The following is a 72,089-nucleotide window of genomic DNA, read 5'->3' as shown; positions in this document are numbered from 1 at the left end:
GTGAGAGACAAATTTGAAAAACATTTTATTCCAATTATCTTCATGTGATAAAGTCTGGCTGAGCCTGTGAGAATTTAAAAATAAGGAAATCATAAAAGGACAACCAATTATTGTGTAATTGAGCATCCTCTAGATGCGAAGCACTGAGACAGGCATGATGGAAGATGCAAATATTAAACCAATATGTTTCTGAAAAGCTTGCACTTTAGAATGAAGAATAATGCGGCATATGAAAAAAAAAACTACAATATAATTAGAAGTTTCCTTAAATGCCTTCGTTTACAAAAGTTTCTTTAATTATTCTCTCTAGTGACTTGATTGCTATTTCCATGGCTTATTGATGAATGTATAATATATTTTTATATGAACAATGTATATGCAAATATAGATAAATTAGAACTCTGCTTATATTTCCAATTCTCAGTTTTATTCCAAAGCTTTCAATTTTTAACAAGTGAATTTACATAATCTCTGTTATTTACATCTCAACCCACAAACTCTATTTGAAACATCCTTACTAATTTTTCTAATTTTAAAATATCAGACATTGAACCTAAAACTGCTCTTAAAAAATTAGTCTTAGAGGCCAGCCTGGTGGTGTAGTGGTTAAGTTTGCACGCTGTACTTCAGCAGCCCAAGGTTCACTGGTTTGGATCCCAGCTGTGGACCTATACAACACTCGTCAAGTCATGCTGCGGTGGCGTCCCATATACAAAATAGAGGAAGATTGGCACAGTTGTTAGCTCAGCGCCAATCTTCTTCACCAAAAAAAAAAAAAAAATCAGTCAATAAAAAATAAAAACATCAGACATCAAGTTGTCAATAAACATTACATTAGATCATTACAACTACCAATAAAGATGGATAATTTCTATTGATAGTTTGCTTTATGTTTCCATGGAGTTTTCTACATGTATGCCTATTGAAAATATTTTTAACAAAAATCAGAATCCTGTTTCTAATTTGTTTTTGTGATTATAAATAATAATCATGCATTGTATAAAAATTACAAGTACAGATGCAAAATAGACATAAAATTACTCTTATTTTTACTATCTTGACTATTTTTTTTAACAGTTTGCATCTTCCTTTTTTTTTTTTTGAGGAAGAGTGGCCCTGAGCTAACATCTGTTGCCAATCTTCCTCTTTTTTTCTTTTTTTTTTCTCCCCAAAGCCCCCAGTACATAGTTGTATATCCTAGTTGTAGGTCCTTCTAGTTCTTCTACGTGAGACGCTGCCTCAGTATGGCTTGATAAGCAGTGAGTAGGTCCGTGCCCAGGATCCGAACCAGTGAACCCTGGGCACCAAAGTGGAATGCACAAACTTAACTGCTACACCACTGGGCAGGCCCCTTGACTTAATTTTTAATGTTTGAATATGTAGATACAATTTACAACAACACTCATATTGAGAATATTGTTTCCTAGCCTACTTTAAATCATAAAATTGTTATTATCTTCCCAGGCAATATATATTATCTTACAATAAGATTAGAATAACCACATACTAATCTCTAGTATAGATATGCCATGTTTAACCAAACACCAAATCAACCAAGTAAAATACTTACACTTAATAAACATTTGCAAAACTTATTAAGGCTCTATAGTAATAAAAAGTACAATTAGGACTTGAAATGCTGCTAATTCGTTTCTGCCACCTTTGATAAAAATATGCAATTTTTTTAAGTGAGTCAAGTGTCTCCTTTGTTTAGGTCCTTTTTTTTTGTTGGACTTCAGAGATGTTGTATATTTAATTATCTAGCTTCATGGAAATTTAGAAGGTAAGTCTCAATGTAATAGGCAATGATGTGTGACAAAGTGTACAGTGATGATAATTTCTGTAGTGCTTCTCAGGCTACAAAGTGTTTTAATATACATTATGCTATTTCATCACTCACATCTTACTAAGAGTTAATATTTTCCCACAAATTGACACCACGTTTAGAAAGATTAAGTGGCTTTCATTCACTAATATAGGAAGTATATTCTGGGATCATGGTACAAAAACCACCAACAAACTCCCTGGCCTCTAAATCTATTATTTACCTCTACACCACACAGGATCTGCCCAAAGAAGAAACAAATATACACATTAAAATAAAATGACTTTCTCGAGGAAAGTTAGAGGCAATATGTCATATAGGGTAAAATAACATTTTCATATTATTAATTTGATATTTATTTTATTGTATATTATAGCCATAAAAAGAAAAAGTTCCTATGTTTAATTCACCTGAGCAGGAACGAAAAATTTGTTTCGACCCATATTTTAAAGAGATATAAGAATTTGGATAGAATTGCAGGGAATGGGGGTTTTGAAGATAGGAATTAAGAAAAAGAAGTTTGGTAAAGCTGGAAGAATCAACAGTGCAATGCAGAACTCGATGGGCTAAGACTTGAGAGGGGACAATAGGGGAGCAGATGAAATGGAGCCTGAAAGATTTAATCCTTCCATTCAGTGTCACATGACTGGAGAGAATGATGCCTCGAAACATAACATTGTATACGATGTTAGCCAGAGAAGATATGGAAAACTATGAATATTTGTATTTGCAAGCCCTGAACCACACTCGTGTATGTGCGATAGTTACCTCTTCTATTATTTGCACAGAGTGATTGTAAAGGGATTATTTTCCTCATGCATTGAGAAATTCTGAAATGATTTCTACATAAGCAGGAGCATTATCTCCCCCAGCACTGGAGACTATCATTAGTTTCAACAGTTTTAAAGGACTTTTTTTGCGTCTTTTTACCACTTCTATGAATGTCAAGAAAAAGGTGTTTCAGCTTTTCCCAATCAAGTAAGTACTCAACACATTGTCATTACAGCTGGTAACACTGTGAATACCTAAAGAACAAAGCTGAATACAACTAACATCTAATGATTCACATTTATTTAAATGATTCCATCAGCCTTTTCTTCTTTATTGTATCAGAAAACTCTTTTCACTATTCAGAAAAAAATGTACCTGCCAGGGTAGATAATAGCAATCACACGTCAGTGTTCTAGAAAGCCACTTCTTTCAGCTTCTTAAGGGAAAATCTGCCATTCTAGGAAACAAAACTGCTGTTGTAGTGTGTTTTTTTGGAACCTGGGAAGATAGGTGAGCCTTGCAATTTGGATCTCAGGAGGAGTTTAGAATTGATCTCAGGAGAAACAGTTTAAAGATGCCGGGACCTTGTGTGACTGGTTTCGTGCATGCTTGTGTGCTTTTTTATCTCACTGATTTTCACAATGACCCCCAGGATTAGTTTGATTTGTAAAAGTCCTGAACTAAACAGTTTCTTTAGAAATAACAACGTCTCTGTGTTTTTTCTCTTGTTTTAAAGACTAGATTATTCCCAACTCCCATTTATTAAAGATTAACGAGGAAAAATTAATTATTAATTACTGGGAGGAAAGATTACACACATTTGCCTTGGGCTTGACAAGCTGTCAAGGATTCCTGCCAAGGCTGCCAGGCTCAGCGAGTTCCAGAGAAGGCGCGACCCTGAACGCCAAAAGTTGTGACATTCCTGAAAACTGGAGAAAAAGCATATGGACAGCAACAAAAAATTTCCCCTGAGTTTTTCTTTGTCTCTTGCATGTAAAAAAGAACAGAAGAATGACGTGGAATTTTTTCACTGCTCAAAAGAGTCATATTAATGACATACCCTGGAAAAATTCCTTGCAACAGTGCCCACAAGGAAATGATTTCTAAGGGCAATAATCAGAAAAAGATCATTAATTATCCTTATTTTTAAATGTTTTCTAGTAAATCAAAATGAATGTTTCTGCAAATAATAATAATGCATTTTTAAAGCTATATTTAGATATGAAAAATTTCAAGCACGCAGATGATAAGTGTGTCTGAGACACAGGCAGAATTGGGACTAGTGCATTAGTCACACTTTAAAATTTAATTTCTATATTCAAGATCTGCTCAACTGAATAGAAAATGAGATATTATCTCATATATTCTGAGTAGGAGGGGTCTGGCTTAATTAAGAGATTTTTAATGGCAACAAAATATCTATCTTTGATTATGAAACAATGCATTTATTTGAACTATATTTTATATCATTTTGAGGAAATTGGTGCAGATCACAGCAAAACATTCTAGTTCACTTGTTCATATCACTTTAGCATAAGAGATGCTTTACTATAAATTGCAAACTTTTACTACTTAAAGTCTTTCACAAATCAATAGTTCTAGAATAAGTTTGTTTATTCCTATGTCCACTAAATTCACTGTATAGTTAGTAGGCAATCTATTTTCTTATTCTTAAATAAAGAAAGGAACAGATTAACACTTGAACTTTCTCTACTCAGGAAATGTAACAAAGAATATTTTAACATATTACAAGTATTAATGTTTTATACTCATGGGCCATTTGTATTATAAATAACCGGAAATAATGCTAAAAGTTCCAGAAAGACCAATCATAAGCAATTATGAAGTTTGTTTAACAATGTATATAGATGTTATATTTAAATGATACTTGTGTAGCATATAACTTTTATCAACGTAGGTAAAATAAATAAATGTTAGCACAACTTTTCACAAGAAAAATTCAGAAAAACTAGCATAAAAATATTGTGCCAAATTCTTGCCATCACCATCAATTTCCAGAACAAACTCATCTAAACTTATGCTTATCATTATCTCTCATTAAACCTGCAAATTTAAACTATGGTCCTACAACACATATAGATTTTTTTTGGCTGTTGAATATTTTCTACTGCTCCTTATCTTTACATTTTAAGCCTCCTTCTTTTCATACCTTCTATTTTGCTATATCATTATCCTATACGATAATGAATGCAGTTAAACCTTATAATGAATTAGTATGAAAGATTTCATCTTCCGGGATCCTTACATGTTGTATCTTTTGTAGAAGCCAAATGGCAATGCAGTCCTCTAGCTGGCTAATGTGATTGTGAGTAGTAATGTGCTAGATGGGCTTACCTAACTGCGACCTACTGAATCAGAGAACAAATCTTTGAGATCCTTTATCTTGACCTTCCTGTTCCAGAACTGCTGCAACCAAATGATGAGTTTTTGTCGAAACAGAGAAATATGGGTTCATTTTCAGAATCTCCTGTATCTAGATCTGATGACCATTTATCTGTCTATCTGATCTGGTTAAGGCCTCTTTGTCTCTCAAAAATAAAGAACTGAGAAATCTGTCTCTTACACGCATTCTGGCTGGGAACTGCTAGGATCTGGATAGGACTTGTTTTTAAGAGGGGGAATCGGAGGCACTGACATCAGCAGTCTTTCCATTAGGTACTAGACTCCTGGTATGAGATCCTTGGGTGTGAAAAAACAGTTTTTCTGCCTGAATGACTGTGAAAGCTTTGAAAACATGAAGTAGAACAAAGGTTTCTTAATCACGGCAATATTGAATTTGGGGCTGGATAATTCTTTGTGTTGGGGGCTGTCCTGTTCAATTTAGGATATTTAGCAGAATCCCTATCCTCTATTCACTGGATGACAGTAGTAATCTACCTCCCTCCTTCCTAGTTATGCTAGTTGTGGCAAACAAATATATCTCCAGACATTGCCAAAAATCCCTGGGAGGAGGATTTTGGGCAAAATTACAAGCTTAAGTAGAGTAATTGGTTTGTAGTTTTATCACCATGTTTACTGTTAGTTTATTTGAACAACTCTGGGGTCTTGGTACTGCAAAATCCCAGAGTGAATGGGGCAAAGTCCAAAAAGTCTTCAACTTATTTCTGACAAATATGAAGAATGGAGAAAATTCATACGAAAACATTGGGCAACTATCCATTCTCTAGTTCCCTCTGTTTATGGGTGTTTATTTTTTTTCTTACAGGTGTTGTACACATATTTATTTTTGTGTGATTGAAATTGCTGCTAGTTCTCTGTTTGCCTGTAAAGAAGAAAAGCTTTTACCCCTTTCTCAAAGAAGCAGAGTAATTAACCAATTACAATGGTGTATTTATAATTGCAACCATATGTAACTGTGGACAGATTTGAGGGACACTTGGAAATTACATAATCATCCAAGTCTGTCATTCATGTATATTACACACACAAATTATTTTAAATAGAGAGAGCCTTGATCATAGAGAAGAAAAAATACAAATAGGTATAAAGCTAGCAACTAGAAGTAATAAAACGTAGTTAGGAAAATATTTGTACAGCATTTTTAATACTTGATTAATAAGTGAAAATTTACATCTGGATACAAATTTATGTAATATCCTTAAGCAAGATAAATTATTGAACAAATAAGACTGGATTGAAAGATTTTCTTAAAATGGAACTATGTATCTTTTTCTTGAATATATCCTAGTATAAAATATAATACTATATATATTTAATTTTATATAAGTCTTTGAGATTCTTTCCTAATGAAAAATCGAATTGTTTTGAACTTCCTACAGTTATTCTACATTGGCTTCATGGGTCAGAGAAGTTATTAATGTTTCTACAAAATGTTTAAAGTCATGAGAATATAAACATATACATTCAATTAAATTGACTTATGAAAATAAATGTACATATCAAACTGATTATTTCTGGTTAATTTAGCTATTTCAAGAGCTGTCTGTGTAAAATTTTTCATAGCTATCCCTATGACAAACTTATATACAGGAATTGTGTTGCTCTAAAATATACACTTAAATATAACTTCCTAAATCCTTTAATCAGCTTAAGATCTTGGGTTAATATCTGAAATGAATTAATTAACAAATGGTCTTTGGTTTTATGAGAAACATTTAAAGAAAATTAAAATCATAGAAAAAGAGAAAAGAATAATAAGTTATTGAGCAGTGCCTTTACTTGCTTTTATGGATAATACATATCGAAATGAATGCCCTTCCTTATACTATAAATATAAGGTTAATCATATCTTGAAACTAAGTTTAGAAGCTTTAAATAACATTGCTATCTAACTATATATATTTGATTGTGTACATGTATGTAGGTATATGTATATATGAATAGACATGTAGATAGGCACTTAAATATGTATGTACTTATATATATGCATGTTTAAAATATTAATGTAAAAGCTTATTAAAGTTAATAATTTAAAAAATTTTGTGTGTAATAAAAAGAGTAGGATGGATAGTTCAAACTTGGCTTCAGAGTATTTAATGTTATTAATAAGTCATAATAAAAAGTTTTGATCACCCCATTGAGATAGCACCTCACACCCATTAAGATAGTTACTATTAAAAGAAACCGAACAAACAGAAAATAACGAGTGTTGGTAGGGATATGGAGAAATTGGAATCCTTATATCCTGTTGGTGGGAATGTGAAATAGTGCAGCTACTATGGAAAAAGTGTGGTGGTTCCTCAAAAAATGAAAGATAGAATTACCATATGATCCAGCAACTTCACTTCTGGGTATATATTAAAAAGAATTGAAAGCAGGGTCTTGAAAAAATATTTGTACACCCATGACCATAGTAGCATTATTCACAATAGCCAAAAGTTGAAAGCAACCCAAGTGTCCATCAATAGATGAATAGATAAAAACAGTATGATATATTCATATAGTGGAATATTATTCAGCCTTAAAAGGAAGGAAACACTGACACATGCTACAACATAGATGACCTAGCAGACTTTAGGCTAAGTGAAATAAGACATTTACAAAAGGCAAATACTGTATGATTCCACTTATATGAGGTATCTAGAGTAGTCAAATTCATAAAGAAAGTAGAATGGTGGTTGCCGAGGGCTGGGGAGAGCCAAGAATGGGGAGCTCTTGTTTAATGGATATGGAATTTCAGATTTGCAAGATGAAAAGTCCTGCAGATCTGTTTTACAATTATATAAATATACTTAACACTACTGAACTGCACACTTAAAAATGATTAAGATGGTAAATTTTATGTAATGTATATTTTACCACAATTTTTAAAAAGTTATTATTTGTGTGCTGTAAAATCTGCCCAGATAGTACAGGTTTCTTTTCTCATTATAATATTTTATTTCAAAAGCCCGTTGACTTTAAGTCAATATTTATCATGCTTTTAAATTACTTTTTGAAAAATAGGAACAGAAGTTTCTCACGCCTGCAGGAGCTGATGTTACTTTTAATGAGGCTACTAAGCCAAGTCATTCACTTGCGCTTCACTCAACCTTTCTCTTGTTTCTTTTGCCTTACCCTAGATTCAGAAAAATAAAACTGGCAAGGTGTTTTTAACACCAAAAATAATCTTTTTTTCTCCCATTGGCCAAAATATGAAAGGCTGTTCCTTCAACTTGTAAACACTGGCTTGGCACTCAGGAATAAGACGAAAATTGAAAGACCTGGGTATATTTCCTAATTCTTAATTAGCAACACTGTTTATTTAATAGATAATGGGATAAAAGTTATCAATAAAAAAGAGAAACTCATCCTAAAAGGTGAGTCAATTTTATACCAAAAAAATGATATTAATAAGAATATATTTCAGAGATTTAACACTAACAGGCCCTGGAGATTTGGTAAGGACCTCACTATATCTATTTATCAAATACTTTAAAAATGGTTGTTTATTATATCAACAAGAGAGTCTACTCTTATCTAAATTAATAAATATTGATCTCAAAAAAATAATAATAACCACTCTTTCCTTTTTTTTTAATAAACAGGTTGTTTCTGCTCTCCTCTCACCTTGTGTCACTTTACTTTCTGTCTTGGGGTTTCTTGGATGAAAAATATCAAAAGACGGTCTCAGAGAAAAGGACTGTAGCAAGTACCCTTGATTATTAATATTGCAAAGAAGAGATATCTGGTGTGAACTAATATTGCCACCATGAACAATACCTGTATTACTGAGGCAGGGAACTGAGTCAAGACTTTCAAGACTCTCGTCCAAACACAGATGACTTTGTGAAAGCAGAATCAAGACACAGATCCAGGGCCAGCCCCGTGGCTTAGCGGTTAAGTGAGCGCGCTCCGCTGCCGGTGGCCAGGGTTCAGATCCCGGGCGCGCACCAGCGCACCGCTTCTCCGGCCATGCTGGATCTGTGTCCCACATACAGCAACTAGAAGGATGTGCAGCTATGACATACAACTATCTACTGGGGCTTTGGGGGGAGGGGGGAATAAATAAATAAAATCTTTAAAAAAAAAAAAAAAGACACAGATCCAGCGGATTGGGATTAATCACATAGAAATGAGTGAAATTGATTAAGGAAAATTGTTTGTGATCTTTTATTTTGAAATGTGATTTCTTTTGCCCTCAAGTATGTATATGTGCTACAAAAAACAATTTCCAGTTTATTTTTTTTCCAGAGGCTAGTTTTTCTTCAGTCTTGAAGGACTCAGCTCCTTACAAGGGCTTTGGCAGAGGTTATAGGGCCACACCCAAAGGTCTGAATCAGGGTGGGGATGTTGGTTCCTGACTACCTTGCTGTGAATGACACAACTCGTACAGTAATGTAGTTTCACATACAGCTTGGGCAACACATAAGCATCGTACTCATTTTGGAGTGTCCCTGATGGCAGTGGCCTCTACTATGTTTCAGATGAAATTCTTAACAGCCTTGTCCTTGGGCGAGTAGAGGCCCTTTTTGGCATGACCATTGTTCTTTCCTTTCTTTGTCATCTTGGAAGCAAAGACCTGACAAAAGGCGAGATATTGTTTTTCATATTCTATTTTCTCATAGGCATTTGAGGAAAAAAATATATTTTTAATCTATCGATCTTTCACCTTAATTTAGCAGACAACATCTGCCCTCTCTGGATGGCAGGCAGTTTTAACAAATCCCTCACGATTCATGAACTACGTCTGCGGAAAATCTTAATGTAGCTTGTAAGACAAGAAAACATTTAAGGGTGTAAAGAAATGACTCTGTAGAATATAGAATTAATTTGCTGGCCTTATTTGCCAATGACCAATAACATACACAGAGCTTTTACTCAGGCCCTTTATTTTCAAGACGATATAATTATTTACGTACGTTTAAACAATGTATCTCTATTTCCACCATCATGCTCTATTGCTTGTGGAGCCTCAGCCTTAGGGCCGGTAAAAAATAATAATCCCTGTTTGTAAAGTCCCAAGATAGAAGTTAACCTTGTACACTTAATATCCTCTGGCTTTATACTTAACTGACAATACAATGAGGCATGTTAATTAACATAACTTGCTGCATCTGTGTAAATGAGTTAGTCAAATAGAATAGAATCGACACAATATATTGCTTAAATTCGCAGACTATGTTAAGTAGCCACTGCTGAATTAGTGTAATAATATGAGTTGTTGTACGAATATCGTTAGCAATTTTGATTTTACATGTATGCTATTAAGTGAATCTATGTCTAATTCCCATTACCTGTAAAAATTGGGTGAAAAAAACAGGTGAGCAAGCCAGAAATCTTTTTAACAATCTTAGCACAAAAGCACAATAAATCCACTCTATTTGTGATCAGGAATAATGTTTAGATATTATTTAAGATCACAGGTTTCACTGTTGAGGATAAACCAAATCTTGGAGAAAAAAGGCGTACATGTGAATGTGTGACTTGTCATGCTGCAGCATTTTCTAGTAAGCGCAGCAAAGGGTCATCTGATTCTCAGGAAATGTAACTTTTTTTTCCATATTATTTTATTATTGAGTATGTGTTTTAAACTATTGAGAGATAGAGGTTAATTTAAGAAGGCTTAAAAATGTGTTCATTTTATTCTTGTCTAATAGAGAAGATACCAAGATATTAGGCTTTTGTTTTCCATAGCACATTATCTAAATTAGCTGTGGGAGACAATTATCTATCTAGTCTTTCCCATTTCTACATATTTTGAGAGGAAGGCACCCTTTGTAGTGGATTACCTTTTCCAGGGAGTTGTATAGTAAACAGACTTGGAAGACAGAGATAGTGTCTTCCTCTGGAGTAAAGTGAAAGGAGATATTTATTTACAGCTTTCACAGATAGCAATGGTGTCTCCCTCTGGAGAAAGAACAGTTGTGATTACTGCCCATTATCAAAAGACTGGGGGTCTCTAAACTGAGAATCCTTCTATCAGGCAACCCACTCTGTGAAGGTGTTATCTAACTAAGACTGGCTTAAGGGGCCTCTCAACTTGACTAAACTTTAGACAAGTTTCTTCCAGACTCTAGGCCCCTGATCTCTCTTTTCTTAGATCATTTACTTTAGAAAACTTGTCATTGTAAATTCTTTCTGTGTGCCCCTTTGAGATATAAATCTTCTCCCAGTCTCTTGCCAGTTTTACAACTGTCTTTCTCAAGGACCTGAGAGCCATCCCTTTGAAATGCATCAGGAAAGATGGAGCCCCTATCTCCCATCCTCTGTTGGTAGGAGCCTAACTTAGATAAGCACCAATTAACAAACACAGTTGGCCTCATCACACTGACCACCTCCCAGCTAATGTCCTGCAGTATTTTTCCACTAACCATAGAACTTAAAATCTCTCCTCCCTTTTCTTTCAATAGAGTTGAGTTCAATCTTTCTCCTTTCTTGCAATAGATTTGCTCTTTTTCCTGATGCCTTGTCTAGGGATTGAGCAAAGAAGTTCAGAGAGCAGAGGGGCTCCTCAAGGAGGATTGCAGAGAAGAAACCCTCTGGCTCCCATATGGGGATTGTGCTCAGAATTGCCTTTTTCTACTCTTTTACAGCAGTCTTGAATACAGTCTGCCTTGCTTGTTAAACCTGTCTAGTGCTATTTTTCTTTGACACAGCCAACTTCCATCGTGTTGCTTCGAATTGGTATCAGAGCTCACGGAACTGTTTTAAAAAATGCTGTATTCTGATTATTGATATTTCTGTGAGTAATTAACTGTCCTCTGTCTTTGACCAAGGAGTCTCATGTGTTCTACAAGCATTCATGAAACTGTGGCTACTAAGTTGTTAGCTTGCAAGTACGATAAAATTCTTAGACTCTTCATAGTTCTTGAAACTAGCAATCACATTTCAGCATTTCTTTCCACACTGACTGTATAAGTCCTAGCTCCTCATATCCAATTTTAATAAGCTCTGTCATCCTGCTGGTTCTCTCATTAATGAGTTAAGTGTGACACTGACACATGCTCATTATCTATTTGTATGACCATGACGATGTTAACAATTTGAGGACTGTGTTCTTCTTATAGTGTTAATATGCCAATGTCCACCTATCATTTTCAATGACCTAATTCACATAAGAAGACATTTTTTTTAAGTGTATGGCTGTTTAGATGCCATAGAATATGGGGAAAATTCAGTTCCTTAATTGTTTCAGCCTGTTCGTTTGCAGGAGGCAAACTGGTATAAGATATTTCACCATGCCTCATTGGTATGCAAGTAGTGATCTCTTGCTGCTCTTATTAAGCATTAAAAAGCCATAAAATTATTCCTTCTATACTAAGAGATGTACTTGATTTTCAGTTCTTGAAACATTTTAGCAAATGCCTTTTAGTGTGTGTTCCTTGATGAGATAGTGACTAGTGACTCAGTGTCTGCTATGTACTTAGCTACTCATTGAGGATATAGTAAAGAACAAGAAAAGCCCATGCTAATGGAATTTAAAAATATACAGATGTTTTCATTTGATAAAAAGTCAATAAATGTATTTCAAAATGTAAATTATGATGGATAAAATAATCCTAAATTTTTTCCTTAATATAATCTAGCTCATGTGGCAGGGATTCTAGGTCGTGAACATTGTCATAGAAAGGAGCATAGTCAGGAAGGAAACATAAATCCTTGTTTTGTTCAAAAGACATAGAGAAAGCAATGATACCAATTCTGCACAATGTCTTCCAGAAAACAGAAATAGAGGAAATAATACCTAAATCATTCTATGAGGGCAGCATTACTCTACTATCAAAACCAGATAAAGACATTAGAAGAAAGAAAAACTACAAAGCAATATCTCTCATGACCACAGATGAAAACAAAAAACAAAACAAAAACCTGCTTTAAAAAAATATTAGGATGGGGCTGGCCCAGTGGTATAGCAGTTAAGTTCGCGTGCTCCGCTTCGGTGGCCCAGGGTTCACAGGTTCGGATCCTGGGTGCGGATGGACGCACAGCTTGTCAAGCCATGGCATCCCTTTATATGGCGTCCCATATAAAGTAGAAGAAGATGATCGTGGATGTTAGCCCAGGGACAATCTTCCTCAGCAAATTGGAGGATTGGCATCTGATGTTAGTTCATGGCTAATCTTCCTCACACACACACAAAAAAATAGGAAAATGAGTCTAGCAATGTATAAACTGAATTATATACCATGACAACATGGGATTTATTTCAGATATGCAAGTCTGATTACACACTGAAAAAATGATCAGTGTAAATCCACCACATCAATAGGATAAAGAAGAAAAATCATATGGTCACATTGATTCAGAAAAAGCATTTGACAAAATGCATCATCCATTTATAATAAAAATGCTCAGCAAACTAGGAATAGGGGAGAACTTCCTCAGCTCGATAAAGAATATCTACAGAAAGCCAACAGCTAACAAAGTTAGTGGTGCGAAACTGAACATTTTCCCCTTAAGATCATGAATAAGGCAAGGATATTCTCTCTTACCACTCCCTTTCAAATTCGTATTGGAAATCCTAGACAGTACAAAAAGACAAGAAAAATAAATAATAGATATGCAGATAGCAAGGGAAAAAATAATACCATCTTGTTTTGTAAATTTCATAACTGTCCATGTAGAAAATCCCAAAGAATCACCATAAAAAGACCCAATGCTAATAAAGGTATATTGCTAGGACATAGGTTATTTTATAAAAGTCAATTATTTTTCTATTTAAGAGTAGTAAATAATTAGAATTCGAAATTAAAAAAAAAACAAAATCATTTATAATATTACCAAAAAATGAAATACTTAGATATAATTATAACAAATTATGTACAAGATCTAATAAAGGATGTATATCCAAAACATACAAAGAATTCTTAAACTCCACAAAAAACAAACAATCTACTAAAAATATCTGAACAGACATCTACCAAAGAGGATGTACAGATGAAAAATAAGCATATAAAAAGATGCTCAACTTTATTCATCACTGGGGAATTGCAAGTTAAAACAGCAGTAAAATACCACTGCACACCTATTACAATGGTTAGAGTTTTTTTTTTTACTCAACAATACCAATTGTTAGTGAAGGTGTGGAGCAAAAGGAATTCGCATTTACTACTGGTAGAAATGTAAAATGATTCCAATTTGGAAGACAGTTTTGGAATTTCTTACAAAGCCAAACTTGTCTTATCATACAATCCAGCATTCATACTCCTAGGTATTTACACAATTGATTTGAAAACTTATGTTCACGCAAAACATGCATAGGAATGTTTATAGCAACTTTATTTATAATTTCAAAAACTGAGATCAAATAAGATATCCAAAATAGCTGAATAAATAAATTGGTACATACATATGATATAATATTGTTCAGTGTTAAAATATGTGAGCTTTCAATTAGTGAAAAGATATGGAGGAATCTTAGAAGCACATTGTTAAGTAAAAGAAGCTAGACTGAAAAGTCTACATAATGTACTATTCCAATTATATGATATTTTGGAAAAGCTAAAACTATAGAAACAGTAAAAAGATAAGAGGTTTCCAGGGGCATAGCAGGGGAGAGAAATGAATAAGTGAGACACAAGGGATATTTAGGGTGGTGAAAATAGTCTTTATGAGACTGTAATGGTGGATACATGATATTTATGTATTTTTCAAAATCAATAGGATTTTACAGCAGAAAGAGCAACCTAAGGTATGTCGGTTAATAAAAAAATCATTTAAGAGGGAGGAGAATCTCAGGAAGGAATACAAACTGTGAAGAGAGAATTTAACTGTATGGCAAATACATGAAACAACCACAATAAGGGCAGTACAGGGGTGGGCAGTTGGGGGTGGGGACAGGTGCTCATCTAAGTAATTTTAGAAATGTGTAGAGCCTTGAAGAAGTGAGGATAAAAGAAAAGGCACATATGCATTGTAAACTAGTTGATAAAATTGTTTCCTTTGGGGTATGGGTTAACAATTCTGATACTGCTATACATGTATACTGAAATTGAACAAATAAATGGTTTCCAGATGGTGGGAATACCGTCTCACTTTTGGAGTGGGAATTTACAGATCCTCAAGGGAAGAAGGCTAGAATTAGCCATTTTTTGGGGTTAGAGGTGAAAACATCAGTGAAATAAAATTTTCCTTAATATAGTTACAGATAGTTTATACAAAATGTTTATGCATATTTTTATATACAAGTTAGTGTACATGTATATATTTCTTTGTCAGATGAGATGGTCTAAAATGAGCCATCAGTAGCAATGAGCATACCTAGAGTTCAGATGTTGGTTTCTAATACCATTCTCTGATAAAAAGAACCAGGGTTCCTAAGAGAAATCACTGATTCAAAGACTGAGGCAAGAAATTTACAAGATGAGTCTGGAGCATCTTATAGCGCTAAGTTAAAAACAAATACTAAAAGTAAAAAAGGCAAATAAACAAAAAACTACATGGATGGCAGCATGTCAAAAGGGTATATTAGCTAAATGAAAGATTTCCAATGTCCAAATACAGAACCATTTGAGAAATAAAATAAAGTAGTATTTCATTATAACCCAAAGAATAAATTAAATATCCTGGTATCCATACTCACACAAAGAGATGTTTGAGTAAATAAGTAACTGTGTAAGAAGAGACAAATATTTCGTGCAAAATAATTTCAAATATTTCATGTGGATATTCTACACTTAATAAGGTAGAGCAAACGCCCCACTCCTTCTGAGTAGGCTGTACACATGACTTCTTTCCAAAGAGTACAGTATGAAAAGAAGGACTAGAAGAGAAAATTCCACTGAAAAACAGTACCTGAGACAAGTGATCAAGGTTTACATCAACAGTGATGAGTCATCTTGGTAATATGCATCCTAGATATATTCTGATAAGAATGCACTTTCCACTGTGGCCTTCCTCCTCAAAACACATTAACCCAGTCTAATAACAAGAAAAACATCAGACAAATTTTAATAGAGGGACATTCTACAAAATATCTGACCAATACTCCTCCAAAATGTCAAGCTCATCAGAAACAAGGGATGTCTGAAAAACTCTCACAGCCATGAGGAGCCTAAGGATACACGAAAACTAAATGCAACATGGTATCCTAGATGGAATTCTGGAACAGAAAAAAGACATTATGGAAAGACTGAGGAAATATGAATAGAGTATGGACTTTAATGTAATATATAAATATTGCTTCATTAATTGTGAAAAATGTACCATACTAATATAAGATGTTAATAACTGAGGAAACAATTGGACACAGGGTATATGGGAATTCTCTGTACTATTTTTGCATTTTTTTCATAAATCTAAAACTTTTCTAAAAAAATTGCTTATTAAATTTTTAACGCATGTGCATCAGAAGGTAGCATGGTTCAAAGGAGTATGAGAAAAATATAATGAAGAAATATGGATATGGAAAGTTTCCTTTAAAAATAGAAAAAGTTTCTCTCTTTTTCTAGTTTCTTGGGCTAGAGGGGTAGAACCGTGGGCTCATGTGTTTCTCTGTGTGTGTGTATGTATGTGTGTGTGTGTGTGTGTGAGAGAGAGAGAGACAGACAGACAGAGAGAGAGAGGGAGGGAGGGATAGAGGATCCCAAAGAAAAACGGACTATTACTCTGTTTTCCAAGCAAGACTTATGATACAAATGAATACTTTCTCAAAAAACATAATGTATTACATGGTATTAGTATATTCCCAGTTAAGACAATAGCTCACAAATCAAGGGAGGGAGTTAGACTTAAGTGACAAGTAAGTTATCCAACTAAGCAATTATTTGTAATGTAAATTAAGTTGAGCTGTAAACAGAATTATATTTCTAAAACCTCTGAGTTTTGAAACTGAAATTATAAATCATGATAAAGGGGGCTGACTAAATCTGATTATAATAGGGTATTTGATCTTTTTCCTTTAAATTACTCTCCTACTTTATTAAATAAAACATTAACATTTTGGCTGAGTTTCCAAGATTACCCAGACAGGTTTTCTAGCTGTATTTAAGGTTAGATATTTCATACTTTGTGTCTACTCAATTTGAAATTTTAAACCACAGTTGCTTTTCAATATTATAGGTCCAAATATTCTATTCTAATATCTTACAATATATTTAAAATTAGAATTATTTTATATTTTTTTAATTTTTAGCTATATCCTTCAAATTTTCAAAAGTATTTGTTATTAGTCAACATATATTATGATCTCCTTGTTCTTTAATTACAACCACAACAAAAACACTGATGAGAGGGATTACCATAAGGCAAAAATTGTAAAAAATAGTATATCATAAATATTAAAATTAAAACTATAAATGTTGCATTTTATAGTATCATTAAATATAACAAGTAATTAGGAAAATAATTTATAAAAGTTTGTAAGACCTCTTCACTGAAAACTGCAAAACATCATTAACCTATATTAATGAAGACCTAAGAATAGTCAGGGCAATGACAAAGATGAACAAAAGCCAGACTAACAGATATCAATCTCTGCCGTCAAACTATATTAATTAAAAGAATATGATACTATTGTAAGTTTAGGCAAACTGACAAATGTAACAATAGAGAGATTCCAGAAATGCACTTGCTTATAAATGGCCACTTGACTAGGGCCAATATAATACTATCAAAGAGAAAATAATGCTCTTCATATAATAATAACAACTCAATTCTATATTTATATGGGAAAAAAATCTTAACCCTTACCTTAGACCATACACATAAAAACAATTTCAGATGACTTGCCATTGAAAAAAAGAAAAAAAAAAGAATATATAGAGCATCTTGATGACCTTAGAGCATACAAGGATTTTTTTGAATAGGACAAAAAATGCACTACCCATAAAAAAATAAAAACTATAAATTGGACCATGTTAAAATTAAGAACTCAGGTCACAAACAATACCAATAAGAGAGTGAAAAAACTGTTGATGTAATGGAAAGAGTTACTGGCAATACATATATTTGATAAAGGACTAATATCCACAAGATATAAAGAACTTTTACAAATCACTAAGAAAACTGAAACAATACAATAGAAACACTTTAAAAGTTGTGACTAGAGGGGCCGGCCCGGTGGCGTAGCAGTTAAGTACACGTGCTCTGCTTCAGCAGCCTGGAGTTCGCAGGTTCAGATCTTGGTTGCACACTGAGACACCACTTGTCAAGCCATGCTGTGGCGGCATTCCATATAAAGTAGAGGAAGATGGGCACAGATGTCAGCCCAGGGCCAATATTCCTCAGCAAAAAGAGAGGATTGGCATCGGATGTTAGCTCAGGGCTAATCTTCCTCAGACACACAAAAAAGTTGTAAATAGATACTTTGCAAAACAGTATACCAAAATAATATTAGCATATGAAAAAGTGCTGAAAATGATTATAAATAAATAAAAATGCAACCACAGGGGCCGGCCCGGTGGCGCAAGCGGTTGGGTGCGCGCGCTCCGCTGCGGCAGCCCGGGGTTCGCTGGTTCGGATCCTGGGCGCGCACCGACGCACTGCTTTGGCAAGCCATGCTGTGGCGGCGTCCCATATAAAGTGGAGGAGGATGGGCACGGATGTTAGCCCAGGGCCGTCTTCCTCGGCAAAAAAAGAGGAGGATTGGCGGATGTTAGCACAGGGCTGATCTCCTCAAAAAAAAAAAAAAAAAAAAATGCAACCACAATGAGTATCACTACATATCCACTAGCATGGCTAAAGTTGAAAGATGGAAATATGTGGGCAAGAATATACAACAAACAGAACTTTCACACACTGCTGGTAGGAGACCAGATTGTTGTAGTCACTTTGGAAAATGTTTCCAGATTCATCCAGTAAAACAGGACATAGATATACCCTATGCCTAAACTGTTATGCTTCTATATTTATATTCATTTATTCATCCAAAGCCAGGTTATAGAATGATTAGATTATAACTAATTCCCTATTCATAATGGAAAAAACTTAAAACTACCCAAATGCCTGCCAATAGTAGAATGGATAAATAATGTGTGGCATATTCACATAATGGAATGCTATAGAGCAATGGGAATGAAAGAATTAGCACAAAAATGAATGAAATTCACAAAGTTAATAGTAAGCAAAAACAGCCAGACATAAAAGAACTACATATTGTATGATTCCATTTGCATAAAACATTTAAAAGCTATAAGAAACTCATCTATTCTGGGTACACTTTATGAGGGGAAAGGGTGTTTTGGTTAAGAAACTCATTGAGAGCCATCTCTGATGGTCTAGCAGTTAAAGTTCGGCACACTCCACTTTGGTGGCCTGGGTTTGGTTCCTGGGCACGAAACCAAACCACTTGTCTGTCAGTAGCCATGCTGTGGTGGTGGCTCACATAGAAGAACCAGAAGAACTTACAACTATACACAACTATGTACTGGGGTTTTGTTGGGGAAAAGGAAGAAAAATGGAGGAAGATTGGCCACAGATGTTAGCTTAGGGCGAATCTTCCCCTGCAAAAACAAAACAAAACATTGAGTGAACATTAACAACTTAAGGACTTTTATGTATATCTATGGGAATTTTCTGTACTATTTTTGCATTTTTTCTGTAAATTTAAAACTTTTCTAAAAATAAAGTTTATTAAATTTTTAATGCATGTGCATCAGAAGGTAGCATGGTTCAAAGGCGTATAAGAAAAATGTAATGAAGAAAAATGGATATGGAAAGTTTCCTTCAAAACTAGAAAAAGTTTCTCCTTTTAGTGTGTGTGTGTGTATGTATATATATATTAAACTTCATCAAGAAGTTAACAAATTTTAAAAATATTGGCACCTTCTTTCACAGAACTGTCAAGAGTTATCCCTAAAATCCAGAATACAAGTGAGTGATAATAAAGCAGAACAAAAGCAGAACCTACACAGAGGGATCTGGGTGGCAATAGTAAGGGAAAGAGAAAGATAAATTCTGTCAGTCTTCAATATTCTGAAACACAAATTGTCAACAAATACCCTCAACATTAAGAGAGCACCACCCTGAATGAAATCCTCTGCAAGCAAATCTTTGATAATAATGGGATCCAACTTTTGACAGAGTGTAAAAAATATTTGCAGGGACTCACGAAAACAATGCTGGAAGATCAGAGTAAATTATGATGACCTAAGACCTCAAGGTCACAGATATAGCCCATAAATATTCTTCTAGAAGACAAATGCAAATCCAGAAGGAAAAAGAAAAAGTGCATGATCTTTGTTTGCATCCCAGATTAGGAAAAAATAATAAAGACAAAGAAATGAAACACAAAATGTATTATTGCAACCATTGAGGATGACTGAATGTGGGTTGTATAGCAGATTATAATGCTGTACCAATGTTAAATTGTCTTATTATAATAAATATGTCTAGTTGTTAATATGACTAGAATGCTATTTTCCATAGGAGAAATAGATATTGTGTTATATCTACTACAAATTGTGTGTGTGTAGAGGAATTGAGGCAAAATTCTAACTATTGATGAATCTAGATGAAGCATATTTGCTTTATTTTCTATACAATGCTTACAATATTTTTATAGGCTTAAAATATTCAAAATAAAAAGTTGGGGAGAAATGAAAATCAAAACTGAGTAGTTATCCCCTTTCATGTGAATCTAGATCTCAGATTTTTATTAATTTGAGAGGATTTCTTATTTTAAAGAAAATTGTTAGAAATCAATTTTTTCTGGTAAGAAAATATCTGCATGAAAATCAGATCTTCAACTTCATTTCAATAGTTAGATAATATATTTAATTAACTAGAGCATAGATATACGCATTCATGAAAAATAATTTCTGACAGTTAAATTCTTATATTTTTGGAATTCAGTTTTAGTGAATAATGTTGAAGAACTGTTCTGAAATAAATTGTTGAATATTTTAAATGATTTTTTAGATAGGAATAAGTGTACAATATTTTGTTATAAATATTTTATAAACGAAAAAATAGAAAAGGTTAATCTTCAATATCATCATATGATACAGAAAGGTTATTATAATAATTTTTAAGAATAAAAACATGAAAGCAAGTCAGCCCTTATTCAAGTTAATATGTTAACTAAAAATTGTACCCTAATTAAAGTTTATATAACTTTTTCACATACATTATCAAAGTGGATTTTCATAATATTTCTACTAAGAATGTAGAGCATATACAACTTCCTCATTTTAAATGCAAAGAAAATAGGGTTCAAAACGGTAACTAACTTGTCTAATGCCGTAGAACTAATAGAACCCAGGACTTTATGCACATCTTTTGAAATAAGCAGTATCACTGTGTAAACAATCTTCCCAAACCCTGTGTGACAAATATATATTTAATGCCTCATATTTTCCATTTAGCAAGCAGACCAACTGGAAAAATTTCTCCATGGATCTCACATTTCTGCAAATCCTGTAAGCAGAGACAGTGAAGGTTTTTGTTCTAGACCGTCTTTTTAAGGATGTTTGTGCAGCCAATAGCCCGGACATTGAAAGATAACCTCTTCATGCGGAGCAGCGTGCAGATTCGTTTGCTGTACAATGTAATAGAGATAGTATCTCTCTCGGGCAAAGGTTGAGCATATTTGTTTGAAGTCGTTTACAGATTGGAGTTTATTAAGCTCAGGGTTTTTCAGCTGTGAAACAAAAGTGCTATATGCATAGCATCCACCTGGGCCTGCGTCTGCATCATTCACATGGGACTTGAAGGACATGAGCAACTGGTGGGAATATAACGTTCAGGCTGCCAGCTGTTCTGTGAGTAACAAAGTCTTTTGTCTCCGATCCAAGAGTTCCGTGTCTCCTGCCAGCATCCACGAAACTATGGAAGGTCGACCCTTTCAGTTCTTGACAGATCGAAAGCAGTCATTATGTTCAGATATAACAGTTGTGACATTGTGTTTACTTACTGCGTTATAAATCTAATGCAAAGAATTGGTACTGCTTTTACTGATTTTTAACCTAATTTTCCTTCCTTCCTTCCTCCCTCCCTTCCTTCCCTTCTTCCCTCACCTCCTCCTTCCTTCTCCCCCTTCATTCCCTCCCTTCCTTTCTCTGTTTCTTTTTTTGCTGAAAGAAATCTAAGTATTGTCAGTTGACGTTTATGCCATCTTAGCTTCTGAAAAAAAGGACAAGAAACATTTTGTCAAATGACAGTATTAACAGAGAAAAATAAAATGCAGTTCTAAAGGTTTTGTGAGAAAGACCAGCATACACGGCTCTGTTATATCTTTGTTTGTAATTTCTCATTGGCAGAGAAACCAGTAATAAAGTAGTGAAAAATTATCTTTTGGATTCCAAAATCATTTCTCAGTCTGGTATCTCAGTCTGGAACACAGTTACTTCAAGAATTTTCAATCAAATTTTTCAAAATGTTGTTTGAAATAAATGTCAGATTTATGTTCAACTTACTGACACAGTAATGATTTTAATGAACTAATTAGTCTGTAGCCCTTTAAAATTATTTGATATAATTGTGATAATCATTTTAACTACACTTACCTTTACTTTCATTTTTGCCAACAGAAAATGAGCCAGAGCACTAATGTGAATTAGGAATTTCCGTGAATAGCCTATATTAATACATTTGAATTTGTAAACTGTTGCTTCATTTAATTTTATGGGTATTGAAGCTGACAGAAAGGTTAGTCTTTCTTTAAAAATGTGGAAAATACTGACAAAAATCCATCATAATGCTGCAGAAATCAATATACGTGATAGTACTTAGGAGAGAAAGTTTTTGTGAATGTAAAGTCATAAAGACCAAAGTCATAGAAATATGACAGATATGTCATTTCCAGAATTTTTGATAATATATTTAAACAATTTCATATGTATTATTTTTTAAAGTTCATAAGATACTTTTGTTTACATTGAACATTTTTAAATTTTCATATTATAGCGCTATTTTAAATAATCCAATAATTAGCTTAAAAATTAACAGGAAACTTAGGAATCTTATAGAAAATAATTGTAAGAAACAGAAAATTTTATGTCATTAAATCTAGGAATAGCTTTTATATATTTCGTGTATTACATGCCACTCATGTTAAAAGACTTGGACTCTACCATTGAAATAAAGTTTCAAATGATCTCCCAAACCATTAACTAAAAAGAATGGCTCTATGAGGCAGGGACCAAGACTTGTGTTTACCTTTATATCTCTTGGAGATTTATAGGCAATCAACAATATTTATTTATTAAAGACTTTTTAGAATTGAACCAGTGACAGGGTCAAAATTCATGAAACAATTCTGGTTAAAATGTATCGCAAATGACAAAATAAACAAATTAAATAACAAAAGTAAAGAAAAACAAAATAAACCTAAAATAAAACTTTTCTGACTTTTAATTCAAGGCAAAAATAAAATCACAATGAACCAAAATGCCTCACTTACATTTTTATTAAGGAAAGAAGAACACCGGATTGTCAGGAGAGACAGATTATTCCTGCTCCATTCCCTCAGTCCCACATCTAATCCATCAGCAAAGTCTGTCAAATTTTTCACATGTGCACAGAATCCTTTTTCCTCATCGCCACAGTCCTATATCAACCACTATGTTCTCTTAATTAGAATGCTGCAAGAGACTCTGAAATTCCTTCCATGGTTCACCTCACTGTTCATACACAGCAGAGCACACATCAGGTGCAGTAATTTATAGACTATAAATCAGTCTATCTCTCTTCTCTCTATTTAAAACCCTCCAATGACTTCACAACACATTTCAAATAAATTCAAATATCTTACTACAGTCTTCAAGGCCCTATGTTATCTGACCCTTGATAATCTGTCCATTTTTGTATTGGTCATGCTTTGCTTTTTGCATTACTCCCTATGAATAATACATTTCTTTCATTCTTTTTAACTTAACAAACTTGTTCCCACTCTTCCTTCAACTTAACTGTCATTCTTCAAACAGGTATTCTTGACCTTGACAACCACACGTAAGATTCTTTCTCCCACTCTTTATCAGAAGCCTTCCATTTCTCTCAATATTAGAATTTATTTAAGATACATAATTGCAGCTTTTTAATATAAAATATTCAATGAAAATAGAAAACTGTAATAAACACAACACTTGCTACCTCAAAGCTTTGTCATATTTTGCTACAATTGATTTAGCTATTTTCATTTTTAAAAGGTTTTGTTGTAACCTACTATACACAGAAAAGAAATTTCAACCTAAACATATAGCTATTATTATTCTTATCACGGTGGACTGTGCACATATTAAAACAAGTAAACTGTCTGCATCGGTTTCCTGCTGTTGCTGTGCACATTACCACATACTTAGTGGCTTAAAACAACAAAGAATTACTCTTTTACAGTCCTGGAGGTCAGACATCTAAAATCAAGGCAGCATCAAAATTGCATTTCTTCTGAAAGCTTCAGGGGAGAATCCGCTTCTTGCCTTTTCCAGCTTCTAGTGGTCATTTGCCTTCTGGTCCCTTCCTCACATCTCTCCTACCTCTTACTTCCATCATCAAATCTCTTACTACTCACTCTAATTTCCTGTCTTCCTCTTTTAAAGACCCCTATAATTACATCAGAACCAACTGGAAAATCCCCCAAATCTCCCCATCTTGATATCATTAAATTAATTATGTCTGCAAAGTTCCTTTTGACATATAACACACACAAGTTCCAGCGATTAGAACATGGGCATCTTCACAGGGTATTACTCAGCCTACCACGCTTTGCAAGCATTTAAACAATCTCTTTATTCACAATAGTTAAGATATGGAAACAACCTAAGTGTTCATCAATGAATGAATGAATAAAGAAGATACGGTGTATATATACAACAGATTATTATTCAGCCATGAGGAAAAAGGAAATCTTGCCGTTTGTGACAATATGGATGGATTTTGAGGACATTATGCTAAAAGAAACAAGCCAGACAGAGAGAAATAACTACTGCACAGTATCACTTATATGTAGAATCTAAAAAAAAATCAAAGTCATAGAAACAGAGAGTAGAAAATTGGTTGCTAGTGTCTGAGGGGTGGGCGGAATTGGGAGAGGTTTGTAAAAGGTTACAAATTTTCAACTATAAGATAAATAAGTTCTGAAGATCTAATGTAAAACACGTTATAAATACATAACACTGTATTGTATAATTAAATGTAAAAAAAATCAACAATATCTAATCATATTACCCCATAAACTATTATAACAGTTGGGAATGTTTTCAGCCACTTGTAATATTTTAATATTGCCTTTTAATATCCACATATTTCCCAGTATTATCACTTTTTTTCAGAATTTTCTTGTGGCCCGTACTTTCATATTTACTTTTTCAGGAAGATGAGCTTTAGTATTTTTTTTGTCAAGTTCTAAAATAAATGCTATTAGACAAAGGAGGTAGTCTTTGGGAGAGGGGTTTGTGTGTGTGTGTGTGTGTTTGTGTACCAAACATGAGTGTCGTATATATTTTGATTTACCCAAATTTCCTTTCTGTTTGGTTAGGAAAATTTTAAGATTATCATCATATAACTCTTGTATATTATTTTTGAATTTAAAACAAAGTATTTCAGTTTATTCTCTGATACTGTAAATGAGATTGTTAACTTCCAATCTATTTTCTACATGTTTAATATAAGAAACACTCACTTTATTTAATATAAACTTATTTCACTCTTTGCTGATTTTTTAAAATTTTCCTTTCTAAAACCATTTAGGTATATTATAGAGTAAAATGAGTCCACCTTACACATTGAATACCCACAAGTTTTGTCAAATGCATTCATGTGTGGTACCATCATGTGAATGATGCTATAGAACATTTCCAACACTCCAGAAAGCAGTCTTTGCTCGTATCCAGTCAATACCTCCCCCAGAGCCATTTTACATTCCTTTCTTTCCAGTGTATGGAAACATAATTGATTTTCCCATATTGAGCATGTAGCTCATGGCCTTGCTAAATTTACTTTAGTTTTTGCAGTATGTTTCTAGATTCCACTGGGTGTTCTATGAGTGTAATTATGTTGTATTTGAATAAAACAGTTCAATTTCTTTCTGTACAATTCTAATGCTATTTATGTTTTTACATAATTCACTGGAAAAGACCTTCAACAAAATAGAAGCAGTGTGAATGGACATCCTTGTTTTGTATCCTATCTTAAGGAAAAATAATTGCCATTAAATTTGATGTTAACTCTTGGGTTTTCAAATATATCCTTTCTAAGATTTATTAATTTGCCTTTTCTGTCCTAGTTGCTGAGCACTTTATTCTAAATGGACATTGAAAGAATAGCCCTTATCTAAAATATGCCATTCTTTCATTAAAAGGGAAAGACACAGTAGTAGAAATAACCTATAGCTTTGGAAGCTCTAATCACTATCATTCACATCCCATTAGCCAAAGCTATTCACATAGCTAAACCTGACCTCTACGTGTTAGGAAGCATTCTTCTCCCACTAAGAGAGACACTGCAAGTCACAAGGCAAATAGCAATTAGACACTCTTCTTGCTAGTAGGACATCAATTAATTTGTAATAATAGTAGGTATCCAATTTATTACAATATACTAAAAACTTCCTGAAGATTCATGAAATGAAAACTGGGTCATTTTTCCCTATTGGTCAACAATTTTATCCCCGGCTCACTATTCATGCTCCACAGTACTTCATAATTCTTGGCAATTTTTTAATATCCAACTGATATTTCAAAATCTGTGGCTTTTCTTCTTCTCCTTCTTTGTCATTTCCTTCTCCTTTTTCTCTTCCTCCTCCCTCTCCTTTTCTTGAATGATGCTGTCATCCACTCTGGCTCATTTGCTCACTCCCATGGTCATACCTGAGGACCTGGTATTAACAGTAACTGAAATCCTGTATAACCTCTATTTTAGGCATGTCACTCTTTAACCACTATTTATTTTTCCTGCTCATGCCCTTTAATACTCCAATTCCATCAATTATTCAACCTCACAGGAACATGCACTCCTTTGATACTATCACCTATCATTATTTCTTTACCTCTTTTATATATTATTTAATCCTTATCTAAGATTTAGTCCATGGTGTTAATTAAAGGGGCCTCCTAAATAATTGCAGCACACAACAAACAAACTATGTGTGGGATCCTTATCAGAATCATAAGACTCCTTTGGGATGCTCATGATCTCCCTCTCCCAAATAACACAATCTTCTCCGGATACAGAAAATTTCCCATGTCTCCCCTTTCCATTAAGTTCCTTCCGTTCTACTGACCTAGATACCTCCTGAAACCTGGATTACTCCACCCCTCCAGTGTCATCTGAATATAGTGCTTGAGTAGTGCGGATCACTGCTTTACATTATCTCCCATTGAGAAGTCAGCATGAATCTTCTCATTCTCAAATTTACCAATACTAGCTGAGAAGCTGGGGAGACGACATTATGATTGATATTCTCTTCTTCCTATTTTTTAGGCTAGTGCCTCAAGCTGCAAATGTTCAAGATTCCTTTTCATGTATGATTACAATTTGAATTTCAATAACATATTTTAGTAAAGTTTTTTTTTCCCTCTATTGTATTCTTGCTATATCAAAGCTTGTCTCTCTGCGGCGTTGAATCTCGGCTAAATAGAGGGAAGGAACAGTTAGGGAAATGTTAGGGGTAACTTGAGTATTATCACAAATATTCACTATCTGCCTTCAATTGTTTCTTAATACACGGTGAAATATGTATAATTACAACTAATTTCCATTTTGAAGGTTAGAAAATTGATATTCTAGGTTCTGTGTAACTTACCCCCAAAAAGCTGGTAAACAGCAGAGTAGTGTATGTGAATTTTGGATTCCTGTCTTAGAATACCTATAAGTCCATTTTTGTTTTTGGCTAATGATGCTCTTCTGGTAAGAAATCAGGTGGAAAATATTACCGACTTGAAGACAATTTGATGGAAATTGATGTATCACCTCAAGATTAAAAAATGCATTGTTTATCCATGTTGCATAGACACAAAAATAATTTCTACTAATCTGAATTAATGACATTGCAGGCAATGGCTAAATATATTAAGAAAACTATGTATTATATAATTATATAAGTAATTTATATAATTATGAATTATAAATAATCCATTGATTGAATAAAGGGGGCATAGATATGCATATATAGACAAATATATGTATATACTCACATATTATCATCCTGAGTTCTAATCTATTTCAATTCTATTACATTAGTCTGTATAATAGATTGCATATATATTGATTTGATGGTGAGTGTATCACTCAGCTTGGGCTGCCATAACAAAATACTACAGACTGGATGGCTTAAATAACAGAAATTTATTTTCTCACAGTTCTGGAAGGTAGAAGTTTGAAGTGTGGGTGCCAGCATGGTCGGGTTCTGGTGAGGATCTTTTGCTGGCTTGCAGATGGCCATCCTCTCACTATGTCCTCACATGGCAAGAAAAGAGCAATCTCTCTCTCTTTTATTTCTTATACGGGCACTAATCCAATCATGAGGGCCCCACTCTCATGACCTAATCTAACTCTAACTATCTCCCAAAGGCCCCAAATGCCATCACATTGTGGGGTAGGGCTTCATCATATGAATTTAGAAGGAATACAAACATTCAGTCCATAACAGGTAGAATTTTTTTTTTTACATAGTTGGCATTTATAGAACACTACACCCAACAAGAACAGAATATATAATATATATATTATTTCCAACAGCACGTGGTGAATTCACCATGGTAGACTGACTTCTGGGCCATAAAAAAAGTCTTAATAAATTTAAAAGGATTTAAATAATTCCAAGTATGTTCTTTGACTACAACAGAACCAAATGAGTTAGAACACAGGGCAATTATTTTCAGAATCCAGATATCTTAATTTTTTTCAAAGCAAGTCATGGAAAAATTGAACACTCCTATGATTTCAAGGTTCTAAGTTATGATTAAAGACATTAATTGAGTTAGAATGCCCTTGATTTTCTTGCCTTTATATAACTTCTACTTTAACAGTTTTTAAAAAATATATTTCATTAGCTTTCAGCTAAGGTATAAAATTCATATGTCATACTCTCAAATGATCAGAAATAATCTGAGAGGATGAATTTATTTTTGGACATATGTTCCATTTCATTGACTTTCCATTGTGTTTGGTACATTTCCTATCATTTTGACATCAGCTACTGTCATTTTATATATTTAAGATTATGCCTTTGCAATGCTCTTTGTTCTAGCGGGAATGAGTCTATGTCTGCACTCTAGGAGAGATCTCAGGGCTTAAATTCTTCACTATTCAGGGTATTACTCTTGACACAGAATAATTTTCTAGGAAAAGACATGCCCATTTAATTAATCCAGAAGCATTTAAGAAAAGATCTTTATGAATTTTAGGGTATTTTATGGCAAAATCAAAGGGAAATTTTCACAGAATTGATGAATTACTGGCATATGGAATATATCTAGATCCGTGTAATTCTACAGTCCCGTTATATAGAGAAAATAATGACTTTTATATGGAATACTTGATATGCATGTTAGTTTAAAAATGAAGGAATAGGAGAACTGAGGATTTGTATTAAGCAAAATAAAGACCATTTATGCTTTACTGAAGTTTTTAAATGAGATAAACTATCATATGCTGTGTTGACCTCTGTTTTAATACATAAAAGTTACTTGTGCACAGTAGTGTAGCAGTTATAGGCAAAGACTCTAGTGCAATCTACATATTTTAAAATGAATAGTTGATCACAGTTGATTAAGAACTAAGGCAGTTGACATGAAGAAAAACACAAATAAGAACCATGAGTGGCTTGTTCAAACAGGTTAGGAGAGAGTTTGCTGTAGAGTAGGACACCTTTGTATATCAGAGGAATGGGTTGTGCTCGTTGAGTGAGAGCAAGAGAGAGAGAGTGAAAGCAAAATTGCATGATCTCCCATCTGTATGAAGGAGTTGGCTCATAGAATAAAATTCAAATTTTATTTCAAACTTGGATTTGTGCATGCAAAGTAAATAAATTTCTCTGAAATTAAAGGACCAGGAAACTAGGTGACTGTTGCTAAAATGCTCAGAAAGACATAGCATCCATTGCCTCATAAATGATTAGCTGAACTGTTTGCACTCACACAACAATCTGGAAAAAATATGTGACTTGATCAAACTTTAGTTAAGCTTCTCCTAGGTCCCATAATTTTGGTCCATCCCTGAGCTTTGGAAAGTATAATAGCTTCTACTTAAAGATCCTCCTGAGAATAAACTGACCTCAAGGAAAAACATTTCCTGCTCAACTGTCCGATGACACCAGCTACTCCACCACACCTGGTTCTTTCTAGCCTTGTTTGCTATTCTCTAAAAAAACAAAAGCTCTTTTCTGCTTGACCTGCGAGATGCTTGCTGATCTTATGGTCAGAGGATTTGCCGTACTGTAATAGCCTCCTCGCCTCCCCTAAGGGCAGTGATCTTTTTTGGCTAAAGTCTTTCCTTACCTAATTCTGGATTTCTTTTATTTGATGACCCACAAATGGAAAGTACCAATTACTTGGTCAAATATGATATTTGTTACCACTACACCCATTTTTTTCTAATTTACTAGATACAAGTTAACATCAGCAGTAATGTTGTCATTGGCAGGTGGTAAAATAATACACCTGCTTTCCAGACACATTGACATGAGTCCCAATTTATTAAAACATTTGTACTTCATTAATATATAACACGACATTTTGATTAAAATAATTACAGAAATATTTATATATGTGGATAAATTTGTGCCTTAAGCACTAGATTAAGGTTCCATATATGTATATATGTACATATATGAATATACACAAGCACACACACCTGTACTCAGCATTTTCTAATCCCCAAATATTCTAGATTATATTCTACAGGAAGCCAACTCTAAGACAGATTCAGTGCAAAACCTGCAGAGACTGATGGCTGAAGCCTTCTCCTAACAAGGACTGAGGCAACAGTCCTTCATTAACTGATGAATTACATGAATACATGACAAAGACCACTAGCTTTGCATTCTTTAGATACTTAAGGATGATCCTTATTTCTGCAGCATCCTCTTCTCAAGGAAGTCATATTGTTTTTTGGTTAACTATCTTGACTTTCATGGGAGGGACAGATTTATGGGCTCCTACTTGGTTTTCCTCACTATGATAGTCCTTATCAAACAGATCAAGGACCCAAGGTGGGTGTTGCATCAACTACCAAGTACGCCCATCCCAATTATACATTCAAGGAGGGACCAAAAAGTGGCCACAAAATGTGTCCCTCCCTGGACACATTAAATCAACCATGAGTTTGATCTTGGCCAAGATTCCGTTACCTGGTCCCCACATATCATCATTCTAACAGAGATGCCATGATGACTTGGATCTCTGGGTGTTGCTGTCACCTTGGAAACTGCATCAAACAGTCCTTGAAATAACTAGGTATTCCCCTTTCCCAAGTACACAGTTTTTTGAGAAAATGGCTGTAGGTCCCTTTGGGGAAGATCCGGAAGAGGCATCACCATGTGCAATTGTCTTGGTGTTGTGAGGTTTTTCCTCTTGGAGATCTGGCCTCTCATTTGATCAATGCATTCTGTGTCCTAAAACTGGCTCAGATTTGGAAACTGGACAAGAAGTTTTTAGTAGAGTGACTGCCCTCTTCTGATCATCCATCCCCAATTTCTTCTGACTGTATACTTTTGTAATGTAAGCACCTGATCACTAGCTATTTTTATTGTAATGTATGTGCCTGACATCAAGTTTTTAATTGCTTAGGCATCCACTTCAAAGACATCCAACTCAAATAAGCACATTGCCAGTTATAGGACTAGAGGAAAAGCCAGGCCACCACATTCATGAAGATTTTGTTTTTTTAGAAAGCTCAGGTAGACCTAGGTAACTGACCTGATCATTTTACTGGCCACTTGCTTTTCCCTTCCTGTGCTTTAGTTCCCATTCTTATGTTTTAGATTCAGCAATAAAGAGTGAACCCATGAGACTTTGGTACCCTCAACCCCAATAAAGACAGAACCCCAGGTTTGCTTTCTTTCTGGGCATGCTGTGTTCCCTCCAGGATCCGTGATTAATAAACCTTGATTTTTTGAAGTTCCCTGACGGTTGTTGCTGAAGTGCCTCTTGTAATCATAATAAGAACCAAAAGGGCCAGTTCAGCTACAACATTGGCCCTGGTCGGAGAAATGTCTATGAGGGGGTCCCACAAGGAGTACAGTTCCAGCTGAGTGCCTCAGACATTTCTAGCCAATAGCTTCACCATTGATAGGTTGAAATTGGCACAAAATAACATTGACCAGTACTTTTATTTTACTTGCATGTACCTAGTTTCTAGTATTAAGTACCACAACCTGGCTTCTCTTTTTGGGGGGTTTTATCATCCTATTTTTACATATTGTACCTAGCCTCTCTCAACGTCAGCCTTTGCTAATAGAGGGGAGTCACCATGGGTTCCTTCATGACACTGGCATTTTCCCAGTGGTACATTCCTTACGGCCCTACTTAATGGTACATTTTCCAGGCCTGTCTGTGGAAAACAAATATCTGGTGGAATTTCTGGTGTTGTGTAGCCTATCTGCTCCAGCATGCATATGGCCTTGAGTCCTTTATTCCCTTTATCCACAGACTGCCACAACAATTCAGGCATTAGATTTCATTCAACTTGGTCCATTGCTTTTTGCATGCTTCTAGAAGTCATCTAATGCTACCTGGGAGTCCTTGCCGCAATCCTAAATTCTTTATCTCAGGAAAGTACTCCTAAGTCACTAACCTATCCCTTACCCATTCCCATGTCTGCATCCATTGATCAAGCACCATCAGAGTCCAGTCTCACATGTATACTGAATTCATTAGATATGATTCACCCATGGAAGGATGCACCTTGGATCAGATCACTGTTTTCAACAGAGGCAAACTCTGAAGGGGCTAACAGCTAAAGGCTATCTGCTGACAGCACTCCCAGAAGCTGGGGCAATAAATCTGTATCAAAGTGTTCAACACACAGGAAAATATGCAGTATTTACTCTGACAAACTTAAATGACATTTTAGGAACTTTATTTCATCCCAAGGGTATTAACTAACCAAAAGTATTTGTTATGGTGAATGTTATCTTCTGTTTGTGCTCCCATCTACTCTTTGAGATGGTGTCTGAACTCTTAAAGTCCAAAATTCCAATTTATTCTCACTTTAATGAAGTTATCTGGATTTTTTTGTCTTATAATCAATTATTTAAAGAACTTTCCATTGTTTGTCTAAGTTAAAAAAATAAAAAGTAGGAGCCAAAGACCTTAATGGACACCTCACCAAAGATATACAGCCGGCAAATAAACATATTAAAGACGCTTCATATAATTTGTCATTAGAGAAGTGCAAATTAAAACAACGAGATACCACCACACACTTATTGGAATGGTCGAAATCTAGAACACTGACAACACTTACAAATGCTAAGAAGGGAAGGAAGAACAGAAACTCTCATTCATTGTTGGTCGGAATACAAAATGGCACAACCACTTTGGAAGAGAGTTTGGCAGTTTCTTACAAAATGAAACGTACTTTTACCACGTGATCCAGCAATTATACTCCTTGGTATTTACCCAAAGGCAATCAAAAGTTATGTAAAAAAAACCTGCGTGGGGATGTTTATAGCATCTTTATTCATAATTGCCAAAACTTGGAAGCAATCGAGATGTCCTTTAATAGGTGAATGGATAAATAAACTGTGATACATCCAGACAAATGAATATTATTCAGCACTAAGAAGAAATAAGCTCTTAAGCCATGAAAAGACATGAGGAACTTAAATGTATATTACTAACTGAAAGAAGCTAATCTGAAAAGGCTATATACTGTATGATTCCTACTATATACATTCTGGAAAAGGCAAAACTAATAAGCGGGCAAAAAAATCAGTGGTTGCCAAGCATTGCAGGGGAGGGAGGGAGGAATAGGTGAAGCATAGAAGATTTTTAGGGCAGTGAAAATACTCTGCATGATACTAAAATGATGGATACATATCATTATACATTTGTCCAAATCCATAAATTGTACAACACCAAGAGTGAACTCTAATGTAAACTATGAACTTTGGGTAATTATGACGTGTTGATGTAGGTTCATCGATTATAACGAATGTACTACTCTGGAGGCTATGCATGTGTGGGAGCAGGGGTACTTGAGAAATTTCTGTACCTTCTCCAATTTGCTGTGAACCTAAAACTGCTGTATAAAAGTGGTCATTTTTAAAAAAATGGAAAGAATATGCCTACAAAATCTATGGCAAATTTGTTTTAGTTTATTTCTTGTTAAGGTGACTATTATTCAGAATCATTCTACAAATTTGACCAAGGAATAGCAAGATAATACTGTTTCCTTTTCTTTACTTTGGTTTATTAGAAATATGCTTCATTATTTTTTTACTTAGTACAATCTAAAATTACCTAGACTATGACTATCATAAATTAAGGGATTATAAAATAGTTGGCTGCTTTTATTTTTTATTGCAATTGATCTATTACGAAATCCAGGCTCAAGTGAAATATTCACACATACACATGTACTATTTATTTTTATCATTCCATTATTTATATTTGATGTGAGCAATTATCATGAAAAGTATTGCCCACATGGATTTTAGGAAAATTTACTTACAAGTTCTGTCATTTGGATATATAATATCATTTGTTAAGACTATAATTGTGTTTGTGTCTGACATGATTATTTTAAAATTCATATTACATATTTTGTAGTTATTTATTCTGAATTTGAAAAAGTTTTACTTGCAACTATTCCCCTCATATATTTTATTTAAGAATTAGAAGAAAGCAATGATCCATTAAAATTAGAACAATTATTTTCCCAATAGTTTTAATCCTCTGATATTCACCAAGTTAAGCAGAATCTCTTGAGCCATCTCTTTTATAATCGGTAACATACAAGTAGTTGCATATCTTTCACCCTTGAAAAACAAATTTTCTCTGTGTAAGCCTTCATCATCCACATAAAGAGTTAAACTTAAAACATTGTCTCAATACTGTTCAGCTTTATATAAGTGCAAACATTCTGGATGGTTGAATACATAAATGTGCATAATTTAGGAAACAATTTCACAGCCATAAAAATTCATTCACATCAAAATGTAAAATCATAAAATTAAAATAATATAAACTTAAATGACATAAATAATTTAACCACATAAAAGAAGTAAATACACACACACGTGTGTGTGCATATGTATGTGTGTACGTGAATTTAATGTTGGTCTTGATATCTTCTTACTGCAAATATGAGCTAGAACTTAAAAGTTGCCTCATATTATAGCAGCTCAAAATGAATTTAACAAGTACATTTATGAATTTTTAAAAATTTTCCTGATTTCTAGAAATTTGAAGTAAGTAATCTGTACGAGGACAGGGATTTTGTGTTTTCACTGTTTTATATTACCAGTACTTAGAAGAGTGTTTGGCATATAGTTGGCTCTTAATAAAAATATATTTGGAATAAACTAGACAATAAAAAGTGTGCTTCATACATATGATAGCAAAAAATATATATAGATGAACATTAAATTTTCAATTTTCAATATTTACTTCTCCTACAACTGAACTATATCTTAATCAATGATTTAGATTTTGAACTATCACTTTCATAAAAGTGTTCACCACAGATTTAGGGTTCTCACCTACTCTCTGAGGGAGAAAATTACCTATTATTATCCTACTGGGCCCAAATGAATATTTAACAGTTTTAGTTTTATTATCTAAGCGTTAGATAGTTATTAATGGCTTTTTACAAAGTAAAACGGCATATTCAAATTGTTAGGTTAATTAGTGGCATTGAGAATAGTTCAAGAAGCATTAAAAAGAGAAAAAAGTGAGAGAATTTGTTGACTGCTTAAAGAAGGTATTAAAGGCAGTAGAGGATTAAGATAATTCTATGAGATTTCAAGACCCTACAATGCCCTTAGGGAGATTTTGCTCTGCTGTTAACAGAGTGTTGAAAGAGAAGGCAATGTGGGCTTGAGGATGAAAATTGTAAATTAGATTTCAGACTTTTTTGACGTGAGAATACAATATTCAAGTAGAAATGTCCTGCAAGTCATAGGAAACTTCAGTTCATGGTAATAGTTGTATATGGGGGTATATTTTAGGAGTTCAATTTCATAGATTTAATAATTAAAACTCTGGAAATGTGTAATATCTTCCAGAGGGATAGTCTATAGAGAGAAATGCTGCATGAGGATTGGTAAATGTTTTTAAGTGTTTGGAGAATGGGTCATCCAAAAGAGACTCCTAGCAAGAGTAACAAATGAACAAGAGAAGTCTGATAGAGTAACGAAAGCCAAAGGAAAAGAGACTCTCTCAAATGTGAGATAATTAACTGATGGAAACACTGTCTTCTTCACCAATCCCTACTTTATGTCTCTTGATATCTTTTAGGTGAGTACAAAAACATTTTAGGACTGATAAGTTTTATGGAATATTTTTGTCAATAGTTTAAAATTTATATTTAGGTATATGATAGTGGCTTAAAGACTGTGTAAAGCTGATATATCTTAATAGTGTCAATTAAAAAATGTATGATTACAAATATACCACACAGAATCTATAATTCAGAAGCTTTCAAGTTTCTAAATTTCATAGGACTCTTAAACATGAAATATTAAAATATTTCTACCATAATACACTCGTGCAATTCCAAATGTTCTCTCAAATATCTTCATTAAGCTGTTTGCTTTGGGAACCAGCCCCATGGCGTAGCAGTTAAGTGTGCGCGCTCCACTGCTGGCGGCCCAGGTTCGGATCCCAGACACCCACTGATGCACCACTTGTCAGGCCATGCTGTGGCGGCATCTCACATAAAGTTTAGAAAGATTGGCACGGATAGTAGCTCAGGGCCAGTCTTCCTCAGCAAAAAGAGGAGGATTGGCATGGATGTTAGCTCAGGGCTGATCTTCCTCACAAAAAAAAAAAGAAAAAAGATGTTTGCTTTGCATTAATGATTGGTGTAATTTTTATTTACTACGAAGACACTTAAAATTTCTAAAGTAATAAAGTTTATAACCTTTGAAAGTACAAGAAAATAAATGTGAATATAAAAGACTTAAAATAAACATTTATTATTGTAAATCATTAAAATAGGACGCATTATCACATTCAAAACATTACTCTAAAATACCATATCATTATCACATTACTTAGAATGTTTTTGTTCAATATTGTAAAATTAAGCAGATTTTAAAGTTTGCTTATCTAAATGTTTTTATTTTTGAATAAAATGAGAAGAAAATTATAGTTCTTTTGCATATTTCAAAGTGAAATAATTTTTGTAATGCTTTTCCTGTCAATCTTGTGATATGCCCAATATAAAGCAATGACTAGAATTGTTATATTATTATAGTAATATGATTTCTGATGAATAAGGAAAAGGATCATATATATAGGTTTTCAAACAAAAAGAAAATAAAACATTCTTGTTTTTGTGCCTCCTGATTATATAATTAAACCACAAGGTTCATATTTTGCATTACTACATATTAAAGTCATGTATGGAAAGGTAAAAATTAACAAAACAGTGTAATTCATCCAAATAATGCTATTTCAAATATCTAGAAATTTGTGGGAAAAAAAGAGTTATATCAAGTTTGATACACGTGGGTATTTTCTTTTTTTTTAATTTTAATTTTATTCTGGTTAAGAACACTGTTATAAACTGAATGTCTGTGTCCCCTCAAAATTCATGTTGAGATAATAATCCCCAAGGAGATGGTATTAGGAGGTGGGGCCTTTGGGAGGCGATTAGGTCATGAGGATGAAGCCCTCGTGAATGGGATCAGTGCCCGCATAAAAGAGACCCCAGAGAGCTCCCTCACCCCTTCTGCCATGTGAGAACGTAACTAGAAGACAGCCATCTACCAACAAGGAGGCTGACTCTCATCAGACACCAAATCTGCTGGTGTCTTGTCTTGCACTTCCCAGCCTTCAGAACTGTGAGAAATAAATGTTTGTTGTTTAAATCATCCTTTCTATGTATTTTTGTTACAGCAGCCTGAAGAGACTAAGACAAACACTTAAAATTCTGTTTAGAGGGTAGATCTCACGTTATGTGTACAATACAATATTGTTAACTATAGGCACAATGTTGCAGATCTCTAGAACTTATTCATCTTGCATTACTAAAACTTTATACCCATTTATAACTAACTTAGTTTTCCTTCAGTTCTCACATTTCAGGTGTTGGTACTACTACATCCTTTGAATTAAATAGAAAACCAGGTTAACAATAAATTTAAGTGAAAAATTAGTTTACATTTATGCCATAAAAACATATCAATATCATTATATTAACTCTTACCCCACATCTCATAACTAATAAATACCATCATGTGCCACGTATTTCAGTCAATGACAGACTGCATATGCTATGGTGCTCCCATAGAATTAGTACCATATAGCCCAGGTGTGTAATAGGCTATACTATTTAGGTTTGTGTAAGCACACTCTATGATGTTTCCACAACAATAAAATCAACTAACGATACATTTCTCAGAACATATCCCCATCTTTAAGCAATGCACGACGGTAATGCGATGGCATAAGAAATTGTAGATCTAATCATATTTACAGTCCATACTGGGCAGTATTCACCCTTACTCACACACCAAGAGACTTCTGGTTGATTGGTTGATGTCTACCCTGAAATACCCACAAGGAAGTCAGAGTGTGTGTGTGCATGTTTGTGTGATGTAATATCCTTTCATAATCATCTGTTCATGTATTAAACTAATTTTATTGTTTTAAATCCTATATCTCTTGTTAAGAAACAAATACTTCTGTATTTACTACCTGCTAAGGTGTGTTATACTTCGTAGGTTCCAGAATTTTCTGTTTTGTTGGCTGTTTACTATTAAAGTCCTTGTAGATTATCTGTGTTCTTTAAGGTTTCATAAAGCTTTCCCATTCTTTCCATTATTATCCATCTAAAATAATAACCTGTACTATGTTCAATCTTCGCTATTACTGCACCATTTCACCCCCACCTAACGAATTTAATTCCCGCAATCAAAACCTTCACCAACTGATTCTACCTTTCTTGCAATACATGACCAGAAAGGTGCGCCATAAACAGATGCAGTGTTGCCATGGTTTTAGCTCCAGGTAAAGTGGGGTTTTTTTGTAGTTTCTATAAATACCAAATCCAGACCATTAAAAACATTTAGACCCCTTAGATCTGAGCTATATGTTAGATGTAAACTAGTCTAATGCTAACATTTTACAGAAGATAATTTTACTTACATAGATAGAAAAGGAATACAGACGTGAGATGCCTGATGTTGTTTGCCTTAAGTGAAACTGAAACTTAGCATAGCCTTTGGAATTTTTTTATTCTATAAGTTAAATATGCACAAATCCATGGACCAGTAAGTGCTTTGTAACCTGAATTATGACAAGGAATCCACTTGATATTTGGCCCCCATTGATGCTCATCTTAATAGGGAAGCCATAATGGTGGTTTGTATCCCAGGTTTTCAACGTCAAACCGAATTCTGTGTCCACAGTCCTTAAACGTATTTGGATATTTCCCTTTTCTTTGGGCACAGTTAACTGAGTAAATGTTCTTGTGTTCCTTTGAGGAATGACTATGAAATCATTACCATGTATACTTTCCAATGTGTCCTGGTTGTTTGTTCTCATGGGGACTCATCCTCTTCTTCAGTCAACAGTTTCCAGAACTGAAAAGTCCAGTCATGAACTGGTAACTGGAAAGGAGATTTGACTGATTTTAGGGGTGGCTGCCCTCAGCATCCTGTCAACCATCCTGGAATCCTTCTGGCTATAAAATTAAACAATTCCTTATTGAATGCCTATGTATCTTGCCTCCTGGGAAGCCATGTTCTATTAATCATCTCTATAACTCTCCATGGGTCAGGACTCCTGAATCCCAATCTTTATAATAATTGTACTCACATTAATTCTGACAGTTAAGCATGTCTATCTGACCTCTAATATTTCAGAACCACACCATATTCTTTGCAATCAGTGAGTCCAGTTTTGTAACGGCATCTCCTACCTTTAGCCCTGACCAACAGAGAGCAGTGACAATGAGCTTAATGATGCTAGTGAACTTCTTATCAATGCATTCCTTACTGCTTTGGAGTACACACAGTGTCCTCTGAGCCCTCCAAGAGAATATAGTCAACTGGCCTTGTGTAGTGTATCCACATTAGTATGCCCACCTCTCTGAATTTTTTATTCCTCCCTTCGTTTAGTATGGGTAAATCACTTTTCCAAAGATTCCAATTGCCAACCTAGTAACATATCTTTACTCTTTCTCAGACTACTGGAGTATTACACCAGTGTAATAAGAGTATCTGTCTTATTACAGAACACAAAATATATCTCCTATTGAGTAACGTACATAATATGTTTTGGCTTGTGTTTTTTCCCTTCTTCTCATTCTGGAACAATCAGCTGTATTACTTTAGGACAAAATTACTTTCTTTTTCCCTTAACAAAAACATCTCTCTAAATCTCATACCTTTTCTTACCAAAAACACATACTACTACCTTGCATAGAGGTTTCCCTTATTATTTCTAGTAGGTTTTTTTTTTTTTTGTGAGGAAGATCAGCCCTGAGCTAACATCTATGCGAATCCTCCTCTTTTTGCTGAAGAAGACAGGCTCTGAGCTAACATCTATTGCCAATCCTCCTCCTTTTTTTTTTATTTTCCCAAAGCCCCAGTAGACAGTTGTATGTCATAGTTGCACATACCCCTAGTTGCTGTATGTGGGATGCGGCCTCAGCATGGCCGGAGAAGCGGTGCGTCAGTGGCGCCCGGGATCCGAACATGGGCCGCCAGTAGCAGAGCACGCGCACTTAACTGCTAAGCCAGGGGGCGAGCCCTCTAGTAGTTTTAATTAGATATATTAATTAGAAATCTTAACGCTTAGAATCCTTAATTCCTAGTAAAAACAAAGAAGTAAGCCATTGTGGACAGACTGTTACAGTAGCATTGTGTGGATTGGCAAATTTATAAATACATTTTGTAATTTCTGTAAGTATATTCTTCTCCTTAGTAAATTTTTCAATGTGGCATAAAATCTGTTTAGTAATAGACCCAAATACCTTTATTTCCTCTCTAAAAGGAAACCAAAAGTGGATAAAGCTATGTTCAGTAATTAATGTTTAAGTATTTTACTTTATTTGGAAGTGATCTAGATATTCAATGAATATCCATTATTTAACTTTTCCCGGTATAACGTTAAGATTTCAAGGTATCAAAAAATTTTGGAAACTATTTTTAAGAAGACATACCATAAAGAATAATTACTGTTAAAAAGTTCATTTATAAATTTTTGTGTGTGTGTGTGAGGAAGATCAGCCCTGAGCTAATATCTGCCAATCCTCCTCTTTTTGCTGAAGAAGACTGGCCCTGGGCTAACATCCGTGCCCATCTTCCTCCACTTTATATGGGACGCCACTACGGCACGGCCTGACAAGCGGTGCGTCAGTGTACGCCCGGGATCCAAACCGGCGAACCCCGGGCCGCCGCAGCAGAGCGCATGCACTTAACAGCTTGCACCACCAGGCTGGCCCCATGTATAAATTTTTATCTTGTATTTACATCTATTTAATTTACTTGTTCTTAACAATTATATTTAGATTACTCATGGAAGTTTCATGAGACATTAAACAGCTATCATCATCGTAAATTCTCTCTCTTGCTGACAAATTCTGTAAGAGATAACATGATCTTATTTGACTTTTAGTAAGCCTAGTTAGAATAAAAGCTATATGTCTGCATTATATTTAATATTGATAACTCTAAAAGATATGCCTGTTTTAATTAAAACAACAAACTTAAACCACCTTTTTTTTTTGAAAATTATCCTAGATCACGTGAACTTGAAAAATATTTGGTTTAGTTTCTATATTTCTGAGAGCATACTTGATTTATATTAATGCTTAATTTCCTTTAAGTCAATTAATAGAACGCTTTTAAATTAATTTTGGCATTACTATCTAGAGGTAGAAAAATATCACACATCTATAACATACATACATAGATATACGTAAGCATACAGACAGACACAATCGGAGATCTTATAGCTTTTGTTTTAAAATTTTAGCCTTGAGACAGGCGTGATAATGCAAAACATTAGTTTATAAAAGAACATTTGGATACAAAACATGTTTTTGGCAGATGGAATATATTAAGTTTACCTGATCAGATGGCTTAAACTTTTTACTAATACTTGTGAAGAAGACTTTTAAGATTTTTCATTTGCCTCCTAAGTTTCTAGTTTAATAGATAGTTTCTAAACAGCCTTTCCTTTTTTTTTTCCTTCTGATAAGAATTACCTTCCTGCAGTTTGCATTTCAAAGAGATGGCGCCCAGTTGCTAGAGAAGACTAGGTAAAATATTTACATCCCAAAGGCATGGAGAATGAATGTAAGTTCCTCCAAAAAGGATTTTTGTTTCCTCAGTCCAGAATTTTTATGATAACCACAAACCTGTTGAAATGACTAGGGGAGGTTTGGGGATTGGTAAAAAGGATAGACGGGCTTTTTCTGTTCCTGTAAAGACTCGGTTTGTAATACAAGTTGTACACGTTGTCCTCAATTTGTAGGACAGTTGTTTTTAATTCCTCAAAGAATTGGGCTGCATCCCAAATATGAAAGTGCTGACCCAGCCATTCAACTACATTATCTTCAACTTGCTTCTTTATATCAAGGACAAGATCTTCAACCAAGATAGAATTCAAAAGATTCTTACATTCTAGATTTAGAGCTGTTTGTCTTTGGAATGTTTTTCCTTCCCTCATAGTTTCATTTTAGCTTAGAGGAGAAGGCCTTGAAAAAAGTCCCCCATTGGGTTCTAAATATCAGCTCCCAATTTGACCAGTTTCTGACCATAAAGCTACTTAAAAAAAATCGTTTCAAATATCTTGTCAGGGTGAAAAATCTCTTCAGCCTTTACAAAGTAAATATTCCTGGAAGTATTGAGTGACCCATTTGGGACACATGAGGTATTCCCAAAGAGAGTGCAAAAGATACTCCCCTCCCAAGATCCGGAGGCACTCTCAAAGATAGCCAAAAGAAAGAAATACTTAGATAATTCCCCTGAGAGCTGGCAACAGGCGGTAGGATTCCAGCCACAAATGGAGTACAATCTACGTTTCTGGCCAGCCATAGTTTTGGGCCCCCTACCTGATGGCTGAGCTGCCTGTGTACACAATAACCAACAAACTGTGTGCCCTAGGCAGGCAGAAAGCCAAGCCAAGCCAAATTCTCAGAACACAAAATGAGACAAACCTGAAGGAAATAGCTGTCCTTGGGAGAGAAAGGATTGATAACCATTAGGTACCCCAAAACTAAATTCACAGCAGTCTAGATTTGCAAAGGAAGAGATAGTGTGAAATTTTCCCTTCCTTTCTCAACTAGGCACTACAGAGATCCAGGAAAGCTGACTCTGGTAAGAATTCTCACGTTTTGCTGGCTGTGGCCAGTCTTCCCAGGATCCCATCTGCAGGTTCCAGAGCAAGTGGGTTTAAAGTAGAGAGTGTAGCTGTGGTGTATACCAGAATTTGGCAAGGTTTTCCATTAATTTTAATGGCTTTTAAGTGCTGTCCACCAATTTTACAGCTTTGGCTTCGAGATTCCCATTAGCAATAGATCTATTATTCTTTCACAAGGTTTCTTTATAGTGGCAGATGCCCTGATGGCTTTTTATAGTCCAACTTGTGCCTACTTAGATTTTTATTTTGATAGTCTAAGTAGTCCAAATTTATTATGTTAATTTATTTTCCCAAGTCCTCCAGTGGTCTGTGCTATGAACTGGCCTCAAGGCATTGTGAGTCCCCTAACAGCTACCACCCATTGCAGACTCTAAATATAAGTACCCCAGAACCATTCCAGGGGCTCAGAACCTTTCTGGGAACTTCAATAAACCCTGGAATCTTTCTGGGACCCAGAACCTTTCTGAGAATAATATATATAGATACATTTTTAAAATAAAGTTCATTTGGTTCGAAGAGTTGCATGAAAGTGAGCGGAGCTAAAAAGCAAGAGTTACTTACCCTCGGCACTCGGTAAGGACAACAGGAACAGCTTACTCAAAAGATTCAGCAAGCACCGCGCCTGTGTGTCATTGTCCCGTAGACTGTGGGCAGTTAGCTTCAGATCTCATTCCTTGTTGCCAAAAACTTTTAAAAAATGATTAAAGAAAACAATTTAGGTAATACAAACAAGTGTTATTTAACAATTCATGAAGCAACGCGGGCAGTCTTCTTTCAAAGAATTGCAAAATAGGGCTTTTGGTTTGCAAACTGGCTCCCGTACCCGGAGGGCAAGGAGAAACTGAAGAAGGAGGCAGACCACTCCAGATGGGTAGATGGCAGTTTAATAAGCAAGGGAACTTACCTTCCAGGCTTGTCTTACGTGGCCACAAGATGAGTAGATCTCTGTACCCACCTGCCAGAATCTTATTTATATAGAGGCCTTAACTGGGTTCAGTCACATATTCAGTCCGGATGGTCTCAACAAGACCTTACTCTCTCAAAGTTATGTACTTGAAAACAGCTCCCACTGTGGGAACAGTGGGCAGAACGTTACATTCGTTACAGTCCAAGGACGAAGACCGGGTGAGGAGCCTCCCATTAACCAGTTCACGGGTCAACTGGAGGTCACGTCCTCTCCATGACCTCCTCCAACTGGGGCGAAAGTAGGAGGCCTTTTTATTTTTTATAGGATAAAGAATCAAGAGCAAGGAAGAGAGAGACAAATAGAAAATATCTGATTGGCTCAGGCCACATAGTTAACTTTATTTGGGGTGAGAAAGCCCAGAGTTGGCTTGGTGATTGGGGATTGCCTGAGTGGATGTACTGTGTTTCTGGTCAAGCTGAATGTTCACAGGGATGCAAAAGTTACTGAAGTTTCTGTTTGCTGATGTAGCGCCCCAGGCATGAGTGGCTCCACATTGGGTCTAGAGATTTATTTCAACACTTGTAAGTACTATATATCTCCTGCTTCTCAAAATCCTGAGATATTTCACCTTTGAGCACATTCCCTTCCACTGACATCCTATCCCAGTTCTCCTCCAGTTAAGTTTCAATAATTTCGACACAATTGCACGCCAGGAGCTATCAGTGCTCTGCCTATGTTAGTGGTGATATTCTCATTGCCAGTTACCCAGTGGGTGATCCAGTTTCCATTTAGGAGTCTGCATCCACAGACAAATCCTGGTTAAAAAAATGTCATATGTTGTGTCCTCTGGAAAATGGATATTGAAATTCTGAAATTTGCATGTAAGAGTTTTATTGAGAATTGCTTAACAAAGGATAATTGAGCAGAGGGAGAATCTGAACTCCAATGCAGTTGCAACAGAGACCTCAGCTGATCTCACAATGAGCTCTGGAGTTGTAATGGCTTTTCATAATTTCCCACGTCAAGCAAGGAATGTGGGCCTCTGTGGTCCTGCATTCATTTGATGCAACCTGCCCAAAAGAGGGACATATTTTTGGATAAGGCAGCTTTTTTTTTTTTGCTGAGGACAATTCTTGGAGAGAGTCTCATCTGTGAACCATCAGAATCCAACACTGTCAGCATCTGTAAGAATTAGTGCCTCATTCCTGAAAGCATCTACTACAGCATCTACCCTTGTGTCGGCCAAATTGAGCTTGATCACATAGGAGTTTCTAAAGTTCACAGACATGAATTTCATAAATATCTAACTGGAGGAGCAAAAGGGGAAAGCACTAATTCATATAACTCTGATCCCCATATTTCAAGGATAGGACCATGTGCATCTACCCTTGCAATTCTAAGTTGCTCGTTCATAGTGCTCTTAAGTTTCCCTTAGGCTTGTCATAATGTTACTAAAGAAAGCCCAGTTGAAAGGTTTGTGGTGCTATGAAATAAGAATTTTGTGGTATAGAACAAAGATGAGGCACTGTAAAATTGAACAAATGTAAATGTTGGGAAAAACCTATGCAGAACTGGTCACTGCAGTAGTAACTGGGGTAAGTCATAGGGCTGAGATGATTTAAGGTTGCTCAAAAGTTTTATCTGATGCAAGAGTTAAATTAAAGGAGGAGTGACTAAGTAGTTTATTCCATTTGATCAATACAATTTGTTGACAGTAACAGTAGTAATATGTTCATGAAGACTTTGTTATTAACGGTGGCACTAGTGCAAAAAATGATACCACCCTGGAGGTAAACAGCCTACAAGACAGACATCCATGATCTTCATCTGCTATTACTCATGTCTTTGTGTAGTATCATTTCACACTGAATAGGGCTGATATGTATAACCTATAGGAATTGAGGAAAAGATAGTGTGATTTTCAAGGCTCGATCATAAAAGGCATTGCACCTTGGATCATTTGCTTTTGTCAAAGCCAGCTACCATGCCTTGATGACACTCAAGAAGCAATATGGACAAATCCCCATGGCAGGGAGAGGCCTCCTGCCAACAGACACGTGACTGTGCCAACTCGGAAGTGTACTCTCTTCCTTAGTTAAGTCTTCAGTTGACTTCAGCCCACCTCATTAGAGACACTGAGCCATAATCACCCAGCTAGGCTGTTCCAAGGTTGTTGAACCACAGAAACTCACAGTGTGAGATAATAAATGTTAAGTGTTGTTTTAAATCATCATATTTTTGGAGTATTTGTTACACAGCAGTAGGTAAATAATGCAACCACTACATTGAAAATATCTTGTTTTTCTTTCAAACAGCACAATATTTATCGTATGTGTAATGGTGGAAATTGGCAAGCGTCAAGCTCAGGCCCCCAACTCCTAGCCTGCCTAACTCTCTCTTGGGATGTTTTGGGACACTGAAACTGGTGTCCTGACTTTTCTAAATTACCTAGAATTTGAGGACCACATGAGGTAAATCTTAAAACCCTGCCCTGACCTATTCTGACATTCCTGACAAACTCAGTGGAGAGTGTAGGGCCTGGGAACTCAAAGAAGGGAAAAGAAATACCATGAATGATTGAGGAGTGCTACCTCAATAGGCCATTATTACAACCCATATGTAAGTTCCAGAAAGGGGTGGTGGTTTCAGCTGCCAGGAACCTACCCCAAATCCACATTTATCGAGCACCAATGAGTTCTAGGAAGAAAGTGGGAGAAGAATAATTAATAGAAGATACAACTATACACATCTTTCCTATTGTGATGAGGTCTCCATCTGAAAGTGCTAATGTTATTTAAGGAAAGAACTTCTTCTTTGGAAGGAGTCATTGGGCCATGAGAATCAACCATTGGAAACAATTTGGAATCTCCTTATGGGTTTAAGAGATGATCCACAGTAACAAGGGCATGTTATCACCACCTTGTGAGTAGTCCAGAAAATGCAATGGCAATAGAATTGCAGCATCTGAAGTATTTTGGTAGGAAGGACAGAAAAAACTACCAAATGTGTAATTAAATAGAGATGTCCCAGAATGCAAATTGCACAACAGTGGTCTACTTGTTTCGTTTACAAATGTCTCTTAAACACCTAAATCAACACCTGACATACAGTAGATATTCAATAAATATTTATTGAATAGAGGAATGAATGAATGAATAAGTTTTTCTAGGGGATAATTGAGGCCAGGATGGGCAGTCTTACCATAGAAGTGAGTTTTAATAAGATTTTTACAGATATCAGAAGCATCTGACAGGGTGATTTTGAGTCAGCTGAGGAAGAGTGGGATTGTAAAGTAAGAGAATAGCTCTGATCTAATCTCAGATACTACAGCTACTCCTGCTTGAAACCTTTATAAAGGCAGAAAAAATATGGATAAAAGTGTTCCTACTAATTTGTCACATGGCGGATATTAATTTAACTGACCTAAATGCAAATTGCTTGAGGTTTTTCTCCTGGAAAACTCAGACAAGTGGGGTCAAGGCAATATTCTAGTTAAACATAATAATTCATATAAGACTTTTAAGCCTTAAAGAAGGCAATTTTATTTTATAAACTGTGATAATGCTAATGGCTACCTAAAAGGTATTTATTATGAGCACTTGATGGACGAGCACTAAAATATTTGTCACAGACATATCTAAAATACTTAATAACTGATAGAAAGTATTACTAGAAGGAATTTTAGTACAGGTAGATGTGTTACAATTGGGAATAATATGAGTGAGTGTGATATTAAATGTATAGAATATTTTACTTTTGAGTGTTCTATGTAAATATGCATTTTTCTAAATTTCAAGTATGTTTACATTTGTAAACATATATTAAATACGTTAAGATTCACATACATTTTCATATCTGTTTATGAGCTCCGATATGTAAGTTAGATGCTATTACTATTATTCAAATTTTACAGAACACAATATTGAGGGAAAATTATTTTCTCAAAGTCATAAAGTTGTAAGAAAGACAAGATACAAACTCCAGATCTTATTATTGCAATATGTATTCTCTCTACTCCCAATTATAGCATCATGTAAAGTATAACAGAACTTGGTAACAGTAAAAGTGTGTTTTGGTTATGTTGGTATTTCTATACATGAACGACTAACCATGGCTTTGGAATTTATTGTACCCAAATGATATTTTACCTTTAACATAACAAGAGTTTTTAATCAAACAATGGCTCAAAAATGTTTATTGGCTGATAGTTATATCTAGACATTCTTCTTCTTTTGAAAACACAAAGATAATTAAGAAAAATGCTGTTTGTAAAGTTCTTATATATATATATAATTTGTATATATATTACTGTTGTGATTAAGTAAACTCAGGGGACAAGGGCAGCATTGCAAAGGGTACTAGCTCTATCTAGTTGTCTAAGCAAAACTTTTATTGGGAGAACACTTCAAGATGAGATTGGGAAGTTAATATGGTAAAAGGCTAAGAAGAATTATAGAACAAATGAGGGTAACTTGAACACAGACAACTGGAAAAAGAGACTAGAAATAGTTTGATATTATGATAGAATGAAATTCAAGGAAGAGACTGTCAGGAGATGACTCTGAATAAATATAGTTATGCATGAGTCCTTAATATGCAATTTCAGTTGCATATTGGGACTAGACGCAATCTAGATGACGGGTAGAAAATGAATGAGTATTGAAAACCTTCCAAAGTGATGTCTACCCCTCCTGATCATAAAACCTTCCAAATAATAGATGGCTGAGGCTTCTAGAATGCTTCAGCTCCATATATACGGAAGCAGAGAATAGAAAAACCATTGTTTTAAAGGATGAGTGAGGAGGAATGAATGACTTCATGCTGCCTAAGTGCACGTGATCTCAAAGTGGGCATTTCTTCTCTGGGCACTTGCAATGAGTTCTAATCGTTTGGCACAGCTCTGGTATGCAAAGGCAAATTTGCTACAAAAACACATGAAGTTTGATACTCGTCAGTCTTTTTCACTATTGCATCTCAAGTCACAAACACATCCTGATACACAATAGATCTCAACAAAGCATTGGTGACTAGCGAATGAATGAATGAATGAATGAGGAGAAGATTAAAATCATCTAGTGAGTCATCACAAAGAATTTACTTAATTTGATCTAAGGTATTTTTCAACTAAATAGGTAAGAATCAGAGTTAAAAAATCAACTTGTACATGCAAGTTAAATTGCAAAGTGTGGCTTATCAAGCATTACTGTTTTCTGTCACATTCAGAGGAAGTTGATATTATGAGCAACGGCATTCAGAAAATGTCTGACATGCTTAAATATTGGTAGTATACACAGCTCTAAATAATGAAAAAACTAGGAGCCATATTTCTTTCAGTTTAAAATGGATCCAGATAAAATTAGGGGGAGGGTGAAATTTCCCAATAAAATTCCCAACTGTTGTGAAAACAATGTCTTTTTTTTTCCCAATAGAATCAAAATCTTCATATAAACAGAGAGCGGATAGTTCATCAGTCAGAATAGGATAGGGTACGCTGTAGTAACACATGTATAAAAGTCCAAAACCTTAGTCATATTTTTTTTTAAATGGTTTATTTCTTAGCAACAAAATGTCTGCTGTTGACTTGGAAAATGTCCAGGGTAACAGCTTTCTCAGCAGTGAGTCAGTGATCCAAGCTGATGGAGGCTCCACCATACTGTAACTAAATCAACTATTTCTGACCTTCCCAGTTGAAGGAGCAGGGAAGGGGAGGCGAAAAAAGTATCAGCAATTAAATTCTTCCTCTCAGAAGTCACACACATTATTTCTACTCACTTGCTGTTGTTTGTGGTCAGTCATATGATAACACATAACTTTAAGGGGCTGGGGAAGTGACTAGAAGGGGAAAGACCAAGAAATACTGATGACCAGTGTTAATGTCTACAGTTGAGAGGTAGAAAAATGGATATTGGAAAATCAACCTGAATCTATCTCAATTTCAAGTGAGAAATTTCAACACTTAACTATGAATACTTTACTCTTTTTGTGTGACAAAGTAAGAAAAATTGGGAGGACTGTGTATCATATTCAGGACATAACATCTTTCTTTCTATTTAATTATAGTCAACATTCTCCCTCTATTATGAGTTGAAAGAAAGGTTACTTGGGTCTAACACTTATCATCACAAGCTTTATTTCCAATTAGTTGTCTATCCTTGGCAAAATTATCCATAGACAAAATTCTTTTGTCACAGCCAAGATTGATAAAATGTATACCTTAGTGAAAATTAAGGGTTCATGATTTCTCTCAAGCTCTCAGTATGCTAATTCTTGTATATTCATATTAGAAATGAAACATATTTAGTTATAACAGGTTTAACAATTCTAGAATGAAGAATTTCTTTGATGAGATATAAACCAGTCTTTCTTAATTAGCCACAATGTTTCATTCTGTGTTAGTATTATATCTGATAACTGTTCTGAAGTTGGTCAGCTTTATATTTCTTATTCTTGTGAGCATAACAAGTAGCCTTCAGTCATTATTCAGAGACTACTCTAACTAACCATATAACTCTTAATGAAATACTTTAGGAAGCATAAATAATCTGCCATATTTTTCAAAACTGGTATATTATAGGAAGAGTTGAACAAATGTTTTGGAAATCCAGTGGTTTTCCAGTACTTAAAATAAAACTTATTATCCTATATTTGCATTTGGTGACAACTAGGAATTAAATACCAATGAAAAGGTCCTATTTAACATTCCTCTCGGGGTCAACAAGGATCATCTGTTATTTTCTTACAAGGACAATAAAGAAAGTAAAATAAGTGCCTTTAGAAATCTGGGAGAAAAATCCATCTTAAAAAAAAGAAAAAGATGCATTCATTTAAGTAGCAGAAGAAATCCTGAAGGCTAATTTGTTCTGAGTAGTATGTGTATCATCTAAGCAGCCAGGAAATCCAATGGCTGAATGCTTCACTGGCTCTGCCGCCCAGTGAGCAGGGCAGAGCGCATAGCGCACCTACTGGCTGATCATGCTCTACCTGCACATGTGTCTTATCCTTTCCCACTGGTAAGTGATTAACCTCATGTACTAGGCTTATTCAGCAGGACTCAAGTGGTTAAACTAATTAAATTGATGGTGCCCTACATTAACTGCTACATGAATTCCTGCTGCATTTCTCCTTAAGAGGATAGAGATTCCCACTTGACTTCAGGGTCAAAAGGATGCCTGCCAAACTTTATAAGGAGAGAACAAATGTTGCCTGTAGTTCAAAGCTTCCTCTAAAGCTATTTATACTAATCATTTCAGGATATTGTTTATTAAAATTATGGTAAAATTGTAACATGAAATCAGATATTGGTTCAGATAGTTACAATAACTCATATAGAGCTTATCTACCCAAGGGGATAAAAACTGATTTAGCAATTTTATGATGAACATCATAGGCCCAGATGCATTCATTCAATAATTTATTTAATTATTCATTCATTCATTCATCTATTTAACTCATTACATTACCTGCAGGTATTATTCACATTTGGAAAACAGGCACGTAGAATAGAAACGATTGAAACAAATGGAAAAATACAGAAAACCCAAGTTGTGCTATAGCAAAATTTTAAACGAAGAAAATATACTAGAATAAAATAAAGATAAGAAACATGATATAGTTTAAAACATTAATAAGTAACTATTTTAAAAATCAAAGAAAATTTCAACAATGGCTAGTGATTTGTTTCAGCACACATCAATGGGATAATCAATGTTGTGCAAAATATTTTATAGATATAGGTACTTGCTTCCCAGTATCTATTTTTTTCTACTTCTGAGCATGCAGTTTTGTTTGGGTCAGCAACGTGTCCAGTTAGAGTAACAAAAAAATGGAGCAATTCCACTGATTCAAATAAACATACTCACCTATAGTATTTTCTCTCAAGAATATGTAAATATGGTAAGCTTAGTCATTGACTGTTTGGGAGGACTGAACTGTATTTCAAAATGAGCATTCCAATTCATAGAGCCTATCAAGAAGTTCAGAAACCTATCAACAAGAATAATGCACATACCATCCCAACACTGTATGAAGCCAGAGGACATGAGACAAGGGCATTCTTAAGCAACAAATTCTGAAGACAGATCAAAGCGTTATGCATATCAAGCAGGTTGTGAGGTCAATGTGCAGAAAATATCACAACATAAGTTAATGCCAGAGAATGACACCCTGAAAACACCTTTTGAAAGTAGCCCTGACAACTAGAGCATCTGCGGACGTTATCTCCACATGAAGCGTCACTCGATGCTGCAGATGGGGCCTGTGGTTAAGGAACACCTTTGACAGGCACTGTATACAAAATAAACATGCATTATGAAAGAGAAAAGAACCTATGTTTGTCTGTCTATGTTAATATGTGACTGGATTTCTAGAAGATTTTTTTAAATTTAGAAAGCAATAAGAATATTTACTTTTTAGATAATGTGACAATGATTTTTCAAATTCTGTAATTTTCTGTTAACTATCAAAATATTTTATTGAGAAACTTAGGGGTCTGAATACTAAGAAAAAGCTGTGTCTTAATGTGTTTAGAATCCCATTAAGAGTTTAATGTTTAAGTTTGTATTTTGAGTTCTCCCATTTTCTTTGACTTTCCCCTCTTTTCATACAACCTTCCCCCTTTCTAGGCATTACATGCTCTTCATGGTTTCCCTTATATTCCTCAATACTTTTACTGCATCATTTAATTAGATTTATCCTCAATTCTCGATGCCTTTCTTTGTACTATGAGTGCTTTTCTCTCTTTAACTTTTAATATTTTGGCATTTTATATCATATTCAATAGGGGTTACTCAGCTACCATCATGTAAAGGAATAAAAATTTAAAATATACCCCACATCCCTTATGAATCAAGCTACAAGATAAACGTATTATCTACTTTAACATATTATTTTTATAACAACTTTTCTATAACAACAAGCAAGGTGGTGGTGTTCTTATTTCACAGATGAGTAAACCTAAGATCAGGGAGGCAGCTCACTTGTTTGAATGTCAGTAACAACAAAGCTTGTGAGTTTCAATGGATGAAAGGTGGAATCGGGGTTTGTTCTACGAGATCTTCAGTCTAGACCTTCTTTCAGTGGAACTGATATTTTCCCCACAGCACTTCCAGTTTAGGTTAGCTACTTTTTCTAGCCTTACAAATGTCTTTTCTAACTTTTAAAAGAGTACTGCAGCACTATTTCCACATGGAGAAAATTTAGAGATCCAAAGGAAACTTTTAAAAGCCTTGATCATGATTTTGAACTATAAAATAAGTCCTACTTCCTATTAGTAAAAATGTTTCCCAAGCAAAAGCAACAGTGACAATACTTAAAGTATTTTGCCAATATTGTTATTCTCGTGTATAGATCATAGCAAACAGAATCATCTCAGAAAAGTGAGTAGGTAAGAAAAACAAATTTAAAAAAAAATGGAAATGCCTTTCTGCTTTTAATTTTGTGTCCAGAGTGATGACCCACAGACTTAAAACTCACCTAGGAAGAATTTCCCATTAGGAGGTTTATTATCACACCGCCATTCCTATAACCTGAGGGAAATAATTCTGTCTGCATACTGTCGCTGCTAGTAATAAGTATCTCTGAAACAAATGAATAATTACTGTCCAAAAAGACAGGGCAAACTGGGCACAGTAAAAGGATTTGCATCTGGGGCAAACTAACAGAAGGCAAAACCTTAACAGTCATTTTGATCCAAAGGGCTTGATACAAGCAAGAAATCTACTTTGTGTATACCAGCTAGGGAACAGGGAACCAACCTCGAGTAAGTGGGATTAAAGCAAAGGAGTGAGGGAGGCTGAGCCCAGAAAAAGGAACGTGTGGAACATAGCCACAGGGTCCCTTTTTTATGAGCTTGCAATCTCAATTGTAGGCAGAGATAAAACTCTAATGCATGACAAACCAACTTGGACAGATGTTCAGAAGACACCACTGATTAAAGGGTACTTGTTTAGCTGAAAAGTTAATTCACTTTGATAGATGAGTACTTCACTGCAAATGAAAATTTCGTTTTGCTTTATATTAACACCTTCCATAGACAATTTGAAACTAACTAAATTTGATGTTATTTTTTTCTGGCACATTTTCAGCAATTGAGAAAGCAATTTTAATTTTAAATATTATTTTCTTTGAACAGGAAAGAGGAAATTAATGAGTATACTTTTTATGTATTTTAGAACAATTAAACAATTCTTTTTTTTTTTTTTTGTGAGGAAGATCAGCCCTGAGCTAACTTCTACACCAATCCTCCTCTTTTTGCTGAGGAAGACTGGCCCTGAGCTAACATCTATTGCCAATCCTCCTCCTTTTATTCCCTTTTTCTCCCCAAAGCCCCAGTAGATAGTTGTATGTCATAGCTGCACATCCTTCTAGTTGCTGTATGTGGGACGCTGCCTCAGCACGGCCAGACAAGCGGTGTATCAGTGCGGGCCCGGGATCCGAACCGGGCAGCCACTTGGGGAACGTGCGCACTTAACTGCTAAGCCATGGGGCCAGCCCCCAATTAAACAATTCTGATCCATCTTTCTAAATTTTATGTTCTAGTTCTTCAGGAAACACATACAATACAAATATAATCATATACAAACACAGAGCAGTGTAATGTCTGTTGCAATCCCCAGAATGATACAGTGCCCAGGATATCCAGCATTTTCTTTGCCTTTTGTTAAATAAGTGAATTCAGATGTGCAAATATAATGTGGGATTTTAGACCATAATTTTACCATAAATTAGAATCTGGAATTCCTTAACGATAATCAGCGTTAGGCAGATATTGTAAATTGCATTTTTTAGCATTGCAAACAATAGTTGTTGGTACCAACAGAAGCTCCAATAGATGAATAGCTTTTTATGAGTCACATAAAAGTGAAATAAAAATGTAATACAGAAAAATATGTAAATGTATAATTTGGGGCACAGAGTTGTGTTAATACCAAACTCAAAGTCAATATTCAGATAACTTTTCTAATTTTGGTGAAAATATAAAAATACAATTGTGGTTTTAGATAGAGTTGTATTTTAATTGTTGTCACCTAATATTTTCCCCAATAAGATGATAACAGATAGTTCAACAATGCATTTATCAATGAAGATACTTTATCATGCAAACCTCAAAACGAACAGGAATCCCAGGAGAAGCTAAATAGTTTTGCCATTTACTTACATGGTATCCCTTCTGGACCTAGGTGCTATTTATTCTTTCAGCTGCTAGAAGTTCCTCCAGCCGATGGCCCTCACCGTCAGCCCTCTCCAGTTATTGCCTAGGTGGAAGACAGGTGCTGTGCCCAATTCACACCCCCTTCCCAGGGCAGCCCCACACCCAAAGACTGATAAGACTAGGGTATAATCTTCACCCTCCCCCAACTGTGGCCAGCGTTGAGGGATCATCCAGCTCTAGTTGTTACAGTAGAATCGGCTGAGGCATTTGATGGACCAGCATTGCAGCTAAACTTCCCCCTTCGCCAAATCCTGTTTCCTTCCCCTCGCTTCCGCAGGTTTTGATTCGTAGGGATCAAATGTTGTGGAGTCTAATCTCACTCTCAGAGTTGGTTTCCCAGGGAATCTAACCTGTGATATCAGAAATTTCTTATAAATATAATGCATTTTATTACTTAACTAACCATATACAGAAGAGACCATAAAGTCTAATCCCATCATGCCTTTAATCCCTTTTTTATTCCAGTCACAACAAGAAGCCCAAGATTCCTGAGAAATTTACCTTCATCATAAAGTCTGTGCATTCCCCACAATTCTCATATCGCTCACCCAGTTTCAACTCCTCAAACCCTTCTCCTGAATCCTTTGTAACTTGTGGATCATTGGCAGCAAATTTCTCAAATTCCTTTCTGAAGAGTTCCTTCAACTTCTTTCTCTGACTAAAGATCTACTTTTTCTCTAGAACACTCTTTCCTCTAGAGTTCTCTCCAATGGTAGCTGTTTTCTCTGCAGCATTCCTTGTACCATAGATGATCACTGTGCTAGTCTTTGCCATTTCGAAACAATTTTCTTTTTGTTCTTTTTTTTTGATGAGGCCCTGAGCTAACATCTGTGCCAGTCTTCCTCTATTTTGTTTGTGGGTTGCTGCCTCAGCATGGCTGATGAGTGGTGTCGGTCTGTGCCTGGGATCTGAACCTGCAAACCCTGGGCCGCCAAAGCAGAGCATGCGAACTTAACCACTACGCCACCCAGCTGGCCCCTCTAGATGATTTTCCGTACTCTCTTGCCTCACCCCAGATTTGAAACTTATTCTATTAGATTCTACCCCTTGTCATCTTTCTTTCTTGTAGTCATAAAAAGAAATACTAGATCATTCCTTCTAATTATTCTGAAATATAATCATCTGGTTCATTATTACTCTCAAAAAAGCTCCTGTCAAAATTTTGGTGATTTCAATATTCTTATAATTGATCTTTTCTATAATCTAACCTCTGGCAAAACTCCAGAAATAACAAAATTAAAACCACCAAATCAATAAATAGTATTTAGCAAGGGTTTCTTGTGCATAAAAGAATAGTTCACAAACTGTGAGTTTTCAAATTCAAAAGTGATATGAGTCTCAGAGGCATGACATTACAGGATGGCTTACAAAGTGAAAATGGGAAGTTGTTTAACTCTTACAGTGATTGGTTATTAACAGTGAAGGTTTCCAGATGGCACGGGCTTGTTTAAAAGTGGTTATCTTACAGCAACTAGAAGGATATGCAGCTATGACATACAACTATCTACTGGGGCTTTGGGGGGAAATAAAATAAATAAATAAAATCTTTAAAAACAAAAAGTGGTTATCTTATGCCATTTTTAGGGAGATGACTTAAATTTCTTTTATGATTATCAGAGGCATTTATAAGAAATAACCTAAGTTAAGTTTCACTTATGTTCAGGAAATAAGCTAGATTTAGTTTTGCTTACATAGCTTAAATGGCTTTATCTGCTCAGGAAATTTTTAAGTCTGGTTTGCATTTTGTATTTAATTTTAACACCTCTCAATTCTTGAACTTTTCACATCCAGTAGTCTTGTCCACAATACTTCTCTGCCATCTTATCCCATTGTTACACTGTAGAATTGTCAATTACCAACAACTGTGTCACTTCAATTTCAAACATTGTCTTCCTGTCTTCCTCCAAAACCACTCATCTTTCTAACCATTCTCTCTGGTACCTCAATTCCAACAATTATTTGACCACGTAGGAAACTCTAAGGCATTGAATCAGCCAGCTTTTATTTTTCTCTCTCTCCCTCAAGGCCATCCCCTACATTACAGAAGATTAACACAATCCCAAATTAGTATGTGAAATGTGGTTTGACAGCAAGGGATATAAAAATATTAAAGAAACTCAGCATTTTAAAGAAATTAAAGAAATTTCAGGGATGCTGGGCATCTGCATTTTAGAGCAGCTCCACTTCTTAGCCCCTAAGTTTCTAGAGCAGACCAGGTTGGGGTGCTGGGTAGGAGTGGTAAAAACAGTATATATCTCTGTCCCTGGCTGTTTTATCTAATAATGAGCACATGTACAGTATTGTAAATTATGGTATACTATGAAGCCTTACAAAAAAATGATTCAGCTCTGAATAGCACTCAAAATATTTTTTATATATTGGTTACTGCATACCTAGGTACACACACAGTAACAAAAATATGATTTACTAAGAGTACAAAAGCCTTCACAATATCGTGTCAAGAACTTCTCTTTTATGTTGCTTAGAATTCCTGGCACAACATTATAGAAACTGTCCTGAATATGTTCTTAATTTCCAGACTCCTCTCTCACCCCTCAAACATTCCTAGTTAAACCCCGCTCTCTCTGAATCTTCACCCAGGCAGCTAAACAAGATTGTAGAAAATGACAAAGCCATGCTGATTGGAACTTAAATTTGTGTCACCAAATAAAGTGTTGCATGACAGAAAATTGTATCTCGTTTCCTTAGATTATTCTTACTCTAGATGAGATTTTACACCTCCTCCTTCTTCAAACCTCCAACACTCTGCCACATTTGAACTTTCTGATAATAACATCCACATGTTCTCACCCAAATATCTACAAACAAATTTGAATTTTTTACCCATATAGCCTACCTTCTCCCCCTACGTCCACTGAATCCTGTCCCCTCGTATACAAAGTCCCTACTCCAAAAGTTGCATCTTCTCTCACCTAAATTATCAAATGTTTCCTCTCTAGGGACCAATTCCATTGATCATACAACACTCTGTAATGTCACAACATGTTGTAAAATTCTCTGGACTCTATGGACCCCTTTGGCTTACCTCCACCTCTCTGCTTCCTTTTAGAGCAAAAACATTTAAAGGTTTATTATAATTGCTCTCTCTACTTCTATTCCTCACATTTTATCTTGAAACCACGAGTTTGATCATTTCTTCCTTCATGTTTTACCAGGCCTCCAGGGCACCTCACATTCTTGCCATAATTTATAACGAAAATATATTTTCAGACAGCTGCGCTTTCTCACCCATCTGAATTTCCTGCCCTGGTGCCTCCTCATCTCCTAACCTACTTTCTCTGGAGTGTCCCAGGACTCAGACCTCTTCTCTCATCTATCTCTGCTCAGTCAGGCTCAAGGCTTCAAATACTTACTATGTACTAATGACTTCCAAATTTACCTCAAGTCTCTGTTTTACCCTGGACTCGAGACTTGTATACCCTACTTCCTATTTTGCATATCCAGTCAGGTAACTTAAACATCAATACATCCAAAACTGAAATCCTGATTTCTACTTTCCTGGAAGCAACAGACCTGTTCCTTTTGCTGTCTTATCCAATTCTTAAACAGAAGCTATGTTCCTCATTTGCTTAGGCTAAATTCCTAGAATAATCCTTAATTCCTCATACTCTGCCTCTATTAAACAAGTAAATTGTTTGAGTTTTATTTTCAAGATCTCTGTGAGGTCTGAATGCTCCTCCCTACCTCAGCATTGTCTGACACCTGCATTATTGGAATTGACCCATAAATGCTCTCTGTGCTAGAACTTTTACTTCTATAATTATTCACCACACAGAAGCTGAGGCCTTCCATTAAAGAAAATCAAGTAAACAATTTCACTCTCCCATTTGGTATCTTCCAATGGCTTTCTATTGTACTCAGAATGATATTTGATTATCAACAGTAATATATTACTATCACTAATAGCTAATTACCACCAGTTTTAGCAAAGGCTCTCCTACCTTGTATCTCGTCACTCTCTTCCTGTTTCACTGAGTTCCAGGGCACTGGCCTTCTTACTGTACTAGAAAATACCACACATTGTCCACCTCTAGGCCTTTGTCCAGGTCCTTGTCTCTGCCTGGAATGTCACTTTCCAAATGCCTGTGGTGTTACTTATTTGCTCCAAATCTCTGCTCAAATATCTTCCTGAGCATCCTCCTAACATTCCACCTTACTCACCCCTGGTACTTCCAGCCCCTTTCACAGCTATATTTTTCTCTATAGCACATACAACCTGACATATATAAAATCTGTCAATTTAATTGTTGTCCATTTCCGTCCTCTGGAATATAAACCCTGGGAAGGCAGAGGTTGTTTTATTCCCTCTCAATTCCCAGTGCCTGAAACAGTGTCGGACCCATAGTAGCCACTCAATGATGATTTGCTGAATAAATAGATATACATTCATTTTTATCCTACTTGAGTGGGATATTCTTTAGAGAAATTTCTTCCAATTATATCATTCTGAAATACAATTGTAGTTGATGAAGTTGTAGAATCACCTCCATTGATGTTTCCCAATGAAAGCAGAACTATTACTCTACTTTTTGTTGTATGCCTTGTATTACTGTATTCTGTCTCCCACAAATAGCAAAGGCATCTTTATTATTGTGTGGGAAAAACTTAACTTTTGTCCACAGAGGTGAAAGCTTCTGTGCATCACACTCATCAGTAATATCTCGAGACTTATTTAAGCTTTAGCTAATTTACACCAAGCTTACTCAAATGATTTCGTATCAGTTTGCAATCTACAAGGTTCATTAACGCTGCTGCAGGGGATAAATTCCAAACTTAGTGAACTAACGTTTACTGAGCACCTACAACATGACAGGCATGATGTTTGGTACTTAAAACATGTACGTCTCATAATCCCTGCAATAATGCTGCAAAGCTGGATATTTATCTTATTTACAGAGGAAAATGATGACACTTTGTAAAGGTAAGCAACCATCCATATCGGAGTATGACTCTCTTAATTTGAAGACTTTCATCTTTCTATAATACCTCATTGAATTATGTAACTTTAGGTGTTAAAAACTCTATTCTGGCAAATTTAACTATTGAGATCCATATCAAATCAACTCTACTGATGTGTACACCAAACCATTCATTTATGCAAATGTATTTATTTTGCAACTTCAAATCACATCGTAATGGCTGTATTAAACTGAATTCATTGTTAATCCGTTCCTAATGTTTTCTATCATACAGACATAAATCCCATAAAACTTTAGCATTATTCCTACTATTAAATTCACTTTAGTTATATTGTTTTATGTACTTTAATATAGAAGTTTGCAGGTCAACCTTGCATTTGAAGAAAGGTATTATACATTTTGGAGTATTTGTGCTCTCTAGAAATGTCCAAATTCTATCTAACATTTAGGGTAGTTTGTAAAATTCTCTTATATTCTTATTTTGCTTCCACCATTTTAGATCTAAGCATTATTCAGATTTTTTCTCCTTGAAGTTGTTTGGTTATTCTATTTCTAACATATTAAACATATGATTTATTTTTTCTTCTTGATAATTCTAACCTCTATGACTTCCCTTTTAAAATAATTTAACTATGTTAATTGGTGTTGGCAAAACTTCCAATTTGATATCAGTTACAAATTTCATTAACATACTGTTTTCTCCATCTTCCAGATCATTAATTAAGTTGTTAAATAAGATCAGCCCTCACACCGATCCCTGGGCACTCCGTTAAACACATTGACATTTTGTTTGTTATACTTCAGTCAGTTTTATATCCACAAGGCTCTGCTTTTATCCAAGTCAATTTGAATTTTTATCACTATTCCATGACACTCTATGAAATATTTTATTTGTTATTTTTAGGTAAATACATTCCATATCCTTGACATTATTGGCCTTTCTCCAATGACTCTGTGGTAAAAGTAGACTGGAAATATTTTAAAATTGTGGATTTTTAAATTATGATTGCTTTAAAAGCGAAACCCCCAAATATTTTTCTCTTACTATCTTTGTCTTTAATTATGAGTAATGTAACTATTTTATGCAACTGTATCTTTTCTGAGACCCCCATTTCCTTTTAAAATGCAGGTTTCTCTCTATCTCCTTTTTCAAAGAAAGTAATAAAAATAATTTTTTCATTGATAATTTCTTTCATACTGAAATATTCATGATATTCAGACTCATTGGAGCAAGTGTCATTATATCATACTTTTTTGTCAGATTTATTTCTGTTTTCTATCATTCCTTTATTCTTTATTTTTTAAATCAAATATTTACTAATTTACCAGCAAACATGGCTTTCATTATTGATCCTAATTTATATTCATTTAAAATAAATTTTTATATAGATTTAACCATTTTAGTTATGACTTGGTTGAATTTCTCTCTGATCTTAACCTATGCACACAGATTGTTTATTTGGAGATTGAATTTATAATTGCATAATAATACAGCATCCTATCATTTCCCAAATTTTAAATCCATTTATATATCTTGACTCTTTTTTTATTTTTTTGCTGAGGAAGATTTGCCCTGAGCTAACATCTATTGCCAGTCTTCCTGTTTTTTTGTGTGTGTGTGTGTGAGGAAGATTAGCCCAGAGCTAATATCTGATGCCAATCCTCCTGTTCTTTTGCTGAGGAAGACTGGCCCTGGGCTAACGTCCATGCCCATCTTCCTCTACTTTATATGGGACGCTGCCACAGCATGGTTTGGTAAGCAGTGTGTTGGTGCATGCCTGGAATCCGAACCTTCAAGCCCCGGGCCACCAAAGCGGAGCACGTGCACTTAACACAACGTCACCGAGCCAGCCCCACTCTTTTTTGTTTTTTTTGCTTGAGAAAGATCAACCCTGAGCTAACATCTGTGCCAATCTTCCTCTATTTGTATGTGGGTCACTGCCATAGCATGGTGGTTAGGTCTGGACCAAGGATCTGACCCGTGAACTAGAGCCACCAAAGCAGAGCATGCTGAACTTAACCACTATGCCACTGGCTGGGCCCAATATACATCTTGACTCTTAATAGTGGAATACATTTCTTCCTCTTAGAAGAGTTTAGATAAATTTATGTCTTCAATATTATTATTTAAAATGTATTTTCATTCATTTAATGTCATAGTACTCATAGAATCATCTATTATTAAATTAAAAATGATAAAAATAAAGTCATAATAAATCTTGTAATTTTGGGTCATGATTATACCTTTATTTTTCCTAGATCAAAGATTTACAGACTACAAAATCTTATATTTTAACAGTTCATCATGCATTAATACATAATCTGCTATGCTTCAAAAGTGTTCTGGGCACTGAGGATTCCACAATGAATGAAACACAAGTTGACCTCTGACAGGACACAATCGTTTTGACGACTTATCAGAGAAGAATAGGAATTAAGTTTTGGTTTTTATAGAGCAGACCCCAGAGGAAAATCAAGCCAATTTGAGCAGCAGAAACCTGCAGAGGCTCAGAAGCTCGAGGCGTAAGATAGCAGATAGAGCAAGAAAATAGGAAAATCAGCATTCATATTGGCTAGGCTTAAAAGTTTCTTCCCCTCCAAATTTAAACCTACAATGTTTCCCAATTCCCTTTCAAGGATGGATATATATTTTCTGGAACATTTTTCAGCTTGATTTCTCTAAGGGAAGTAAAAATGGGTGTGAAACATAGAATTGAAAAAGTGGGGAAAAAATTCACCCTCAGAAATGGATAACTGTGCTTCTTCTTTTTGCTTGGCTTTCAAATTGCCTGCATTCAGACCAACAGTTGCAGGATTTGGGAGGTTTTTCTTGGAAAAACTGAGCTTCTCTAGGGAAAAGACCACTAGATACTGATATACATAGATTGTATTTATGATATAAGCCACCAACTGATCATCATTTATAGATTGGTAGACTAGCCCAACTGTTGACAAGCCCTAACCATAGAGTTTCCAAGTTAATAGAGTTGAAAAACCAATATGGGACAGATGAGGGAATCTTCCAATAGTAAAAAGAGACCAAAATAAATGATAGAAAAGCAGATTCTAATGAAACATAAATAGAAGCAAATAGGAGAAAGGATTGCTAGAATCTATGTTTTACGTTTGAGAAATGTAATAGGAAATGCTCATTTAGAACAAAGAACTGGGAGCTATTAAAATATAGAAAAAGAAAGGGCTCAAAATATAAAAGTAGAATGGTAAGAATTTTAACAAATATCAAATTTGATGGATAAAACTCAGAATTTCCTAAAATTTAAAATAAAATTGAACAAAAGGCAAAAAGGTAAAAAATGAGAGGAACAATGAGACAATTAGGAATCACTTCTAATAATCAAATAATAATAACGATAGAAAAAAAGAACATAAAAAAGCTAGAGAATATTATTCTGTTAAAACAAAAACCTTACCAGAATTGAAGGACATGAGCCTCCTAGTTGAAAGGATCCAATGGGTACTAATCTCAATGTATAATAATAATCATAATAATATTAATAATGCCAAGATATCAGTATAAAATTTCTAAACATGAGGGATTTAGCAAATATCTTAAAGCTTTTAGAGAGAAACAAATCAAACTTTTTTATATACAAATTGTTGAAAATTAGATTTGCTTACGTTTTCCAAACACAATATTGAATGCTAGTACAACAAAAAGAAATAATTTAAAATACAATACTGATTGAAAACATTTTCTATGTAAAATTCGTTATCCAACGTTATTAGTTTTCTAGGGCTGCATAAGAAATTTGCGCAAATTTAATGGTTTAAAACAACAGAAATATATTCTCTCACAATGGTGGAGGCCAGAAGTCCAAAACTGAGGTGCTGGGGACAGGCTTCTTCCCACAGCTCAAGGAGAGCACCCTTCCTTGACTCTTCCAGCTTATGGTGGCTCCAGGCATTCCTGGCTTGGGACTGCATGTCTCCAAGCTCTGCTTCCATCTTCACAGTGCCTTCTCCCCTCTGGATACAAGCCTCAAATCTCCCTATGCCTTTCTCTTATAAGGACACTTGTCATTTAGGGACCATATTAGGGACCCATTTAGGGACCAGGATGATCTCATCTTGAGATCTTTAACTTAATTACATCTGCAAAGACCTTTTTTCCAAAAAAGGTGACAGTCACAGGTTACGGGAGTTAGGACACAAACATATCTTTTTTTGAGGCCATCATTCAACCCACTACATCTATCAAACTATTAACCAGGTGCATATGTAAAATAAAGGCTTTTTATATAAGCAAGCGCTAGAAAATTGACCTCCCTTGCACTCTTTCCTGGAATCTAATGGAGACTGTGTTGCCCCAAACAATGAATTAACCAGGAAAAGTACCACAAGCTACCTAATGAACAAGAATTCCAACAGAGGACAGTATGAGTAGAAATTCCCCAAATGAAAGGATAGCCTCATGGCATGAGCAGTGCATGAGGCCTCAGAGACCAAATTGAAGCAGGATATAATAAGGTTCCAAGAGAGAGGAGGGCAAAAAAAAAAAAAAGTAGAATTTACGCAATTGAGCATTTTGAAATTATTGGTAGACATTTGGCAGATCTGATGAAATAGCTGATATAATACTATAAATTTTGTAAATAAAACAAAGTGAATACATGCAAAGGAAATACTAACTCCAGAAAAATAAAGAAACATGTAATAAAGAAAATAATATATGACATGTCTTAGCTCTGAAGAAACTATAATGATATAAAAAGATACACATTGATCACTGATTTAACTAACAGTCATAATAAAACTACACTGAAAGAACGGAAAGAGGGGAAGTGTTTTCCGAGAACTGTAGGCACGAAAGATGTAAATCCTATTCTGTGATGAGGATGTCATTAGGCAGTGTTAAAGTTGGTAAAGGGCAAAATAGCAGTATCTCATGGTACTTGGAAGGATGAAGATAAAGGAAGGAGAGTGGAGAGGAAGGTAGCATTGTAGGGTTTTGCCCTTTTTCATCATCAGCCATTTTGTTCACTACGATATTTAAACTATATGCATATAAAACTTTAATTATAATTGTACAAGAGGATTTAATATTATTGACATGTGGGTTAAGACTGTCAATTAGGATTTAGAGTATTTTGTTTGTATAAATTATGTAATTTTATCCTTTAAACAAACTTGAGCAAGAGCAGATATCATTAACTTCATTTTACTGCTGAAGATACTTGGAAAATAGATGGCATTTTAAAGACATATGTTTAATCAATGGCAATGTAATATTTCACTCTGGTCTTCTGTTATCTCATATTGTTTATTTTCCAGTGTAACTCACTCTACTTAACATAGAACAATTTACTTTCTCTCATTTAAACTATTATTTTTCTATTAAACAAAACATTACAATATTGTGGAGCTTTTTTCTAAAATTCTTAGAAATTACTTGGAACTTCTCTCTGAATTTTTCTCTATGACTCCTCATCATTATTTTTCCCCTAAACCCATTAAATTTGGCATAGGATAGCTGTTTCTCTCCTAACTGTCTTCAGAATCACACAACTACCATATGTAATTGGGCAACCTGACCCAAATTGCACTCATAAAAGTAGAGCTTAAGTTTTCGGATCCTAAATTTATCATCTGAAAATGATTGCCTGAGGATGTTTACAACAAGTATTTGTCTCATCAGCATTCAGTAGCACTGACAAAGCATAAAAGAGGGAAGAAACCACAGACACATGAGAATGGATGAAAAAAAGATTGGTGAACAGAAGATCAACACCAGCAATGCTTCAAGGCTCCTGGCTGCAAAAACTTCTTTCTTTTTATTGTAACTCTCCGTTCTCAAATCTGTCTTGAGACAAGCAAATTGTATGCCTGTTTCGTCTGCTCTGAATAAGCATCCCTGCACACAACTCTACACATAGAGTGTAGAGGTGGGAATTTTTTTGTTATTTGTTTTGTTTTGTTTAGTCTTTTAAATGTTTTACTTTGAAACACAAGTTAGGGCAGTATTTGCATTTTTTTCTTGAATAATCTTTCTTCTGTATCAATAAATAAATTTTAATTATCACTCTTGACTCCATATTACTAAGTTCAATGTCTTAGTTTTATTTTTCATTCATCTCCTCAAAGAAACTAACTAGCCCTTTCACTATAATGAGATGAAATAATCTATGATTTATTATTAACCAATATTCTATCTGATATCTAGATTCACTTAGCTAAAGGAAAGAAATGGGGACAAAACTATTACTTAAGTATTTTACATAATTCTTTTAAAGGCATCAAATATAGAGGAAAATTTGATATTGAAATAAGGATACAAAAAGTACAGGGAATAATGCTTATTATAAGATAAAATCTTGATTTTCTGTTGTGATCATAAGACCAGAGAAAATGCAAATGGATTCCATAAATTTAATAAATTATACTTTGGGGCCAGCCCCACAGCCTAGTGGGTAAGTTTGGCACACTCCACTTCGGCGGCCTGGGATCATGGGTTCGGATCCCAGGCGCAGACCTACACCACTTGTCAGCCACACTATGGCAGCAACCCACATACAAAGTAGAGGAAGATTGCAGATGTTAGCTCAGGACAAATCTTCCTCAAGCAATAAGAGGAAGATTGGCAACAAATGTTATCTCAGGGCTAATCTTCCTCAGCAAAAATAAATAAATAAATAAATAATAAATTATACTTTGATTATATATTTATGTATAAATAATACTCTGTACACTGTCCTTTATTTATAAATAAATATTAAATTAGATGAAGTACTAGATATACGCCACATATTAAAAGCTCAATAAATAACAACTTCTTTGTTGTTGTTATAATCTTGTCACTATTAGTCTAACTTTAAGAAACCTTTAAGCCTAGTCAAAGCATCTCATTTAAACCATAATGTATTTGCAATTGTCAAATCCTAATATTTAGACAAGGAGATTCCTCCTTTTTATTTGTCCTGAATATTTTGAAAGTTAGTTATCTATTACTGCATAACAGATTACCCCAAATTTGCTCTTAAAACAATAAACATTTATTATCTCATAGATTCTGTGGATGAGAGGTCTAGAAGTAGCTAGCTGGATGAGTCCAGAGCAGGGTTTCTCCTAAGTTTATAATCAAGTTGATGGTCACTGCTGCAGTTATCTCAAGCCTCAACTGAGGAAGGGTACTTTCCCATGTTTGTTCACCCAGTTGTTGGCAAGCTGCTGGGCATCTGCATCTAAACTCACTCCCACATGTGCTAGCTGTTGGCTACAAGCTTCAGTTCTTTGTCATGTGGACCTCGTGTTGACTGCCTAAGTGTCCTTGCAGCGTAGCAGCTGGCTTTCCTCAGAGTGGGTTATGAAAGAGAAACAGAGACGGAGAGAGAGAAAGAACGAGGTAAACTCAAGAGGGAAGTTGAAGTCGTTGGTATCCTAATCTTGGAGATGCCACCCTATCACTTCGACTATATTCTGTTCACTAGAAGCAAGTAACTAAACCTAAACCACACTCAGGGGAAGGGAATTAAGCTCCACATCTTGAGGGGAGAGGTATCAAAAAATTTGTGGACCTATCTTTAAAACCAGCCCAGAAGTTATGCTATCAATATTTGAATTTAAATTGTAAACACTCCTTAGAGAATCTAAGTTTCTGCCTCTGTTACAATAAGCAGCTACTGACATCTTTCAGTCCCTGTCTTCTTCTGGCTGCCGGTAATGACTGCCTGTCTTTATCTACTCACAGGTCATAAAGCCAAGTTAGAGATCAAAAAATCTTTGTTTCACTACCAATAGTTATAACTATGCTGTGCTGCCAATGCTAAGCTGTCATTATAAAATGGTGAGAAGATCTTCCCAGTCTAGATATCTCGGTATTAGGAAGGGCTAAAAAGTTACTCAAGTCTAAACCTCTTGGGATACAATGGGAAACCTTCCTCAAGCACTGTTTTCCCTCTTTCTCCTCATGTATGAGCTACTTTAGAGCATTTTCTTACATTGCAGGCATTCTGTGTACATAGGCTGAAGATCTGACTTCCTCAACTTCTATAGAGAATAAATTTCTCAGAGAATAAGCAACAATATTGTGCCAATATGTTGCTTGGATTGTCATGGATAAGCTGTTACTAACTTGGAATAGAAGTAGAGATTCTGTTTCTGTTTTCCCTGCATCACCAAATTCACTGATTTATTTATGGTAATTCTAACATTCTCTTCTACTAGGAGGTTATTACAAACAAGGAGTTATCCTGAGACTAAATGGGACATTGACTGAACAATGCAGAAACTAGAAGGATCTCTACAGAGCTAAGCAGGAGATAAAATACAACCAACATATTCCTTTGTTTGGGTAATAAAACCTTCTCATTATTTTCCTAATTGCCCTGTCACTTTATGATCTACAAGTCTTTGAAAAGGTTAAGAATAAAAATTAAGTGACGTGAGCTAAAAACTAACAAACACAAAAGGAAATAGATAAAAATAGCTTATTTTTTAATTACAAAAAATCAATTTAGCAGCCATAGGAAAAAATAAAGACACACGCATGTCTATTGATAGAATTTAAAAGACTTAGCAAGGTTATTCATCATTAGTATTAGCAGAATTAGTGGTCTTCACAGACCACTGTCTAATGACAGGACTAAATTCTTCATGTTCAAAGTTAGTGGTGAGCCACACCTCCTCAGATCCTGACTGCTCAATGAGAAGGATTCAGGTAGGAAAGGATATAGACATTATATATACATTCCTAAAGATTCTTCTCACCTTCCTGTAAATAATAATAATAATAAAAAATGACCCCACCATGTCTCACTTTTTAAATTTACTTTTAATTATTGTATGTTTTATTTTGCTGAATCTGGGCCCAGAAACCATTCTTGAAAACTGTATTCCAATGTGTTCTCACTCTCCTATAGGTACATTTGATGCATTCTGAATGCCCCATGCCCATCTTACTTTTGCTACTTCTCTTGGTATTTTTCTCCTAGAAATAGACTCACAATTTTGTAGACCTTGTTATCTGTTACTCAACTATTATTTATGCAGAACCTCCTTTTCAGATGTTTTCTAAGATCTATGTGTCAAATCATGTAACGCCTTCTGGTGAAATAGTAATACAGTAAACATTTTTAAGTGATAGGTGCTCAACTGAAATGACTATATTTAACCGATGTTATTAATAAAAATATTTTTCTTGAAAGGATTCAAATTCCCAGTTCAAAATAAAATACTTCTATAAATGTTTTTCAATCTTAACTCTTGGCATGCTTCCCAAATATTGATTCACACGTTGTTTTATAACAGTTTTATTAATTGCAGTTATTAAATAGCAATATAATCTAAAATGTCTAGCAAAGTATCTGGTATATAGTACTTAATAAATGTTAGTTTTCTCAATCTTCCCCTTTACCCAACCTAGGTGACCATATAATACTTGCTCCTATCAAATTCCAATGACAAAATCTCCACAAAATTTTAAAAATCTTAAACTGTATGAAATCTGTAAACAGCATGATTCTTTTTTATGCATGAACATTACATCACCATCATTATAATTTTTCAATGCATAGGTTCACTCAGTACAAAACACTTTCAAATTTAGCAGAAACTCTCATTTACCTTTTACAGGAGAAAAAAATTTAAAGTAGAGAGAGATTAAATTACCTCCAAAAACACCTAGGAAGTAGGAGAATTAGCGGTATTTTTAGGTACAAAATGAGTGTTCTTTCCAACTAGCCAATGCCAATGAACTCATATTATGATGGAATGAGGATTTTATATATCTCCTTCTTTCAGTTGCATATTTAACTGGAATCACCCACATTTTTTGTCCTACTTCTGTCTTCATCTGTGAAAATGTCTTCTCTGTCTTATCATCAATTACCATAGTTACTGAAATGCAGTATTGTACATATGAAAGAACACTGGGTAGGACATATAAAGGCCAAGGCTTCTTAACTAGCTAGATGAATTTCTAAATTTATTTTAAACGTTCTGAATCTCAGTATCCTCATCCTTCCAATGAATATATTTTATATGACTTCTGAAGATCGTTGTTTAACTCCACAAATATGATCCAATTGATTTGAAATTAATATGCAATATGAAAAATTTGTAACTACATGTGTCGATTGAAGTTAACTGGACTTATTGTGGTGATTATTTAGCAATATATACAAATGTTGAATCATTATGTAATACACCTGAAACTGATATAATGTTATAAAGATATGCAATATGATATGAGAAATAGAAAAGAAACCAACTTCGTTCTGAATTTTAATTTTAACTTAAAAAGTATTATAAAAAATGTCTTTTCTTCTGTTTCATCTCCTTTTTTGTTTTTAGTTTATGACTCGCTGACAAATTTTACTCAAGTTCTATTGTGGACCTGCCACTTCACCTGAAACCAAAGAACACTTACTGAAACTATGCAACCTTACTGAGTTCTCCAATAATTAGTTCTATTTCAAGAAAGCTATTATATTGATTAGCCCTTCTGTATATAACATCAAGGCATTCACATCAGTTGTGGGTGGTAGGAGGTACACTATCTGTGGTATAATCTAGAAAGAATCTGTTAGTAGGAATTTTAGAGTACTCATTACCTTGACAACAACAAGTAATGCGTGGCTACTCAGCATGTGTTTCTGCAGGATTCCTCAAATACTAATACAAGTTTGCTTGTTAAACTTATAGTTCTGAAATACTGGTTCTTATGTGAAATTGACTATACTTGCCTGAACTCTAATATAGTCTGTTGTAAACAGAGTTGCCTTTTTACATGCCTGTCGTCTTGATTTCTCTTGTATTTTAAATTAGCTGTTCTAAACAGAGGCAGTGTGATTTCTGAGAAGACATATCTGAAATATTTCATATGGCTGGTGAGAAGAGTGTGTGTATATGCACATGTGGGGTATGTGTGTACGTGTGTGTTTGTGTTGCATGGCTATTTATTTCATTAACTAATAAAACAAACATTTATATATAATTAATTAATAAAACTTTATTAAGTAAACATGATGGCATCAAAGCAAAACCTAATTGTTAATGAACTTATTTGCAGATTTTCTTATCACAGTTCCGCAGCTGCTAATTCTTTGTGCATCTTAAACTTTAGTAGGTAAAGTGAGAATCTGAGAAAGAAAGGACTTGAGATACTAGATTGTCAAGAGTCTGGGGACCGGCCCCGTGGCGTAGCAATTAAGTGCGCGCAGTCCGCTGCTGGCAGCCCAGGTTGGGATCCCGGGCGCGCACCAATGAACCGCTTGTCAGGCCATGCTGTGGCAGCGTCTCATATAAAGTGGAGGAAGACGGGCACAGATGTTAGTCCAGGGCCAGTCTTCCTCAGCAAAAAGAGGAGGATTGGCATGGATCTTAGCTCATGGCTGATCTTCCTCAGAAAAAAGAAAAAAAGATTCTATAACCTACTTTTGTGTCCAAATCATAATGAATAATAAATAAAATATGCAAATGAAGCCTCAATAACAGATACATTAGAAAGTTTGGCTTTCTGAAACATGTAATTTCATTATAAATTATGACAGAATTTTCTCCCTACTTTGTAGAATATATTTCTGAAAACCCCTGCTATAGGATAATCATCATTGAATAAATGAAACAATTATTAAAAAAAACAGATTTGGGTGGCCAGTAA

This window comes from Diceros bicornis, chromosome 9, assembly GCF_020826845.1.
Source record: "Diceros bicornis minor isolate mBicDic1 chromosome 9, mDicBic1.mat.cur, whole genome shotgun sequence".
NCBI lineage: Eukaryota > Metazoa > Chordata > Mammalia > Perissodactyla > Rhinocerotidae > Diceros > Diceros bicornis.
Note: the sequence above shows the minus strand (reverse complement) of the source record.